At 35.4% G+C, this 56611-nt stretch overlaps 2 protein-coding genes across 4 annotated transcripts; one reads left to right on the plus strand and one right to left on the minus strand.

Moving 5' to 3' along the window:
• The first annotated feature begins 10285 nt into the window (after positions 1-10285).
• Positions 10286-14571, plus strand: LOC132308481 (chitin-inducible gibberellin-responsive protein 1-like). 2 transcript variants are annotated; one of them, XM_059806568.1, is made up of 2 exons: positions 10286-10510; positions 12302-14571. In XM_059806568.1, the coding sequence occupies exon 2, from the start codon at positions 12490-12492 to the stop codon at positions 14248-14250; it is 1761 nt and encodes a 586-aa protein (XP_059662551.1). In that variant the 5' UTR covers positions 10286-10510; positions 12302-12489; the 3' UTR covers positions 14251-14571. The 2 variants fall into 2 exon arrangements, with proteins under 2 accessions (XP_059662551.1, XP_059662552.1); XM_059806569.1 differs by lacking the exon at positions 10286-10510 and adding an exon at positions 10619-10842.
• A 5029-nt stretch (positions 14572-19600) lies between these two features.
• On the minus strand, positions 19601-47671 carry LOC132308482 (protein PHOTOPERIOD-INDEPENDENT EARLY FLOWERING 1). Of its 2 annotated transcripts, XM_059806570.1 has the most exons (21): positions 47509-47671; positions 43688-43782; positions 43019-43099; positions 42760-42867; positions 42520-42600; positions 42331-42419; positions 42094-42239; positions 41939-42000; positions 41084-41219; positions 40849-40923; positions 40702-40775; positions 40483-40617; positions 34931-34969; positions 32668-32736; positions 32463-32525; positions 29289-32379; positions 28626-28690; positions 28426-28496; positions 22929-23715; positions 20901-21430; positions 19601-20624 (listed from the first exon to the last, which is right to left on the minus strand). In XM_059806570.1, the coding sequence occupies exons 2-21, from the start codon at positions 43745-43747 to the stop codon at positions 20156-20158; spliced, it is 6231 nt and encodes a 2076-aa protein (XP_059662553.1). In that variant the 5' UTR covers positions 43748-43782; positions 47509-47671; the 3' UTR covers positions 19601-20155. The 2 variants fall into 2 exon arrangements, with proteins under 2 accessions (XP_059662553.1, XP_059662554.1); XM_059806571.1 differs by lacking the exons at positions 40483-40617; positions 40702-40775; positions 40849-40923; ... (7 more) ...; positions 43688-43782; positions 47509-47671 and adding an exon at positions 38461-38496.
• Between the last annotated feature and the right edge of the window lie 8940 nt (positions 47672-56611).

Genomic DNA, 56611 nt, shown 5'->3' on the forward strand with positions numbered 1-56611 from the left:
TAATTAATACAACATTTATATAAACCTAAGACATCTCACACCTCAATTTGAGAAGAAAATCTCAAAAGCCACCAAATGAAAACCGCTCCGAATCCAACGATATTTCAGGGTTTTGTCAGGGACAACAAGATGAACATTAAACCCCAAGGAAGTCACACCAAAATCCAAACTTGGCTTCAAACCCGAACTCAAAAAACGGCCAAAACTGAATTCTAATAAGGGGGAAAGGACCGCCTCGCCAAGGCCTACGATAAACACTTAGGCACCACAGCATTTATCAAGAGGAAAGAGGCCGAAAAGGAAGGAAGAAGGGTGGTAACCCCTTGGGCTGCCATGGCTACCAGCTAAAAGAGGGGGAAGAAATGAGGAAGTTTGACTTTTCATTTTAGTTACCCATATTTATAGAAAAATCCTAAAAGTGTCCCAAACGGGCCCACCTTGTCCGAAAAAGTGGAATTTGAGCAGTCGCGCTCAAACGGCAAAACTCCGTGAACGAAAAAGAACCGAAATGAGAAAAAATGAACAACGGAAGAAACGGCATCGAAAATTGAGTCCCGAACAGAGAGATATACCCCGAACAAGCCCGAAAACTGAAGAGATCGACTGCAAGGCAATTCTAAGAGTATACGACTCGACGAAATATGAAAATGAATCCCACATGAGGATCCAAGCCCCAAGGAGATACTTTGCTACTAACTTTTATTAATTGCACAAAGGCCCTTACACAGAAGGATAACTGCACAAGTGACCCAAATAAAAATATCTTCCAAAAGGATATTTTCTCAAAAATCCCCAAATCAAAATATCTTGAAAAGATATTTATGAAAAACACCACAAGAAATAAAAATGTTTCTGAAGAATTTTTCCATCCACGCCCCTGTGGAAAAAAGAAATAACCGGCGAGCTTTTCTCCAAAAGTAAAGCTACGCCTTTCGAGGAAACCATCAAGAATGAAAGTACGTGGAGTCAAAAATCAACTCCGACCACGAAGAGTGAGGTTACGCGAAAGGAAATTTCAACGAAAAAAATTAATCTATAAAAATGAAGAAAAATGAAAGGAAAAAAAATGACCGGGTCATTACAATATAAATCAATCCATGTGATTCATGCCACTTAACGTCTATATCCAAGATGAGACTAAGGGATCATCCTAGACTACATTAGAACATCCTCATCATAAATCACGATAAATAAGCAATTAAACAATATTGAAATATCAAATACCAAATAACAAAATATAATTTCACAAAGTAAACAACTTGAAATTTAAAATGCGAAATCAAAAATACGGATACTTAGACATCACACCGGAATAGATACGGACATACCAAACATCATTTGGGTTACTAGTCCGTAAGTGCTAACCCCTTAAGTTCGCACTATAAAATAGAGGGCTCTCATATCCCCCGTACTAGAGCCGAGCCCTAGCCATAATCATCCTTATGACATTCCAAGTTTCCAAAATCAACAAGTTATGCACAATAAGTATATACACATATACTAAGTGCACTTAATCAAATACCATACACAATCAAATTATGGAAAAACACAAGACATGCCCTAAGTCCTCAACTACCATGGCATGTAACATAATAAGCCTTGAACAATATCAAAAACATAATTAAACCATAAGATAATTAAATGGAAATTAATTAAATAAAAATTAATTAATTTCTCTAGATTGTAAAATATCACCAAATGACATGAAATTAATACATATTAAGCAACATACCATGATTAACACAAATATCAAATCAAAAATCTAATTAAGTCACTAAAATACTAAATTAATTTTTAATTATCTTAATTAATTTAAAATCTCTAGATTTCAAAAGTCATCCAAAAATTTCAAATTTAATATATGATGAACAACAAGTCGTGGGTTATTCAAATATCATATTTATAATCTAATCTAAGCATACTTTAACCATGAAATTAAATCATCATTTAATTAAAATAAAACCCATTTCTAGATCTAAACTATAAACATGTATACAAGTTATATAAACCTAAAAAATATGTAAAACACTAAGATTATAAACATGAAATACCTCTTACCTCACTTTGAGATGAAAATCTCAAATCACACCAAAATCAAACTTCACCAAATGCGATGAAACTTCAGGATTATGACGGGGACAACAAAGAGAGCAAGAAATCCTCTTGTGACAAAACCCAAATCCAAACTTGAACTCACACCTCAAAACTCAAAGTGCTGCAAATTAAAATCCGATCGGATATAAATCACAGCGTCGTCGAGGACATCAAAAAAGTCTTCATCGGGAATAAGTGAATCAAAAAGGAAGAAAATGAAAAGAGGCGAGAGAGAGAGAGAGGCAACCCAAGCTCCCTCTAATGACGGCTGCTACTGTTTTTGGAAAGTGAAAAAGTTGAAATGACTTTCTCTCTCATCCACCTACCCTAAATAGGTCAAAAAGGTGTCCCGAACACTCCGAACGGGCCCCGTCCGATTTCAAAAAGTGAAAACTATCAAGACGCGCTTAAATGAAGATGGTCCATGAACAAAAAAGTTTTGAAATGAAATGCTAAGATCAACGGAAGAAACGGGGTCAAAAAACAAGCCCCGAGTGAAAAGTTATGCCCCGGACAAATTTAACGACTAACGGAAAAAGAAAATTCAAAATAATTGAAATAAAAATCCAAAAAATATTCCAGAAGTGCCAAAGTTCATAAAAAGTGAAAATAAACCCATCATGAAGATTTGAACCCAAAATGAGAAACTTTTCTGAAAACTTTCCAAAATTAGACAAATGCACCTCCACTAGATAACTCAAAAAGTGAATTTCCCAAAAAGCCCAAAATGAAGAGTCATTCAAAAGATTCATTTAAAAGAACCTTAAATACAACATATTATTAAAAGATAATTACAAAAAATACCCCAAGTAAATAAAATAATTTTCAAGAATCTTTACATTTATACCTCTATGGGCAAAAGTAAACATCTAGCTTGCTTTTCTACAAAATTAAAAATGTGTATCACATGAAATTCAAGTAAAATGGATGCATGCAAAGCCAGGATCAAATCCGAGCATGACCCGATAGGTTACGCAAAAGAAAACGAAGCCGGGAAAAGACGAAAAAGAAAAATGTCAAAAAAATGAAAATGTGAAAATGACGCGGTTCTCTCAAGACGTTGTCAAACTAAAAGAAAGAGTCTCGGAAACTATTCCCGAGTACTCGAAACAATACAAAGTGACGAAAACCCAAATTCAGAAAGGAAAAATCAACGGAAAAAAAATATCCGTAAAATTTGAGAAAATGAAAAGGAAAGGAAAATGACCGAATCATTACATTGAATATATGGTAAATTGTACTCATACCCCCTGAGGTTTGGGTCATCGCCACTCAGTGGACGGTCAACACACTAGTTTATATTGATATCCCCCGAGATTTCAAATATAATACACACCTTATCTACCCAAAAAAGAATGACTATTTTAACTTTTGACTTAGTCAACAAATACAAAAAAAATTATAAATTACAAATATAACCCTGTAAACTAAATTTTGAAGGACCAAAATAACCTTCTTTCTAATCCAACATACTATCTCTCTCTCTAACCCACCATATCATACGCTCTCTATCTCTCTCCTCCTTAACACCACCCACCAACAAACCCTCTCTGTTTCTCTCATCAGAAGCACCACCACTACCACCGCTCGCCAATTAGAGGCAAAATCCCTCTGCAAAAACAACAAAACCATAAACAACAACCTACACACACACATACTCTTCGATGATGGTGGCAATCGAGACGTCCTCAATGCATTGAGGCTTCAGATAGGGGAACGAATCGGCGATTCTTTGAGACAGCTCGTCGTTGGTGACATCAGCTAGCGAATCACTCACTATCGCCGCCGCCGCCCAACCACCACTGCCCTTCACACGAGCTTTACGCGTTTAATTTGAGGTCGGATCGAAGAGCTTCCCGATCTGAAGTGTTGTGTGGTGGTGGCGGTATGCCATGGTTGTGGTGGTGGGTGTGCCGTTATAGATGTAAATTGTTTTGTTGTGGGTTTGTGGTTGCGACAGAGTATGTGTGTGGCGATGGGTCTATGGTTGCGGTGGTAGGTGTGCCGGTTTGTGGTTGCAACAGAGTATGACGGTGGTGGTTGTGGCATTGTGGTTGCGGGGGTGGTTGTGGCGGTAAGTCTATGGTTGTGGTGGTGGGTGTGGCGGTCTGTAGTTACGGCGGTGGGTGCGGCAGAGTGTGGTGGTTTGTGGTTGCGACAGAGTGTGGCGATGGTAGGTGTAAGGGTTTACAAGGTCTCAGGGTTAGGGATAGGGTTAGGGTTAGGGTTATTTTTGTTAATTAACAGGTTCAGGGTAAATATGACTTTTGAAACTTCAAAGGGTGTCATTATAAACTAGTGCAATGACCGTCCGTTAAGTGGCGTTAACTCAAACCTCAGGGGATATGAGTGCAATTTGCCCTTGAATATATAAAGCTCGTAATGAAACTCAAAGTGTTTTATTTCTATTGAATCTTTGTAAACATATATATTAGTATTCACAAATTAAATTATTCATCCAGAACATGTATGAATTGTGCCCTAAAAGGAGCCCTGATATTAATGCATACCGATGAGAATCTAATTAGTGAGTAGTTAGTTATTCAAGAGATAATATTACCCTCCTTTGATATAACTTTAAATCCTGAATATGCTCTTGGACATAAGTATCACCACAAACTAACTAAACTATCTTTTGAAAACTTAATCAAAATCTAAAATAAAAAGGATAATGTTTAGGTACTCACCGGTAAATAACTTCATCCTACTTACCCCTTATGTGTTACAATAACAAAATAACATATCAGTTTTAATAACAAAATTAGCAAAATAATAAAGTCGAATCGACTCGTTTTTATTGGGTAATCACCCATTCTCTTTTCTCTCTATCTCTTTCATCAATTCCTAAACCCACGCCCTCCTCTCTCCGCTCTTCTTCTTCTTCCTCTTCACCCTTTTTATTACTTAAAAAAGGACATAGTCCAAATCTTAATGGTGTTGTTACCAATATTAACTGCTAGCTCTGCATCAGATTGTTTAATACCATTGATTCCGCCATTAAAGGATCTGACACTGTATTAAAGAATAACATGGTAACTCTAATAGGAATTCTCCATTATCTTATTGGTTGTAAAAGTAATGATCCTATGCTTTGTGTGAGATTTAAATATTTGGTTCGATAAATTCTCATATGAAAACAGATCTATCTGGCAAAAAGATATAAATAAAATTAAAACTTCGTCTTTAATCATCATATATTTTCCATATCTCAAAAACGTATAAAAAAATTAAATTGATTTTGAAAATTTTCTTATTTTTTCGAATCACAGTTGTAAGCAAAACTTATATAGGAGAAAGAGAACTATAAAAGTTGGCTCTAGATGCAATTTTCAACTTGAAGAAGAATAAGAGTGGAGATAGGGGAGGGTGTGGGTTTGGGTTTGGGAATCGATGAAAGATATAGAAAGAACAGAGAAAGGGTGATTGCCCAATTAAAACGGGTCGATCCAACTTTCTTCTTCTTTTTTTATTATTTTGTTAATTTTGTTATTAAAACTGATGTGTTATTTTCTTATTGAAACACATAAGGGGTAAGTAGGGTAAAATTACTCACCGGTAAGTAGCTAAGCATTGTCCAAATAAAAATACACATTCCAACTTTTGTTACAAAATTTGCCAACACTAAATTCTAATTGTAACAGAATGCGCCCTAAATCCACTATATATCAAACTCTAACAAAATGCGTTATGGTTTTGCCTTGAAGATTTAAAAAATAGTGAATTTTTATTCTTTCCGATGGGCAAATGGATTTCTTAATTATCGAAACTCAATTTCCAATTACTGATACAATAATCACAACCTTCTAATACAATCTTATGTTACCTAAAAAGTACAGCTAATAAATATTATGGGGCAATATTTGGTCCTCGTGCAATTTCTTGACCACAACTGACATAAACTTGGTGCACAGCTGAAAAAAAAAAACACCTGATTATATGCTGATAAAGAGCACCAACGAGTGAACCACGTTGTTGATGGTGTCTTTTGAGCCAATGATGTTGCGAATGTGAACACGAAAATTTTAAAGAAGTGTTCAGATTATGCGATACAACTTTTTACTAAAGTGGTATGTGCACACCTTGAACACTGCTAAATCTATATGTAAAGTACCTGAGAGTTAGTGCTCTACCTGGACAATATATATATACATATACATAAAGCTAGTGATTACGGATTACATTGTGTCTTAAAGAAATAAAGAAAGATGTTCAAAGTTCCATCTTATCAAGTTAATGATTATATAAAGGAAACAGAAGTGTAAAGAGATTGATATTTTTATGCAAAAAGGAGAGAATATGTGACGGCCACCTGACCCACCTCCTGGCTCGTCGTCTATTAGTTCATGATTAAATAAAGAAAACCAAAGTGATATTTTGCTACCTAAAATATGGAAGCGTGGCAAATGCCTATCTAAATTATCTTTATTGCTCAACTGCATTCTAATTTCTCAAATTTATGGTTAATAAGTTGATACACATAACTTATTGGGACGATATACGACTGTTGGTCCAATTTTTTACCAAAAAGGAAAAAGAATTTGTTCTGATAAAAACCAATAACTCTGACTATAATGGGAGCACAATATCCACCATGCATCCGTTTTCAAATTTTTTATTTTGCTTGAAGAATGCTCCCTCGTCCCACAAAAAGTTTTTTTTTTTTTGGTTGAAATTTAACTTTTTAAAGATGTAAACTTTTATACATTTTTTTTTTTCTAGTTAAGACTAGGACACACTGTCTCCACTGAGGTTCGAACCCTGATCATTAGGCTACAGGTCTGTTGGTAAAACTTTTATACTTTATTTAGCGGTATTAAATCGGTGTATAAAATTTGAACTAAACTTTTTTGAATTTTAAATTCAATGCATCAATTCAATGTTTCCAAACATAATATTAGTATTTTTTTTTTTAATTGTATTGGTAGTAAATAAATTACCAAATTTACCCATAGTGTATCTAGAGTGATTTGACCGTTTACTTTTTATAAATTTAAGAAAAAAAAGATTAAATTAGTAATATTACAAAAATAATACATTAGTTTTTCAATTGAGATAACTTAAAATGAAAAAGTGGACACTTTAAAGGAGTAATATTTAGTGGAGTAAGTAGTAGTTTACAATGTTGTTTGGGAGTGTACCAAAACGGAGTTTTGAATTTTAAAACAAAAAAAAAAAAAAATTAGTTAAAACTATAAATTAAATTGTCACAAATTACAAATTTAATATACCGATTCGGTACTTTCAAACGTAACATAACTATTTTTACAATTTAATGACCTACTTTAATCTTTTTATACTACGTTTAGCGTGCAGGAATGGAATGAAATGATATGTCCATTCCAATCATTTGGTGTGCATGAATGAAATAGAATGGCTATTCCATTGGAATGAAAATTCATTCCATAACTAAACCTATGGAATGACCATTCCATTCCCAAGTAATTTTTTTTTAAAAAATCAACTTCCCAAAAAACCCTCATGTTTCAAGTTCAAAAACCACCGTTACCTTCCACCACAACCACCTCCGCCTTACTCACCACTACCACTACCACCGTCTTCCACCACCACCACCACTGTCCACCACTACCACCGCCACCGCCTTTCACCACCGCTACCGCCACCATTTGCCACAACCACCACCGTCGGCTTTCACCACCACTACTGCTACCACCTTCCACCACCACCACTGCTACTGCCTTTCACCACCTTCCACTACCACCGCCGCCACCACCTTTCACCACCGCCACCGCCTTCCACCACTACCATCGCCTTCCACCACCTTCCATCACCACCGTCGCCGCCACCACCATAGTCACCACCTTCCACCACCGCCACCTCCACTGCCTTCCACCACCATCATAGTCACACCACTATTTCCTTCCTTCACAACCACCACACTACTGCCACCGCTTTCTACCAACAGCACTACTGCCTTCCACCAACAGAACTGCCACCTTCCACCACCACCGCCACCTTCTAACACCACCACCTATACCACTATCGCTTTCCACCATTCACTACCGCCACCATTTATTTTTTAAAATTATTAGAAAATGTCATTTTGTTAATTTGATTTATTTGTTACTAAAAGGAATATTTTGGAGAATTCAATTAGAAATTTATTTGTTACTAAAAGCCCAACTAGAGTTCGAATTATTATATTATTCAAATATTTAATTGTGTTTTGATTAGTGAAATGTTTGTTATAGTTAATAGTTTTAATGTTGGAATGCTAGAAACATTCTTCTTGAAATTGTTTTAGTATTTCTTTTTTTCATTTATTTAGAATCTAGCTCAATTAAGATTCGAATTTGATAAAAGTTCATAAATATGAATTTAGAGTTTAGACTCAAATTAGGTTATTGCAAGTTATATGGTTGATTGTTCAGAAGGTCATTGTTCAGACGAAGATCATGTTTATTTCAATTGTGATCACCCTCTTCTATGCACTGTCTGTGTGTTTTGCTGATGGCTCATAATTTATGGTTTGTGATGTTACATACGTAACAAACTGTATCTGTTGTTCCCTCTTCTGGTGCTACCCACGTGAAACTATATGGGCTAAGAGATGGTCTTTAAGCTACCCACATGAGACCGGTATGTTATTTTGAGTCCAATGCTGATTTGCCATCCGGTTAGGTCAAATTGGTCGTAAAACTTCTTATAGACCTGTCGCAATCCGTTGTTTTAAATTTACACACGATGGGTGAGCATACTATCTGCAATAGGGATCACGTGATGTTGAGCGGATTAGTATATTATATCAGTGAGTTTATGAATAACACATATCTATCTTCAGCGCGTGAAGTTCAAAATATATCTATAGAATATTTACTAAAAAAATTAAGCACAATGTCGGCTAGGGTTCCTCTCTCGTAAAATGGTTGCACACAGAATTTACTCTGCGAATTTACCTTCCCAAAAAAAAAAAAAAAAACTCTGCGAAATTGATGAGAAATTATTAATTAATATTAGAGCCAAAATTACGTGGTTTAATAATATATTATAAAAAAATTGAATACTAGTTTTGATTTACTCTCTTATAACGTTTTAATCGTTACAAATGAAATTTCTATTTATAAGCATACAAGAAGATACTACATCACAATCAATGATTAAGACATCATGTCTAGAATTTTTCATCTAAATATCTATCTATTTGCAAACCATACAAAAATTTTTAGAATTGTCTTTAATCAACAAACATCTACAAACTCTCCGATATACTAAATCTTTCATTTATTTCTACAATACTACACCATCTCTATAAAGTCTCTAAAACTCAAATCATTCATGTTATGTCATGCTCGCATGTTGCCTCAAACAATGTCCTTGCAAATAAGTGTGACTTGACAACCAACGTATCGAGTCTCAATTTTTTTCCTTAAAAAATTACTGTATAATCAAATGTTTTGTACAAAATTTGTTTATATTATGGGTGGATCTGTTGGTTTACTTAGCCTAATAAGAATGAGATCTTTGCTTGTTTATGATTTTTTTTAGTAGTGATTTGGGTATAAAATCTTAAAATTCAAATTATATGAGAGATGATGAATCTCATCATATAATATGGCTTATTAACAGTCAAATAGATTGAATTCGACAAGTACATTATTATTTTTATTGTTTTTTTAATGATATCATTGGAACCTAGGTTGGTTTGAGGTGAATTATTTTCATTCAAAATCAACACATGAAAAAATAATAAATAAATAAATATCTGCATATAAGAATATCGGTTCTGTAAACTTTATATATTATATATATATATATATAGATATAATAATTTTTTAGAATATTTATCTTTTAATAAATCTGGTCTTCTCCAAAGGAGACGCGTTTTGACTCTTTTGTTTTGTTTTTTTTTTTTTTCAAATCTATCTACGACCCAGTATAACCCCAAGTGGTGCTCAATATTAATGTAACGATGGATGAGTCTGCTGACTCTGACTGGCTCACCGGACCAAGATGATGTCGGCACACTACAGCTTTCTCCGAGTTACCAATCGTGTTAAACACACAATACATACGGGCGTGTCTCTCTATTTTACTAAACCATAATAAATAAATAAATTTGTTGAAAGAGCCAAGAATGTTCCCATAGAAGAACGTGTGGTCGGCGTTAAACGTCGTCAGTGCTTCCGTCAAAGCCACACGCTCACACAATATAAAACGACCGTACTTCAACAAAGAATCATTGACCCCAGTTTCCACTCCGTTAATTTCCCTGTACCACACTTCGTCAACCATTCCCTGCCCTTCCACTAGTATAAATATCCCAACCTCTGCTTCGTGTTCTTTCCAGTCTCACTAACGCATATATACTCTCTTTCTCTAAATACACAATCACAGACACATACGTATATTGACGAAGAAGCCAACTACAACTCTCGATTTGGTCTTCATAGAATCTGAGGTACTGTTCCAATCTTTCTGTTAGTTCTGCTTTACTTTTCTCTTTCATTTGTAAGGAAATTTCTTTTCGTGGACTTTGTGTTGCTACCTAGTCAGTCTTCGTTTGGTTGCTGGGAAATTTAAACGAAAAGAAGGAAGAATTCAAACTTTTCTTTTTCTTTTGCTTTTGGAAAATGATATTTCACCTTATAAAAGTCGAAAGAGCCGAATTTGGAAATTATTGAATGGTTTCGATTTTCTCTGGGTTTCAAGCGATTAAGAATCTAAAAGTTTCTCCTATTTCTCTTACATTTTCCCACCGACCAAACAGAGCATCATGGTTTAATCAGATAGGTAATTATGTCAGGGTTGGTTGTTCTGAATTTCTTTTTTTTGTGTGTTTTAATTGAATAATTTGGCTTTGAAATTGTTTCGATTCCTATTGTTATCAAGCTTTAATTTTTTTATTTTTAAGCATAAATTGCTCTCTTTCATCTTTTTATTTATGTGTAGTTTTGTGCTACCATCTAATATTAGATTGTAGCTATTGTATAGTGCCATGATATAATCCTATTTAGTTGTTTGCTAATACTTGTGTTGTACTTGATTATCCATAATTGAAATTATGTCTCTTTTTTCAAACTTCTATTCTTCTTTTTTAATTTCTACTTATTCCTACTTTTCATGTGATTTTTTGGTCCGGCTTATACATCACTTGCTTGATGGAATTTAGATTCTCCGAATGGTGGTTTCAATTCTCAAATTAGTGACGATGATTATATGGAAAAAGATTCATGGCATGTAGTTTGTAATTTGTTTTGGAAAAAACAAAAGGGTTTTCTCACTTGGATGGTACTTAGGCAGGGATATAAGTTTTCTCAGGTCCCAAATGAGTATCAGTTCAATATCATTATTTCATATTCATAGCCCTAAAAGTTCAAAGCAGTGATAGATTTTCTGTATTTTATTTTTCCTGAATAAAACAATGGTAGAGTTATGGAGGATAAAATTATACCTAAATTTCTATTGCAGTTGTTTACACTTGGCTTGCACCGTTTAAGTCTGTACATGTTGCCTTTTCTTAAAATGAACTTTGAATTTTGTTGACTAGTAGTTTGTTCTGTCCCTGATAGATATTGAAAATCATCTGTTGGGTTCATAATAAGATTCTCACTTCAATTATGAAATAATCATCTGAAGACATCTAGTGTCATCCTTTAGAACCGGATATTAGATGAAAATAAGACGCAATAACAGAACAAACTTTATGTATTTATATGATTTTTAAGTTTGCAATGGCATGAATAGACTATTTCCTTGTGCATTGAACAGAAATAAACATAATTTGTAGAAAAATAGAGTTTAAAGAGGAGTAATAAGTAAACTAGATGGCAAAGAGGAAAACTAAAATTATTTATCTCTCAATATATTCCTACTTGATCTGCGTAACAATCTTGTACTTTTTGACAAACTAAATGTATTTGCTGAATTTCAACTTGCAGTTAGTCCATGGAAATTGAATGTTTTTTTTATTCAGCATTCCAACTAGAACAATCTAGAGATTTGTTGTCCATATTTTCAACTGCTTGACATGATATAATTTTGCTGATTGTCTACTTTGACACCTAACAACTTCTGTATGAAATCATATTGTGAATTTGTGATGTGTATATGTTTGCTTGCCCCTAAACCTTACCTTTGTTCATGATGGCAGCGTATTGATAAATTTTGAAATAAAACCATGTTTTCCATGTTCTCTCCTAAACAAGAGGATAACGGTAAACTTATCTCTTCATTTTTGTCATTGTTGCAGGTTTCCAATCCTTCACTATTATTGCTGTTTGATTCTATCGTTCTAAGACAGACTAGTGATTTCTAAACAGAAGTTTGCTGCCAGTAGTTGTTGTCCAATTAAGAGCTAGGGTCTGCTTTTTTCTGAACCACCAATAACACTATTGAGAATTAATATCGCATAGAACAAGCTGATGCTGACCATATAGCATGGACTCGCACCAGTTTTTTCGTTATGGTGTGACTGAATCAGACAGATCCTATTCATCTTCTTATCCCACTGTTCCATCAATACCTACTAGTCTTTTTGAGTCCTTGAGATTTGATTTGAGTAACTCACCTAGCTCCTCTTTCGCAACTCAGTTTGATTCTTGGACCCCTACTTCACTGAGTGACAGTCAGGAACAGCACAGCTCCACGGAGAATTTCTCAGGAGTCAGCCCTTCCTGTAACTCTTCACTTGAAACTACCAGTTATTTCCAACGGTTGGGCCCTTCTGTGGACTGCCACCGAGAAAGTCTTCTGCTTTCTTCTGGCGGGACTTCCTTTTCACATAATGCAGATTGTGGTGATCAGAACATAAAAAACGCTTTGCAGGAGTTAGAGACTGCTCTAATGGAGCCTGACGATGAAGAAGAAGTAACAGCGCCAACTCGTTCTTTTGGGGAAAACAACCCCCTACAAACATCAGGTCAAAGGTCTAGGGCCTGGAGCCAAGAACCACAGGGATCACATGTGATTCAACCTCAGCCAACCAATGTGGCGAGGTACGGTAAGTCTGTTGATGGATTTCATATCGAGAAGCGTCACAAAGCAATGGAAGATGCATATATTCTGGGATTCCCGCCGGGGAGTCTGAAGGAACTACTGGTTAAATGCGCAAGAGCTCTCTTTGAAAATCGACTTGATGATTTTGAGAAATTGATTGAAGTGGCTCGTGGTGAGGTGTCTATTAGTGGAGAACCAATTCAGCGCCTTGGTGCTTATATGGTAGAAGGGCTGGTAGCGAGGAAAGAGGAATCAGGCACTAACATTTACCGGACCCTGAGGTGTAGGGAGCCAGAAGGCAAGGACTTGCTTACATACATGCAAATCTTGTATGAAATATGCCCTTACTTGAAATTTGGATACATGGCAGCAAATGGGGCCATTGCTGAAGCATGCAAAAGTGAGGAGCGCATCCACATCATAGACTTCCAAATTGCTCAAGGGACCCAGTGGATGACTCTCTTACAAGCTCTTGCAGCGAGGCCTAGTGGGGCTCCTCACGTTCGGATCACAGGGATTGATGATCCAGTTAATCAATATGCCCGTGGAGACAGTTTGGATGCAGTTGGAAGGAGGTTGGCAGCGATTTCTGAGAGGTTCAATATCCCAGTTGAGTTTCATCCAGTGCCAGTTTTTGCTCCAGATGTCACAAAGGAAATGCTTGATGTAAGGCCTGGGGAGGCTCTGGCTCTGAATTTCCCTCTTCAGCTTCATCACACACCTGATGAGAGTGTTGACGTGAACAACCCGAGGGATGAACTATTGAGGATGGTGAAGTCACTTTCTCCCAAGGTTGTGACATTGGTGGAGCAAGAGTCAAACACGAACACAACCCCTTTCATCACTAGGTTCATAGAAACTCTACAATACTATTCGGCAATGTTCGAGTCAATTGATGTGACCATGGCAAGAGACCGAAAAGAGCGGATCAATGTGGAACAACACTGTTTGGCTAGAGATATTGTGAACATCATAGCTTGTGAGGGCAAGGAGAGGGTGGAACGCCATGAGCTCTTCGGCAAGTGGAAGTCCAGGTTTACGATGGCAGGGTTCAGGCAATGTCCTCTGAGCTCTTATGTCAACTCCGTGATAAGAAACTTGATGAGGTTATACTCGGAGCATTATACACTGGTGGAGAAGGATGGAGCTATGCTATTGGGATGGAAGGACAGAGACCTAATCTCAGCATCTGCTTGGAACTGAGCATAAGAAACAAGGGAAACACACCGATCCAGTTAGAAATAGAAATGACTATATTCTAGTTCATAGGTTGCAACTGTGGCATGGCCTGATGATACTGTATTATCAAGCGTTGGATTGCTCAATTGATATCTGCGTTTTTCGTGCCACCAAGGGCTTTCATTTCAGTTATGTTTGAGCTACCATTTTCTTTGTTGTTGGAGTTGCATTCATGTACAGTGCAGGATTAATTTCTCAGTATTAATTTTTTATCCCCCTTGATATGCATTCATTTGTATAATATTAAATTTAGTTTAGAGTGAAATCCTGCAATCATTTCTTGTATCTTGGTATTGTCCTATATATGTTTGTATACTTTTGGAGAAACGGTCGATACTTATTTTGGATCTTAGAAATCTACATGCAATAGCTTGCTTAAGCTCAGAATTTGCTACTCTATCCATATTTCGTTAAAGACAGATTGGGATGAATCAACAGCTCTGCCAGTCTCTTCACTTGTTGGCTGGGTGTGAAGCTAGTAAAGACTTCTTTTGGCCTATGCCCCTTTGCACTGCACAAGTGATGGATGCTGTAATTAAGAGAGGTTAGTGAAACAACTATACATAGGGTTCTTGGATCACTCTTTAATTCTAGAGACAAAATGTCCCTTCACTCGTTATGTAAGATCCCCATTATAGAAATACAACCTACTTTGTTATGGATTTGATCATTGAGAATCAATCGAAGTACCAATAATTACCCAATTTCTATTTTGTGAACACCTAAGATGATGTCCATTCATGACTATTGTTTGGTTAATTGCTTAATTATGTTTTGATTAGTGATTTTTTGTGATCTATTTCATAGTGGAGTTGGATTCGGATTAGGCTATTATGAGTTTGATGCTAAATTCAATATAAGGCTTAGTTTAGAAATAAGAGTCAAATTGAAGGAATTTTAATTTAAAAATATCCTAGTAAGAGAATCTAAGTTCGATTTTCTTTTTGGCTCTACAAAGTTCTCTGATGCAAAGTCCCGACACCTATCACGTAAGGTTAAACTTTGCTCGTGCAACTCCCGTGCACTATGTATGCCCTAATTGTTGTCTTTAACTACTTCAGTTGTATACAAAGGTTAAACTCTATTCGTGCGACCCATGTGAACCATACACGCCTTGATTGTTGTCTTTCGCTTATTCCAATGGTGACAACTCTCCATGTGACTCACCTGCACCGTGTATGCCTTAATTGTTGCCTTTGGCTTATTTGTTTGAAACCATGACATCTATTTAGTTTGTTTTTGTTGCTCCATTGGTGACGCCACTTTAACTTTTTTTTTCTAAGAGTAATGATAAACATTGTGACACTCTGACTAGTCGTGTGTCTAGAGGTGAGTCCCCCATCATAGGTAGGACCCTTCACTACCACTTTAAGACACCAGATAGATGGTCAGGTGTCCAATATTTTGAATTTTTCTTTTTAAGTAATGATAGGCATTACGACACCCAATTAGTTAGGTGTCTCACGTAGGGGTGAGTTTCTTATCATAGGTGGAGTCCTCCACTACCCCTGTAAGACATTGGACAGTATGGTGTGGTGAAGTTTTGAATTTTCCTTTCTTGTAAAGTCTCTTTAAGTTATTTCGAGTTTTCTTGGGCTTGATGATGCCAATGTACCACTTGTACTAGCTCAGGTCAAATTAATTATATATTGTAAAACAGGTGCCTATGCATTAAGGGCCAGTTTAGTAACAAGAATTATTTCTTGATTTCTGCTTTCAATTCTTAAAATAAGAATCAAAAGTAAAAAAATCATGTTTAATAAAATATTTTCACTTTTCAACTTTAAGGAAGCACTTTCTAATTTTGTGAACAAAAAGAAAATGAAAAACCCTTATTTTCTCTATTTTCTCTACCGTTGGAAGGAATTATTTCCCTTTGCTTCTCTTTACTGTAGCACTCAAATTTGTTCTCTCTCTACTGGTTTAACCTTCAACCAAACCAATTTGGCTGAAAGTATATGAGCGGGAGCGGCAAACAGTGACTCCAAGTGACGCCGGATTGAGCTTACCGGCAAACCGAACGGCGACGAGGCTGTGACAATGCGTGCAAGGAATCCGGCAATTGGGCATCGGGGAGAGGGAGACCCAAATTCGCATCCACAAGCAATTCATACTCCAAAGTTTTGTTCCTAGTCCGTTTGTCCGTGGATTCCGGCATCGGGGAGGGAGAGAGTTTGTGGTTTCCGTGGATTCCGGCATAGGCAAACAGTATATAGAGAGAGATTGATGAGACTGATGCACTTCATCATCTCTATTTCTATGGCAAATTGAGCAAGTTTCTGAGGTGGGTTTTCAGTTAGACTCAAGATTTTGGTATTTTTTGTGTCTGGAGATTGTTGAGGATGATGTCAATTACATGCCACAATCTTGAATTTGGTCGAACTGGATTTGATTGCTTGTGGGTGTTCTTCCAATGCTTCGTTTGGCCAATCTTCAGTAAGAAACTATGCAAAGGGGATGTTTAGGAGTGATGGTGGAGGCCATGGGGCTCAGAAATTGGTGAGTTGTCGGCGTGACACAAGTCGGTGCAGTGTGTCCGGAACGTGGCTTTACCCTAATCTTTATGCCCATTTCAGAAAAGAGTTTAGTTATGAGCACAAGTTGAGTATCACAATCCGAAAACCAACTACAGCTAACCGATTGAGCGGTGGAAATGACCACTTGTGCATCTGCTCCAGGATCCGGACACTGCAAGAAAAGAAAGGAATAAGAAGCTTTTTCTTCATTGATCGACTCAAGACAGCCCGTTTCAATTGTGACTGAGGTGTCAATCTTTGTTTTGTTATGACTGATGGTCTTCTCAAAAAGCAAAGGACCCATTTTGAGAGGATGTGGTCGCCGGCTTTGTTTTCACCTACAATTGCCTGCCGAGGAATTCGCTAAAGGTTTCCCGGACCTGTTCAAAACCTCAGAAGAAAGAGAAGGACAATGCTTAGCTACTCACCGGTGAATAGGGTGAAACTATTCACCCTTACGTGGTCCAATTATAAAATAACACATTACCTTTCATAATTAAATAATTCACACATTTCTCTACTTTCTCGGATCAATTATTCAATAAATGTATATAGTGTTTTTAGGTATGAATTATTTTATTATTAAATGTGATGTGTTATTTTATTATTGGACCAGGTAAGGGTGAGTAGTTTCACCCTACTCACCGATGAGTAGCTAAGTATTTTCCAAAGAAGAAAGAGGGCTTGTTCCCATATCGCTTGTCGGCGAAATCAAACCCGGATAAATATATATATATCTTAGAGAGAGAAAGATAAAATAAAATAAAAAATAAAAAAAATTAGAGAGAGAGATAAAGAGGAAAGCAAAATTAAAATTAAAATTATTAAACTTACTTTTTGTTTTTCACTTTCAAAATATTAAAAATAAAATCTTCTTATTAAACATCATTTTACTTTCTATTTCATCTCAACAAATTATGATTTTACTTTTAAAGAAAGTAAAAATAAGAAAGTAAAAGCATTAGTAAACAGGCCCTAGGTGCATTCCAAAATACACCATCACCACTTTGGCAAGTGGAAGTCTAGGTCTACCATGGCAGGGTTCGTCCTCTGAGTTGTTATGTTAACTTTGTGATAAGAGGCTTGACGAACGCTTACTCCTATGCAATTAGGGTGGAAGGATAGGGACCTAACTCAGCATTTGCCTCAAACTAAATATAAGAAATAAGAGAAACAAACCCATCCAGTTATAAATAAAAATGATTGTTTTAATTAATAAATTACAGTTATTGCATGACCTACATCATGTATATCTCACACATGTTTTGACTAAGGCCTTGAACGTGACCTTCTTTTGAAAAATAAGAGTCTGATACCACTAAGTCACTGACCCGTTGGTTATCTTGATTGTTATCTTTGACTTATTAGTTGTGTATAGAGGTTAAACTCCCCGTGTGTGACCCAGGTGTACAGAGTCTTAATTGTTGTTTTTAATTTATTTTAATTGTGACAACTCTCTGTCCGACCACGTTCATCGTGTACATCTCGATTGTTGTCTTCATGACATGTCTTTGGTTTATTTCAATCGTGACATTAGTGACTCCAAAGTTTGAAAGCCACATCCTTAATTGTCATCTTTAGTTTATTTCAGTTGTGACAACTCGTCCAAGCACGATCGTATTTGACAAGTATTTGCTCATTTCAAATGTGACATTAGTGACTCCACCGTATGAAAGCCACTTTAAGTGGCAACCCTAAGTTATTTCGAGTCCCAACTATGCTTTGGCTTATTTGAGTTGTGATGTCACATATTTCAAGGATTTTGAATGAGTAAAAAGGAAAAATATATATTGACTGTGTCTTAAACTCAACTCAACTGATCAAAGTTCTAGGATTCTAGTATGGTTTCATGTGCTTCCTCTGTCTCATTTTAGATATCTTCTTTGAAAATTCAAAATTCTTAAGAAATTGATTTTTAATACTATTTTATTGCATTGGCATGAATGAATTTCTAAAACTATCCTATTGTTTGAATTGATGGGATCCTTGCTTGAAATGGTAAATTATCAACGGATCAATAACCTACCGGTATCAAACTCTTACTTCCTAAAGGAAGCTAACGGTTCAAACCTCAAAGGAAACGTGTGTGTAAATACCAATTAAAAAATTTTGATAAATTAGGAAGGTTGATAAATACTGTATTGATATTTGAAACAGGACAACCGACAGCAAGAGTTTTAGAATACAAAAAAAAATTTGAATTGTCATTTTTTTACTTCTCCTTTGTTGTAAACCAAAGTTACAACTAAAACAAACACAAAGTGAGCAACATTTCTTTCACTTTCTATTAAAAATTTACTATATAAAAATTTACACTAGAAGTTGACTCTACTTCCTAAATAGTAATTGTAAAAATATAGTGAATTTGAATACAACCTGACACAATCAAAAGTAAAATAAAATAACAATATTGCATAAAGTTAAACAATCTTTTAAAATTTAGCTGGTGATTAAGATTTCGTTTTGAAGAAGCTTTAGACTCCATAAGCAGAAGACCAGCCCGTAGGCAAACTTCCAAAGTACCACGACCTATTAGTGTGTTGATGTTGTTCAATTGACCGTGCATGAGACGAGAGCACCAATTCTAAATACGTGAACCTCAGTTTGGTTTCACAAATTCAGATAGAAATAAAACTAAATTTGTTCCATGATTTCTCTGCAGAATGGAGACGAGAAATGATACAAACGGGTTAAATTCCATGATTTCTCGTACTTTCTTTGGCAATGAAAAGAGCCCTGGGCATTATCTGTTCTTTGTTCTCATTAAATCAGTAGGTCGGACATGACCTTAATGAATGTGTCAGAGTAAATCTTTAAACCTTCCAAAATGATTAAAAAAAAAAAAAAATCTAAAACCTTTTAATGGAGTTTGTTAGTTTAACAGTTTCCCAGCGCACACGCAGAGAGAGAGACTTTCTGCTAATCGATTTACTATTTTCCTTCTCTGCTTTCTATGAGGGAACTGTGCCTACATAAATACTGTTAACTGACGCCCCCAAAAAATTATAAGCACAAATTCCCTGCCCGTTAGTATCAATGCTAACGGGCCACTTGCATGCAACACTATATTACATTCTGTATCAATATTTTGTATCCTCCTCCCAACCTGAAAGGCCACTTCAATCCACCTTATGATATCATTATTGCCACGGTCCTGCTGGCCAGATCTAGTCCCTCAGATCGGCATTCGCAAAAGCAAGCACCCTTTCCTGATCGTCCATGCACCCGAGAACACGCTAATGATTCCCCAAGTCTTGAGTAATGGATACTTCGACGACAAGAGTATTCATGCTCTCCAAAATTTGACAGCTTGAAACCCAAAACGTAAAATGGATTCAGATCCCTGATCGATCCTAGCCGATATCTATGAATTCTGGCAACAAGCCGATATCTACGAATTCTGGTGACAATGAACATTCCTCAAGTCCAGAGATAAAGTCGGGAACATAATGATGGGGGACCAGAACAGAACAGTCCGTTTCTATTGTTAGCTCATCATTGTCAAAAAGAGAACTACTGTTCAAATCATATATTCCAACATCCGGATTGGTAGGCAATGTCTGATCAAACCTTAGATTAGATTCATTGGGTACTGTCATAGCAGGTTTCGCTGCCAGATCAGTGACTAGGCAGGGTGTATCACTAGACTCCAATGTAGTTTTTCTCATCTTTGATTTAGAAGGCTTGGTTGATTCAGACATGGAAAGCTTGTGTTTTCCCAAAGTTAAAGACTTTGATGTAGTTCGAGACTTGACATCACCCACTGAGAAAGCCGATGAGGCCCAACCTAAACAACCTTCAACGCAGGCTCTGGATGCAGCCCTGAGAACGACAATATATTCAGAATCATTCTTTGCAGGCATAAGAAGTACATAGCATTTAAAATGAATTGTTTAGCATATGTGACCAGTGTTTATTTGCCTGTATGGAAAAAATGATATTTCAACATTTTTGTAATTGTTCCAGTTTAAAAGTAATAACCCCACACAAAAATGAATTTGCGTAAGTGTAATTCCAAAAAAAAAGAATTTGAATAAATGTATACTACAGAAAATAATTAAATTCATTTGCAATGCCCGTCGGTGCATAAGGTTATACCTGAATCGGTTCTCAGCCATATTTTGGGAGGACATAAGATGATGACTTTCTCCCGTAGATGTGTTTGAAGACGGGGCCGAGTGTGGGCCACAAATTGAAAGATTTATGACAGATGGCAACGAAATCATAGAGTCCCCTCTCTCCCTATGAAGTTCAAGCATAATCTCCAACTGCTCTGCAACCACTGGAGTTTCTTCCCTTGGGTTGAAAATGGGAACTCTATCATCCTGTCGTGTACTGTTGGCATCATAGAGTGCAGCTGCAACTAGCTTGCTACTCTGACTAAGATTAGTCAAGTTCATCCTTTCAGAAGGTTGCCTTGTGGAATTCCTAGCAATCTGGTTTACCGTGGAGGTGAAAAACCTTCCACCAACATAAAGGCCATTCCGGGAAGAAGAGAGGGTGTGTCTGCGGTCAAGGCGAAATGTGGCCCTCCAGACAGAAGAAAGAAGGGCAGAGAAGTGCTTTTGAATGAGTGGTTCATTATCTGGCAATTCAGTAGCAACATCCAATAGCATCCGCATATTTTCCTACCACAAAAAAAGAGCACTAATTCTTACAAACACCAATACAACATTTCAAAATAAAATAATGTAGTGTAGGTCCAGTATTCAACATAGATTGTAATTAATATGTACATGTGTATGAAAGCTTGTGTTTGTGTTCAGAATAGAGCCAGAAGAAAAATAAATTTGGGGGGGGGGGGGGGGGGAGGGAACTAGTAATATAAAATTAAAAATAAATAATTTTAACCATTTTTTAAGAGCATGTTTATAAATGATATAATTAGAGTACTAATAAGTTTTAGCAATGGTTACAGTAGTAATTTCTCTTGCAAACTACCTTTTAATAACCATAAATAAGAATTTTTTAAAAAAATTTGGGGGGGCCAGCTTTAATTTCCCTATGCAAAATTACTATTAATAGCCATAAAAACATACCATAAATAGAGGTTTGAGAAAATTCTACTACTCCAGAGCTAACAATGTAAATCCAACACTATGTCATGGCTAACAATGTAAATCCCACACAATATGCATAGCTAGAGTCGAATTATTATATATTGATATTTTTTCTTTTTTTTTTTTGATAAGTGAATTATTATATATTGATATAACTGAAACAGCTAAGATAATAATAAGCAAGCAAAAAAAAACCGCTGAAGATGTTCATGGCATTGCTACTGAATCAAAAAATTGGCAAGCTGATGCTGAAATTTGAGTTCCTAGTCAAATAATAAATTAAATCCAGATCCATTTCCCATGGAATCAAAACAAACTAGACAACTGTAAGTCATCTGAAAAGTGGGTAATACTTGCTGAATATAAATAGTCATAGGCACATTTAATGATTTTGCAATTTTAAGAGCTACTCCTCAAAGACACCAAGGGTTGTGTAACCTAGTGGTACTTCCTCATCTTCCAAAGTAGAAGGTCTGAGGGTTCAGGTCCCCGTAGGAGCATAAAGTGGGTGTGTGAGTGTGTTTATTGCCAAGGTTAAAAAAAAAAAAAAATTTCTCTTCTACTTGATTTATCACATTGTGACATTTCATGTTGCTCAATGGACTAAGTCAACAATAATTGCATGGGACATGCATCTAATTATAATTAGAGTATTTCCTGAGATAGGTACGGGAATAGAATTTAGAGACAAGTAATATTCCTAACATAGCATAGTTTTAGCTCTGTGGTTTGTTAGTTGGTTTGAAAGCTGGTTCTGGGTGCAGTTTTTGTTTGGGGTCTGCTACTCTGCCAGATTTTGCACCCCTTAGAGTTGTATTGTTGTTTGTTTGTTTAATAAAGCTAACATACCCAAAAATAAAAACAATAACCTATATTTTCAAGAAACCAGGATCTGATGATTTCTAAATAGGCCTATGAAAAAGCTAGAATCAACCATCCACCAAGATAATAGGTTGAATCCAATAGTTTGATATCACCGGTGGACATCAACCAGGAACCAAATGAAGCCATACTTGTCAGTGCACGTTGGATTTAAATCATTTGAAGGGGGATAGATCTAGCTTACCTCGGTAACTCTGAGAAGAGCCTTTCCAGATCCAGTATTGCTGGCCTTCTCATTATTAAAATTGTCTGCTGAGGATAAAACATATCTTTGAATGAGTTCCCTAAATCTCTCACAGCAATGGACAGGATGGCGAACTCTTCCCCTAAAAAATCCACCAGCTGTCATCCCATACAATGTTTCACTCACCAAGCTCCAGTTCGGGCCATATTCATGCACAACAGCACACAATAGAGCATCCTCTTGCGGTGACCAAAAATCAGGTGATGGGAAACAATCTTTGGACCAAATGTTCCCCTTCTTTTTTAGCTTCTCTGGTTTAATTGTCAAAACTCGCTTTATTGGCATGGCAGTGATGGAGATTTTTCCCCCCGCCTTGCTCCTGCTTATTGACTTCTGCTCAAGATCAACATCAATGCTCTCACATAATTTCAGATATTTTGGCTCATTATGCTGCCTACCCCGCAAGTTGGAATCTAATAATGAAAGATTTGTCTCAGGACGAGCCTTCTTGACTTTCTTGGACTTTGTGATCTTAATGCCATCCCCATCTGGTGCTCTTTTACGTTTCTTCTCTACAGTTGAATGTGGTGATATCATATCCGGAGAGCTGATCACATCGTGATCAATCTCGTCATCTACTGACATAGGTTCTACTGAAGGTTCATCTTTTACAGATTTTGATACAGATTTTGACTCAGAAGCTAGAGCTCCTTTCTTCAGGGATTTGAACTTGGCTTTCTTAGGCTTCTTCTTTGACTTGGGTTTAGGAACAGTTGAAATATCATTCCTGCTCAGAGAGGAAAGAGTCAACATCTATCCAGAAACAAAAGAAATGGTACAGTTCATATCTACATAAAGAATTTCAATACTAAGACAAAGTTATATAACAGGAACAGTCTAATGTTTGCAACTTCATTTGTGCCCAACAACTAGAATCCATTTCAGACACAAGTTCACGCGCGTTACATCATAAAGGTCACCATTACCCATGCCGGCACACTTGCTAAACAGCTGGGTGAACAGAAAGTATTGCATATATTGAACGACAAATTGTACCGATAAAACTCTGATTAAAGCATTATTATTCTATCAAACACCACATTCTCACGAGGGCGGTGTTCTATTTTGTTTATGTTATTTATGGACCAAGTACCAGAAATATTCCAATGACCTCACAACTTTTAAAATCAATGATTGACATTTAACTACAGACAAATTGTCTCATTTCCAATCAACTCTTGGTATCATTTGCAACAGCAGATTAAACAATTTAATGTGTTATTAGCCCTGTCAATATTGGAAGTCGGGAAGGTTGGACTGGCTATAGACAAAATCCCCAGATGTGAGATCCCTTATTTTTGAAATATTAAAATTAAAAATATATAATTATTAATATAAATGTGTATTTAGATATATAAATAGATATGTGTGTGCGCGTGCTTCAATGCATGGTTTAATGGGTTATTATGGTGAGTTAAATGAAGTAATATGAAAAGTCGTGCAATCAGGGGCAGAGCCAGGAATTTTTATTTTTGGGGGGTTGGGGAGGGGCAAACTAAAATTATGTAATTAAAATTTTTAAAAAAATAGGAATCAACTGTAGCATAATTTTTATTTTATTTTTATAATATTTGTCTTGGTATCTATATTGAGAAAAATATAATCCAAAATATGTGAAAAATGAAACCTAAATAAATAGAGATGATTAATATGAGAAAGAAACAATAAGTTACATATAAAAAGAGAAGTGGTATAGAAACATAATTGTTAAAAAAATAATTTTCTTTCAACATTTTTAAAAAATTTTGGAAAGAAAAAAATTGAGTACTTTGATTCCACTTTGAGAAAGATATATAAATGTTAGATTAATAAATAATACAAAAAAATAGGGGGGCAAACCTTTAACTAAACAATATATCGCTAGCTTTAATAAAACATACTCCCTTCGTCCCATTTTAATTGCCCACTTTTGGTAATCTAACTTTTTAAGATGATGATTTTTAGTGTTTGTTTATTGTTTGGTAGTGAATAAATTACCAAATCTACCCATAGTAAGTCCACCATAATGTGAAGGTTTATATTTATAAGTTCATTGCAAGAAGGTTAAATTGGTAATATTACAAAAAAAAAAAAATATATATTACAAAAAAAAAAAGGTACATTGACTTTTCAATTGGAGCAATTATTTTGGGACAACTAAAAATGGAAAGGTGGACACTTATTGTGGAACAGAGGCTAATTATTAGGAACAAAGTAGAGAAGTACTTTAATAACTTATGCAACGAATAGCTATGGAATATTTTTTTCTCCCAGCAAGTAAGAATAGTTATAGAATTTGTCATAACAAGTGACAACAACTATTAGCATGTATGATATCATTGTTGTTATTGACATATCTACTATCTTGGTATTACAACACCTTAGTTTTTCTTGCTTCCTCGTTCTCCAAAGGCTCGTCGATGGAGATAAACATATAATTTTAAATATTCCCCTTGTTAACACAATCTAACAAAAATGTCTTATACAGAGGGTTCATGTATCTTTATTAAATATCATATAATCAAATATAATACATATATAATATGCACATGTAGTAATCATATGTTACAGTAACGACTACCAAAATAATGAACTTACATTTTTGTTTTAGGAGTAACGCTAAAAGGGTTTAATTAAAAAAATTATGAATTTCGAAAAAATATAGTTTTACTTATTTCAAAAATCACTATAATTGAGGCTAAATCTTTTAAAAAATAAAACTTTAAAAATTGGGGTGGGGAGTTGAAATTTTCTGTGAATTTTGGAACCAATTTTTAAGGGGTATAAACAATAATTTTGAAAAAAATTGGAATTTATTTATAAAATAATAATTTTTAAGGGGTATAAACAATAATTTTGAAAAAAATGGGGGGACCATGCCCCCATCTCCCTCCGCCCCTGCATGCAATTATTGCAAAACTCAACTCTTGAATTGCTTGTTACACGATGACCCAAACGTTACATGACTTTAGATATTCGGAATTCATTACACATTAATTACATGTATTTAGACATTCTGTATTCAAATATAAATTGGATTCCAGACGGATAGATTGCTAATAGCTTGAGAGAGTAAGAAAAAGAAAACTCACTTTCCAAACTGTGGAGAAGAGCTTGTAGAGGGGTTGGTCGGTGACGAGTAAAGTTTATAGAGCACATTCTTATCAACATAAGGTAAGGGGATCACTCTCGATTTATATATGCAAAATGATGGAACCAAATAAAGATTTTTACTTATTTGTCTTATTGTATTATCTGGATCATATGAATTGTATTGTATAGTATTGTCTAAAATATGTTTGTGTGCTAAATGTATGACCGGCTAGAATAGGAAAGAGTAAAAATCCTTCGGTTGAAAGAATTAATCCAAAATTTAGTTCGCGGACAACAGCCCATCGAAGAATGTCCGGGAATCCTCTGGTGTGTGCAATATACATGTCAGAAATTATTTTGATTAACTTCATGTGTTCGATTAGAGTTACTACTTGGGTTTGGATTATCTGCATTTTGGTTTCTTTTATATTTCAATTTTGCTTCTAATTATATTTGGTATTCTATCTTTACTTTTATATACTAATATAGAGTTCTTTTACTATTGGGTGGTTGTGTTCACCCCAAGCCAAAGTCCGAAGTAATGAAGAAGTTTCCGAACTCACTAGAAGATTCAGTTTTTGACATAATAAGTTGACAAGAATGTACTATGTTTTAATTATGTAGTTGAAGAAGAATTATACTTATAGAAGATAAGATTGTAATTTATTTAATACGTTTCTATTTTATTTTATTTTATTTTAATCATGTCCGAAAATCGGGTGTGACACCAGAGGACCCAAACAATGTTCCAACACCATTTGAATAAAGTTGCTACCTCTCCATAAAAACCAAAACGGGAAAAAATGAAAAGGAAAATATGATTTTTAAAAGATGGGTAAAATGCGAAAAAGAAATTGCAGAATGTACAAATACCCCATTGTTTTTATAAAAAAAAACCCTACGTTTTTCAAATTAAGCAAATAACGAAAAAAAAATTAATGACAACTGAAATACCTAAAAAAACCCTTAAGACTATAAAAACAAATTATTTCTCTCAATCCCTCCAATTTTTCTTCTCTCTTCCGTCTCCTCTCTCTCTCTCTCTCCCTCCCATCAGTTGCTTCTCTGTCACCAACGCCTTAAAAACCTTCTCTTCATCAGCTACAAACATTCCATAGTGATATTAACAACAAAATAATAATTAATATGCATAGCATGATATATTCCTTCTTTTTATTCTTGGGTATTATACTCTTTAATATAGAAAACACATGAAATGGGCAGCCACTTTCATCTCCGCAAAGATCAGCAACAATGGGCGACGGGAGACACTCTGCCTCATACTTAATTGGGATTCATCAGAAAGATGGAACCAAGCCTCCCTGAACGAAAATCACCTTTGTACTGGAATTATGCGCGTATATGTATATGTGTGTATATATATATATATTTATATATATAGACCCAATCAGTCCCGTGGAAAAGATGATTACAGCAAGAAAACTTCAATGCATTATACATGAATTGAAATTGATGGGCAAGATGGGTTAAACATGAAATGATGAGAAACAAAGGGTGGAAAATAGTCATCTGATTGATAGGATTGAGAGTCACAGTTGTCACCACCGTTTGGGTTTGGAGTGATCACACTGTTTGGGTTTATCAATTACCAATCCTTGCATTGGGAATCATGACCCCACCGTTTTGGTTTGCTCCCTTCCTCTTCCTCTTCGAGAACCGCCAAGACCTTGATCATGGAGTACCTCCTGGAGACCACTGCATCCGTCGAAATCATGCCCCCATGGCCAACACATGTTGCATACGCACTAGCTCATGTGGAATACCATTGGCCATAAATGGGTCCCATACCCGGCAGCAATGGCTCCAGACCATCATGGAGTTGGATGGCGTCGAAGAAGATGAGAGAGAAATATGAGAGGGAGGGAGGGAGGGAGGGAGGGAGGGAGGGTATTTTTTATTAAGGGTATTTCGGAGTTTTTATAAATAAATAAAAGTGGTCAAAATTGGTGATCAGGGGGCAAATTTACTACATATTTTCAAATTATAGGGATTTAAATGCACATACTAAATAGCAGAGGTGTTTCTTGCACATTTTTTATATAGCAAGGGTTTTTTTGCACTTTACACTTGAAAGATAAATATTCCCAGTCATTTTCTTTAATTTGTTTCCTGAGGTACAAATAAGAAGTAACTAAATTGGTCACACAATTGTCAGTTGCCCCAACTAAAATCAGGTGAACAGGTCAGAAGTTCAAGCCACTCAACGTTGAATAGCATTAGCTATCTTTCAACGCAGTACTCTTCTGAAATTATGACACACACCCCAAAATGGTATTAAGCAAGTGGAACCCCAAGATGATTTCAAAATAAAAACAGAAATAGTAAGTTCTCAGGGTTGTCTTACATCATGGAATCAGAATTTTCATAGTCCGCAAGTTCCTTTTCTTTAGCTTCGCACTCCAGTTCCTCCATCAGCTACAAAAAATTTAGCAAAATACAATCATCCGGTCAAATTCAAAAAAGCACACTCAGAGATAAATAACATAAATAAATAAAAATAAAATAAGAAAAGTATACAAACAACATAAAGGTGATCATGCTTACCTGATGTTGGGCCAAGGCCTCAACCTGTTGTCGGTACACCTCGGTTGCAAAATCAGCATCCCATCCTATATTAGCAAAAAAAAAATCAGTGTGTAAATAAAGTTTCAATGTAGACAGTGTGATAATTACATTTTGCTTATTTTACAAGCTGTAATATCTATTATGCATTGGATAAAGTTTAAACCATGTCCGACATGATTACCAAACAACATTGAACAATGTTCGGAAAGTGCAAGCAATAAAGGAACTACCTGAAGAGAAGGAGATCAAATAACGTTGGTTTTAATCTAAAAGGTCTAGCCCAATGCAAAAGGCTCCTGTCAGCGAGGGGTCTGGGGAGGGCATATGTACACAGCCTTACCTCTAACATGCAGAGAGGCACTTGTTTCCTGTTTTGAACCTTTGACCTCCAGGTCACAACAGAGCAACCTTACCATTGCACCAGGGCCCATGAGAATATAGATATATATAGGAGGAAATATGTCCTCCAATTATGTCTTAGATTCTACTGTTCAAGCCAATTACACTTATAAAATTGAAATTAAAACTGTTGACTGATTCATATCACGAGCTGAGATATCTAGAAATAAAATAAAAAAAAAAACAAGTTTGATGTTTGCAAGACTAAAATCCAAAACATATTGACATTGAACAGATACTTACTTTCATATACAAAAGGTTCTTCATCATCATCAATCTCAGCTTCCATATCCTCCTTAAACTTCTCCATACGATCAAGCTCCCACTCAGTTTCCTCGAACCTAACTTGGGATGCCATTGCTGTCTTGTCTATGATGGGGTCCCACAACTCCATAAAGCGTATTGCATATCGATCAATTGGACGTAGCTGATTCTCAAATGACAATATTGCTTGTCCGGCTGCTGCTGCTGCCGCTGCCATCTGTTTAACATCAGCCAGCATGTCAACATCATCTTCTTGACCGGCAAAACTGAGAGCTCTCTCTCCATTTGGATCACTCCTATTCAATATTGGCTCGTTGTCTGTATTTGAAGTTGTGATAAAGCCACTTGGATCAGCAGATTCATTGGCCTTCATGTCATCCTCATTTACAAACTCATCATCTTCCAACCTCCCAATGGCTTCTTCAGTAAACTCTTGATTGTCCACGGCCTCTTCCAGTTCAACTTTCTTTAATGCCATGTAGTCTGCTTCATCCTCAGCATACTTCAAAGCAGCCTCCACATCCGCAGTAGATACAGAAACCTCAGTTCCACTGTTGCAAATTTTCTCTTTCTGAACGTTTTTTATGGGAATTGTTCTATGACCTGAAAACAACTCCATAGGATCCAGTTTTTTGAAAAAATCAGTGTTGTATCCTCCACTCTGTATAACCAAATCATCAAGAGCACGCTTCTGATTGGCCTTTTTTAAGATGTTCTCTTCAATGGTGCTATCACTTATTAACCGATAGATATGTACTTCACGTGTCTGTCCTATTCGGTGGCAACGATCTTGAGCTTGTTGATCCATAGCAGGATTCCAGTCACTATCATAAAAGATAACCGTATCTGCCCCTACTAAATTGATACCAACACCTCCACTACGGGTTGACAAAATGAAAAGAAAATATTTTGGGTTTGTGTTAAACCTCTGCATTAGTGTTTGCCTCTCCTCTGGCTGAGTGGATCCATCCAAACGCATGTAAGTGTAACCATACAAATTTATGAAAGCCTCCAAGATATCAAGCATCTTTGTCATTTGGGTGAATATTAGTGCTCGGTGACCTTCTGATTTCAATCGCCTTAGTAAAACTGCAAGCTCCTGTAGCTTACCACAATCAAATTGTATGAGCCGCCTGTCGGGGAAGTAGACTTGCCTCCTAACTATTGCAGGGCGAAAAGGTGTTAGAAGAGGTGACAAAGTTTCAGAGCATCTCTCCTTGTAAGTTGGATGGATAAAGACAGATGTTCTAATTTTACTGCACCAGCAAACGGGTGGTGGAGCTCGTGCTGCCGGGATTGCAAACATAAAACTCTCAACCTGATCAATCATTTTCCGGAAGCGCTCAACTGGTGACAGTACGATGTTAGCAAGCTTAGAGGAATTCAAGCAGGACAAAGGGTTCCCCTTTGGACAATGAATATCATAAACAGGATGCTCCACAGTGACCAGATTTTGTAAGCTTGTTGAGTAAATGGGTCTTTTCCTGCATCTCAAGGAATTCCACCATGCAAGAGATGCTGCCCGTTCCTTCACCTCTCTAAGCCTCTCCTCCAAAATTTCCTTTTGGATCTCTTTAAAAATACTTGTTCCATGCAGCCTTTTCTGATACTTGAATCCAGGCCCAACTTCTTCTAGATTAACCAGATCAGCACCCCTCTCAATTAAGCTTGATGGGGTAGCAATAGCTTGAACTTCATCACTCTCCCAAGAAGTCATGCAAAAATCCAGATGAGTAAATAAAAATCCAAAACCGTTAAGGTCAACAGCAGAAAATGGGTCGGGTTCAAGCACTGAGCAAAGGGTGGAACTCAATTGGATGTCAATGCCGTTCATATCAAAGGAACTAACAATAGGACGACCTTCAAATAAATCAGGATGATTGCAAACTTTACGAAGTTGCATTATAACACTAATCATCCCAAAAAAATTGGCGCTCGCAAGCGTTGCTTGTGTCTCAGAGCTAGCAATAAACTCTTCGTACAAGTTACGCTGCCTCCTTGAGAGTCTACAGTAAATGACATGTTCAACTTTCATAGGGAGCTGCTTCTCCACATCTCTTTTCAATCGGCGAAGTATAAATGGACGAAGGACATTATGCAACCGATCAATGACTTCTTTGTTTACCTTTTCTTGTCCCTCTACCATTCCAGATATTGGATTACTAAACCAATCCTTAAATTCTTGATGGGACTGAAAAATGTGAGGCATCAAGAAATGCATTAGAGACCAGAGTTCCATGAGATCATTCTGCAATGGTGTACCAGTCAAAAGTATACGCCGTTTCGAGTTGAAATTTAGAAGAGTTTGCCATCTCTGGGACTTCCAGTTTTTTATCAGATGAGCTTCATCCAAAATTAAGTATTTCCATTTCTTCCGCTTGAAAACTTTTGAATCCTGTATTACAAGTCTATAAGTTGTTATGCAAACATGGAAAGAATTTGGCTTCAACCACCCTTGCCTCTTAATTTTGCGCTCTTTTGCACTTCCAAAATACGTTAATATTTTAAAAGCAGGACACCATTTCAGAAATTCAGTTTCCCAGTTGAGCATGACACTTGTAGGGACAACAATGAGATGGGGGCCCCAGATTCCTTTTTCACAGGCTAGGTGTGCAAGAAGAGCGATTGTCATAATTGTCTTCCCAAGCCCCATTTCATCAGCTAGAATCCCATTAAGCCTCTTCTCATACATTGTAACAAGCCAGTCCAAGCCAATATGTTGATACTCACGAAGAGGGTACTTGAGAAGAAAAGGGAACTTTGTGCGCACTTTGGTTGTTGAAAATGTGTTTCCGGTAGGCTGTGCTGATCTTGCAGCAGCAGCTGCATCAGCAATTATATTCTCACCCTCGCTTCCTTCTTCAGAATTTCTCTCCGGTTCTGCTTCCTGTTCTTCTGTAAGAGAACGCATAACAGGCTGTAGTTCACTAGTGCCGTCGTCTTCATCCACAGGAATGCCATCCTGCTTCTGTTCAATGTCTTGCTGTGCTGGAGAATCCAATAAATCCTCAGAAGCAGAAGAATATAAAGATTCAGAGTTATCATCCACATCTTCATCCGTGTCGTAGTCCTGATAAACAGACGTAGATGATAAAGGAATATTAAAATGAGATGTGAATAATCAAGCGACAAATGAAGCACTCCTCAACATACCTTCTTATACCTTGCAAGCAATTCTTCTACAGGAATTTCACTCTCCTGCTGCAATAATGCAATCTGCATAAGAGCAGTAATTTAGGAACTAAATTTGAAGTAAAATAAAAAAATAACAAGTAGGAGATGTAAAGAAGAACCCTAAAGTATCTTGCAGAATTCTTGAAGTTAGGATATAGAAAACTATAAGTCATGTGCTCTTCACCTCATCTATGGGATCATTTAAGTCAGCCTTGGCCACTTCTTCCTCCTCTGACAATGTTGTCTCGTCATCCTGAACATTGACATCAAATAATGTAGATGAAACACAAGTCATCATGTCTAGTTCCTCATCCTCTATAGAACCAGCTTTAGGTTAGAAGTTAGAAAAAAGCTAACAGAATGCACATTTCGTCACCCAAAACTTGAATTAAGAAAATATATATATATATTAGGGGCGACTATACGTATAGCAAAGGATACAACACAAAGGATTGTGGAGGGGATACTGAAAACATTGAAATTTTTATGCTCCGTTTGGTTGGAGGGATGGAAAAAATGGATGGAAGGAAGATTGGGATGGATAGATGAGACATCCCTAGGGGAAGGAAAAGTGTCTCCCTCGCTTTTTGTTTGGTTGAATGGAAGAGATAGTAGAAAGGATTGATGGAGCCACAACCTTTTTTTGTTTGGTTAGGAAATGGGAGTTTTTATATACTATTACCGATATACCTGATTAATTAAGTTGATCAGTCATGCATTGTCCACATATTTCTGAGTAGGTAACAAGCAAAGGAATTTATTTCCCTCCTTGAACAAAATGTGTTCAAAATATCTAGGATCCAGAACATAATAAACAATTGCAGATTTTAAGAATTGAAAAATACGTGTTCAAAATATCTAGGATCTGGAACATAACAAACAAAATTAGATTTCAAGAATGAAAAAATCTACATAAAGGGATGAAATTTGGCCATAAATACTCCAATGGGTCACACAAGGAAACCAAGCTACAAGTTAGAACATCAAATCCTCTTATACTTGGGAGTCTTCACAGTGTTTTTTATTTTTTCCGGAAAAGTGGAGTCTTAACAGCATCCGATTACATCATAAAATTAAGGAAATTACTACTGTAATTCCATCCACCAACACAAAATTTTCCAACAGTCATCCTTGGCATATCAACATATAACTTGTAATGATAGGAGTTCAATACACTTTGAGAGTCTTTCAGACTCAAATCACATTGACTAATCACTGGTCATACTTAACCATGAGTCCATGACTCCTAGCCAAAGTGCGTATACTAACGAACAAATGGGCCGAGTATAAATTGACCATTTACTTTATAAGGGTTTACTATCACTGCAGTTAGAATTAGGGTGAACACAGTTCTTGGATTTGCTTCAGTGGCTTAGAAAAAACTCACGAGGTAGGGTTCAAATAGATGAAGGTTAAAATAAGTCATTTAGTAAATAGATGAAGTTTAAATTGGTATTACATAATTGCAGGTTAATCTTTCATTCTTTCCCTCCTCTCTTCTGCCCAATTTTGGGCAGATAAAAAATCAGTGGTTCAGAGGGATGCTTCAACCCTCCTTGCTTCCTCTCTCGCTTCCCATCCATTCCAATCAAACGGCTCATAAAGGAGGAGGGGCAGGGAGGGGATTGTGTGTGTGATTGGGTGGCAGGGAGGAGGTTGTCAGCTTAATGATTTCCTAACTAAAAGACCAAAAGGTAATTAAAAATCTTAGGGGTAACCATGGCATCCATTGGCTCCGCCACTGTTTACCAATATCACCAATTAAAAGATAATACGGAATTATGCAATATATGCCTAAAATAAATCATCAGCCTAGAAACTATACATAATTGCAAGTGTCTACATCTCTTATACCAACAATGCTACTAAAAGTCACATGATTACATCACCAGCAATTGAATCATTTAGGACATAATTGCAATATAGGGACAAAGAAATGGATTCCCCCATATCCTAGTGGCAGAATGTGAACGCTAAGATAGATGTGTGAGAAGACAAGAAATGATGGAATTAGAGATGAACAAATTTGTATAAGGTTGGAGTAGCACCAATTAGAAATAAAATGAGAAAACACTTGATTAAGATGGTTGGTCATGTGCAAAGAAGACCAACGAATATGCCATTCAGGAAATGTGACATGGTCGACATTGAAGATAATGCTAGGGAAAGAGGAAGACCAGAGTTAATGTGGGTAAAGTTAGGAAGGAAGGATATGATAAAATGTGGTTTAGATGAGGCTATGGCCTTTAATACAGTGGAATGGAAAAATAAAATTCATGTAGCCAACCCCAAGTAGTTGGGAAAAAAGCTTAAAGGCTTTGTTAAGTTGAGTTCAGTCAAGTTGAGTCATATCCTAGTGATCAAAAGAGCTGCCTAATATGAAGACACCAAAACACATAATACATAATTGGGCAATGTTGCAATAACATGCTTAGAATGTAACATACCTTTTCTTCTCCAATACCAAGTACGAAATCACAATCTCCCTGCATAAATGAAGATATAAGACAGTTGGGTAACTAATTATTAAAAAAATAATAATAATAAAAAATAAAATAAAAATTTGATGAAAAATATAAAGAAAGGGAAAAAAAAACTGATGCAATTAAATTAGACAATAACTAAATAACAATGACCAAAGCTGTAGAACTGTAACAGGCCGAACGTTTGCCATCTAACCCAAAACCTTAAGCTATTAGGTGGAGCTACCTATCCGCCCTTATAAGTCTAAGACCCTCCCCATCCGGATCTGAGGTGGGACAAGAATCTCTAACATCTCCCCTACCCAAGCTCGCAACGCCCTCGTTGCTGTCAGACACCTTGCCTACCCATCCACCCTAACGGCGGGCGGACCCACAAACCCGCTCGTGTGAGCACTTAGCATGACACCGGATCAAGGACTAGGTCTCCTCCAATACCACTTGTAACAGACCGATTGCTTGCCATCCAACCCAAAAGCTTAAGTTGTTAGCTGGAGCTGCCTACTGTTGTCATCTAAACCAAAAACTTAAGTTGTTATGAGATGCGGCCTACCCGCCCTTATAAGCCCAAGACCCTCTCCATCCGAAACCGATGTGCAACAAGAATCGCTAACATTATGGTATACATATACAAAGAAAACGTAATACAGATAGTTATAAATTGTGTTTGAGCATTGAAGTACTAAAGGAAATCCTGAACTATGCCCATTGGCTACAAACACCTAAGAATTCAGACCGTGTGTCCATTTGACTACAACAAAAATTAGGAGTCATTCACGCTATAATCTATCCACATATTTCCATGTTAGCTGGTGCACGGAACTTCACCGAACAAAATTATAAACCCCACATTGAAGGTGGCCATTGATCCTCTCCACGCTGGATACATTTATTACATAGATAGTCAACAAAAGGCTTTGTAAAAATTTTAGTAAGAGTATCAGGTGGTGGGTCCTGTTTCTGTTTTACCCAACATGGTTTAATTTTACCTGTTACTGTGCCATTTTTTATCAGAATGACCAGATTTATTTGATTACTTAACATTTTCTATATAGGACATTCTTCACTAGACCGTCACCAACATAGAACTCACCCAATCAAACTAGTTTTTTCCATTCATTTGATATGTTGAATGAACCAAGGAAATTATGTGCCTAACCTAATAATTGTGCGGTCAGATTCTTCTCTTTTTTTAACTTAATATAAATAATGATGATGAGCAAACGGGGGAGCATCCTAAGCTGTGTATAATATAAAAATCTGTATATTCCTATACAAAGTCAGAAATCAAATACATTGTAAACATATATATATATATCCACAAAGGGATTAACCCTTCCAATCACCCAGCGAAATAGAATCCAAAAAAAATGCTCTTTTAACACCATACATGACTCTACGGTCTCTACCTACCCTCAAAAGACTTGCAATTCCTCTCCCCAAAGACACCAAATTAAGCACAAAATAATGGTATTTCGTGTTCCACGACTCTTCCTCTTATATACTTAACACATCTCCAATTGCATAATATATCAAACAAAAGCCTAACAGTAGGAGGTAAAACCCAGGAAACCCCAAATAGAGCCAACAAGAAGTACCAAAGCTCGTTAGCAATTCAATAATGAATAAGCAATCAATTGAATTCCAAACCTCCTTGCACACAACATATAGAATACCAATCAGGATGGTTTCCCTTATCTTTCTAAGAGTGGAAGTCTGGAGGGGACCCCGAGACTCAAAAGTCATACTTACGCCAGAAAACTTACTCTTTGGCTCTTCTAGGCGGGCAGCTGTGTGACAACACTCCAGAGAAAGCGTCACGTTCCCGATCTGTCCTGAAGTGGTCGAGGAAGTATATATTATAGCAATCACATTTTTTCATGCAAATAGGTGGCAAGAAAACCCATTATAAACTGCCAAAAACCTTACCATGCCCAGCTGCCCACACAAAACCACCATCTTAATGGGAGTTTTCAATTTGTATTAGCTTTCCATGGACAACTTGGATCCCATGACTCAGTAAAAGACATGAAATAATATTACCTCAGATCTCATAAAAATCCGTTCCCCCATCTTAGCAAATCATCCCCTTCATGAAAATGTCCAACCAGTACAAAGATACCAAAAATTCAACGCCTCCTCAACCTCCCGACCATGAATCTTTCTCCAAAAAGCAACATCTCCAACCACACCATCACTAAAAGCCACGTGATAATCCATAACCAGAACATCCTTATCCACTAACAATGCATACATGTTGAGAATTTTTCAGGAGCAAATCATTTTCATATCCTCTATCGCACCAAAATCTCACACCATGACCAAATCTCTTCCAAAAGCTGCTAAGAAATAATTTGAGTGGGACTCATCAAATAGCAAAACTGCAAACCTAATTACTTTCTTGATAGTGGGTGGTGCAAGTATATTGCTCATTAGATGGCACAAAATTATTGGTTCTAAGCATATTTCAGTTTTCGCTGGGTACGATAGATGAGCAAAATCAAAGGGAAATAAATGCATGCAGTTGGTTTAAACAAAACCCAACCATAGAGAAAATTCAAAGTCAACATTTTCAACTACAGCCCCCTCCCACTGCATGCACACAAGCCCCCTTACATAAGGGACTAAAAATTAGATAGTGCAAACTACATCAAGTATCTTGTAAGCAAAATCATATACACATCGTCATTCAGAAAAGCCTTTCTGAAGTACTTGAGGTTAGCAACATTAGTCTTTCATCATTGGCCATCAAGCACAATTCAGATCATCACAACACACTTAATCCAACCGACTTAGTGATGGGCTGCACAAAACTATATTACCAGATAAAGCTATCTAGAGTTATATCCACCGCCAAGTTACAAGCTGCTAAGTCTTTCTCCTCCCACAGTTCTTTTTTTTTTTTTTCCTTATGGCAACCTGGTAGAGAAGTCGACAAGTGCAGTAGAAAGCTGATCCTGTAACACTTAGATTCAGACATATATATACATATATATACTCCCTCCGTCCCAAAAATTCTTGGACCTCTTAGGAACTCTTAACTTTTAAGGGGACAAGCATTTAATGCTTTGTCCCCTTTTAAAATTACAAAATTACCCATTTAAAGTAGTATTAGTTCGAGGTAAGTTTCAAAAAGTTGAGGATATTTTGGGAAGTATATTACTCTATTACATTGAGGGACAAGAATTTTGGGACATCCATCAATGGAAGGATGGCCAGGAATTTTGTGACAGAGGGAGTATTTCTCAAACGTGTCTATTTTTCAGTATTGTACAGCCAAATTCCATGAGCTATGGGGCTTTGAGACACACACTAAGAAAGAAGAAATAAGGGAATTTAAGGAAATATAATGTTTGAATTCTATTCTTCAAAAACTTTGAAATGAGGAATTAAAGGAGATATAATATATGAAGTTAAGTTTTCAAAAACAGTCTTTATTTGAAGTCTCTATTAGAGCCTACACACACGCATATAGAGAGAGAGAGTGAGAGACAGACCAATATGGTAAACTGCATCTCAAAGCAAATGACTTTGGCCACACATTACTTCACACCTGAAAATTTCCAAATTGATAGTTACTTTAATCCTTACATCAAACTATGCCCACTAGAAATATAACCCAAAAAACTGGAACAGTGCTATATTTGATAGAACTCCTTAAATACCTCTAATAATAAAAAAGATAAATTAAATTAAATCAGCCCCCATTTGTCAAGCCCAATTGATCCTCCTTTACGCCCAAAATAGGACCTTAATCACGTCACTTTTTGGTTTATATTTTCCTTGTAGAAACTTCAACTAGAGTCAAATCAATTCAAATGATGCATTTAAAAGGTAAATTTGATATTTACCTACCCCGAGTCCCCAACTCATCAAAACCTTAAGGATGATAACATAAATGATCACTTCTAAAAGATCATCTACCGCTGATGTTCTCTTCTTGGGACACCTAGTTCCATGAAAAGACATTTTAAATAGTACTTCTGGATATAATAATTTCAAAACCTTCTCCTTAGCAATATCGGCAATCTAATAGTGCTGTATTTTCAACAAATCAACTAAACTTTGATTCAATAGTTACTAAGAGAATTCTTGAAACCATACTGGGCAGCCTGCAGTAAGGGCAGAGGGTTTAAGGGAAATCAGATAGATTATACAATTGGATGTGGAAGAAGTAAAGATAAGAAATTAAATGGAATAAAACAATATTGTCCTCAGATCCCACGACCCATGGGACCTTTTACAAAACACACCAGTTAATTAACGCATGCCAACTTGATAATATGAACAGCACATATCTCAGATAGCATCAACCCTATGTCATCAACCCCTTCCCTTTCGAAACAACTACATAAACTAAGCATAAACAAAACCTTCCTTAACAGCTTATTTAATTTGACAAGCAAAACCTGATATCAATAGCCATCCACCAACACATTCTTATTGCCCGGCACCATTCCTGCATTTCCGCAACCGATAAACCACAAAATCACACCCCACTCTTGTGTGTACACAAGTTTGGAGTTGAGCATCAAATATCTAAAAGAGAAAAGCCTTTCCAGTGACTCTTGAAACTCTACCTATAAAATGTCAGAGGCCTACGTCTTACAGATTGCAATACCAAAATACCAGCAGTGTGTGCACATATAATGCTTCTCAGCATATTCCTCAGTTCTTGCTCGTTTCTCTGATTTGATTGGAGTGAGATAGTTGCATCGAGACCTAAGGTGCTTGAAGAGAATTTTGACAGGATTTCAAAAGTTGGGTAATAAGAATGAGTGAACTTGCGAGTCTTTATAGATGCATCCTCAAATGAATGAGGACATATGAAGATATTTCAATAAACTACCAGACAGTAAATTTGATTTGAAATTCAGACCTGAGCAAGGTCAAAAAAACAACATCTTCAATTCCACCACAGGATTCGCACTAGTCCTTTATCACTTTAAGCATAGAACCTTGCTCAACCTTGAACACCAAACCACTAAAGATTGCACGATTGAATGTTCCTTCAAAAGCCAACCTTGTAAACAAATCATATTGAAGCAGCCAAAGATAGCTAGCACATTGGGCTCACTAACATTCTTGCCAATCGCTCTATAATACTACATAATAGTCTAACTTATCAAAAAAAAATACTACATAATAGTCTAAATTCATGTAAAAAAGATGTCAACTGACGTTCCACAATCCAATCCCCTTCACACAAAAACTTACAGTTGTATATTAAAGAAAAGTAAAATGACTGACTTCAGACTATATTTGTCTTTCATTTGGCGAAAATATCAAATTTAGAGAAAATAGCAATTAGATGTTGTAACAATTTAGACTATGTTTTGCTTTAACAGTCTTAAAATAGGAAAACTGAAATAAAACCAAATGGAAAAATTGGCAGATTTCTTTATCAAGAACCAACAAAATCGAACAATATATTTTTGAAAAATTCATTCTCGATAATCCGAAATCAAAGAAAAAGTTCCAAGAAAGATGAAATTTCATGATATGGCGTGCATTCTTACCTGTTCATCATTAAAGTCGTATAGCATTTGCTGCTTGTCTGACTCTTGAAATTTTTGTGACAGAATTGTGATTTGGCCAGTCTCAACTTCTGAAACATGGTTTTCTAAAATCGAGAAGCCACCGTTACTTTCACCCTGTGATGAGGAGAGAACATATTATGTCAAGCAGTGAATTTTTCCCACAATTCAAGACAGTAAACATAAACACATACAACTTACACAACGACGATCAAGGACTGCAGGTGGGCTGCAGGTGCCAATCTTAGGGACAGCAGAGATATTATTTATTTTGCCTGCAGAAAAATACCCCCAATATTATGGACAACCACATGGTTAGTAAAAAAATGATGCGCAACTGATACTTACTCTCGCTGTCGTCATCCCCCACAGGAGTTGTAGCAGCTAAACACTCATCCTTTTCTGGACTACTTTCTTGGTTAACTGAAAATATTTTAATTGATCACAATTAATTGCATGATAAACTAATCACCTTTTACTGTGCAATTTCCATAAATTGAAGCATATAAAATATATTGGAGAAGCAAAGAGTTAAACGGAAATGAAATTTCTCCAGAAGAAACCGAACATGAAATTAATCTACCTTTCTCCACTTCATAATGTTTAAGTAGCTCCTCTAGAGGCAGATCTACTTCATTCTGCAAAGCTGCCAGTTCTTCTCGTGTTTCCTCTTCAGTTGTGAGAGCCTCATCTACCTCAATAGTATGCTCGTCATCTTCCTAAAGCAGCATCACAATAGAAGTGAACATTTTTAAGTACATGCCCAACGAAGATGCAACAGCACATATGAGATCAACACACACTTTAGCAGAAGAGTTTCAGGTCTCAGAAGGCAACTATAATCTCTCTCTATGAAAATCTTCATCCATAAGAAAAAGAAGAATAAGAGCGCAAGTGAAAAACCTTCTATTATGTGTACACAGAATCATATGGTTGGGCCAAAGCACAAAGGTATATAGAAGGACACCTTTACAGAACACAAGTGATGTAGAGCCGAGAGAGAGAAGTAGAGAGACATTAGAATTGGGGGAGAAGAAGTCTGTATTTCATGTCCTCAATATTCAATAAATTTTAGTGGTTGTGGCCAGATTCGTATTATGTTATTTGACAACAACCTGTTACTTTCCCTGAAAAATAGATAAGACAATGTATGACACAACTTTAGTGGGTTTCTTATTGAAAAGTGCAGTCTGATAGAGCCTCAGTATTCCACTTGTCAACATTAATTACTATATAATACAAAGCACCTCAACAGTCCGGCCTAAAACCCTTATTGATTTTCCAGAACATATCTAGCAGAAACAATGGTGGTGAATGCTTAGTTCCACTTTACAACATAGATTTGCATGTCGAGTACCGTGATACCCATGTAAGATCAATTGAAATCAGAGGAAGATTTCCAACTGAAAGCAAAGTGAGAAACAAAACAAAGACTAACCGATTCATCATCTGACGGTAAAGCATAGTCTTCATCAATGTCTGCAGTATCTGACTGAGATTCTGTGATAAAATATTGGTTTTAAATTAGAAAACATAAAATATTATGAGGTAATCTGATAAACTGAAGGACAAGTAACTAGAGTTACTTCTTACCAACATTTAATTCGGCCAATTTCTTGATATCATTTTCATCTCTTTCTTTATATTGAATACTCAGTTGTTCTTTAGCAGGGTGTAAATCCAACGGTTTGGGAGGAATTGGTGAATTCACAAGGTTTTCTGCTAGCATTGTAGAGTACCTAGAATAAATTCAAAAGGAAGACATTTTACAGTTCCAGAATATACATGACCACAGGTACGCAGAACAACTTTATTAAAGCAGCATTATACCTTTCAGTTTGCCCTAAAAGAAACTCGAGCTGTTTATCAAGCGCCTTCTTCTTTTTCTCATCAAGCTCTAGCTGATGCTTATATAGAACCTGAAATTACAGTATTGTGAAGGAGTTCATTCAGAAGCATGAAACTAAAAATATGATTCTAAGCTTGACCAAAATATCAAAATTTCCAAAATAGACTTGCCAGCTTCTCTATTTTCATCCAGAATTTTTTCACATCCTTGGAAATACTGATAGCAACTTTTCTCAACCGCTGCTCCTCTTCCTGCTCATAATTTCAATGGTAACATAAATTATAATCAAACAGAAGAAAACATGAGCACATATGATGGTACTGTCACTACATCATGTCAAATAATCCCAAAATTTCTCTTGTTAAAATATGTCATGAAATAATTTCATTTATTGTAAGGAAAAACTGAACCTTCATTCTCTTCTCTCCCCTTGTGGCCTGATCCAACATGCCCTTGCTGGCTCTTATAGCAACCTTCTTTGCCTGAGCCAGTTTCCATTTTCTCTCTGACTCAAAGTCCTGATAATAAATACTTCAATGAGCATAGCAAAAACGGAGAATCTGAATCGTAGTGATTTTATTGACCAAAAATGATTTGGAAATATATATAGTGTGATAACATATTTCAACAAAAAGCATCATATCATTACAATGTAAACTAGTCCACTACCTTTGACAACCAAACCATCTCTTCCAGAACATGATCCCAATGAGCTTTAGGGCGCCGAGGTTCTTTGGGAGCTTCAAGTGCCTACAACAGCCAAGTTTTCATCAAAGAGACGGGAAAAAAAATAAGCACAAAGACTCAAAATATATTGGTCCAATAGAACTCGGCATCCAGAATTTATTATTTCAAAGAACATGAATGATGAAACCAATAGGTTCATTCACCGTTAAGCAAACTGCTCAAAACAGCACAAGCATTTATGCCTACCATGCTTATTACCCTCATAAATCACATTTCCATTTTGTACAGATGCAGGTCACAGCATAGCACTTTAAGTGCAAGCTGACCAGTACAAGTACAGAAGTACATGCTAAAGTCTTAATAATACCATGTGCCAGAACGAAAAAGGTAAATCAGGTGTCTGAGCAGATATGGAAGACAAATACAAATCATGAACAGCCACGAACTTTAGATTCAATTCACTTCATATACCAAAGAGGTGACAAATCATAATGATGACTTGCAAATGTAAAACCAGGTGCAGAAGAAAGATCAAGGAAACATTGCCTATTCAAAGTTTAGAACTCAAAAAAGTTCAATGGATGACAAATAAATCCATCAATTCTCTCGCAAGCACAACTTTGCACGAAAAATAAAATTCCATAAACCAACCTTTTGCCGCCTAGCCCTTGTGTCATGGTCAAGCTTACACCTTGGACCTTTGGAGGCCATGGTTATCAAGTAATACTTATAGCATAACGTAAGTCCTGTGCATAACCACCAGCTCACCCAAAAAAAAAAAAAAAATGCAAATATTAGTTTTGAGCACTCATATACAACCACAGAAGAAAGAAAAGCATCAAGATAAATTAAAAAGAAAAATCAAGCACAATGAATATGATTCTCAACAATGCAACATCTCCTTCAACAAACTTTAAGTCATTGACAATCAAAAAATAGAGAGAGGTGTGGCAGATAAGAGGAACGGCTAAATTTCACGAACTCGCCACGCGGCCACAAACTCAGGTGTCGCATGCATATGACTTAAAGCAAACTAGAAACATGGCTTATGTCAGTTAAGATGAACTCCCTAAAGAAGCTCGTATCAGCAATTTCTTTCAAAAAAATTAAACAAAAACAAGTCGTGTTTTAAGTAAATGTAACGTAGCATTTGCCACAAGCTATTAGTTATGAAGGAAAAGATACACATTCCCTCAGTAACAAATTCTTTTGCTGACAAAAACCAACTTCAAACGCTCTAAATCATGCATTTTATTCATCATATTCACAAAAATTGCACTGTTTGGTTACAAGATATAAAATAGGAAATTAGTTGCGAATTCGTAACACTTCCTCCACAGACAAGGGCATTAGAAACTAAAGCACAAACTTTCAACTTCACCAAAAACATTTAATATTGTAATTCTGTCAATTGACTTTATCTTAGTATAATAATGGATTAGGTCTAGCCCTTTGACAAATCAATTCCAATTTAAATATTATCCAAGTATAATCCCAAGTCAGAGCTCTCAGTTAATCACTGAATAGTCATTTTAGGATTCTTTTTTTCTGACAAGTGAATAGTCATGTGGATTTTTTATAGTTCAATTATCACGCCACATGTACAAATTTCAGAGAAGAGAGGTTTTCTCCTCCTAAAATGGGATTTGACCTGAAGTGCAAAAATACAAGCAAATATAACAGATACGAGGATGAAGTTGATAGAATAAGTTGATAGAATAATGAAAACAATATATTCGTCTTCAAATAATAATATATGTCTTCAAACTCTGCCGAATCATTCCGCTCTTGTTATGCAGCAATGCATTAGCAGCATCACTACTATTAAAGTTCAGAGATGAAAAAAAAAATGTGTAAATATATATAACTTATGTCGCTGCTCTCGTGGTAGCCAACTGTGTCACACAAGTCCAAGCATTAGCAGGTTGATTTATCCAACATTATCGTCAATATCACATTTTAAGACTATCACATTCAACCTGACATTAGAGAACCAAAATTTCAAGAGAGAGAGAGAATCTATAACTCAATATAACTTCAATACAACTAAAACTCAACTGAGTCTTAAGAGCCAACAAATTGAAGTTGGCATCATATATCAAATCCATCAAAAATTATATCCCATGTTGATCATTAAAATATCGTTTATTAAAATGCTGAATTAATTAACCCATGTTTGTCACTTTGTCTTACATTCCACTTACTCCTGCTGCAATCCATTTATAGACTCTCCTTGGGAGGTATTGGAAGGATTAAAAATGAGTACCGTACCAAAGAAAATGCATTGAGAAAAGAATATTCTAACACCATAACTATGGCACGAGGACAGACTAAGAGTAGTAGATGAAATTTTCACATAGTCCTTTGATAAAACAAATCAATGTAGCATTTTACCTTTAGCTAAACCTGTACAACTTTAAGGTTGGTGAAGGAAATTTATAGGGGGCAAAAGAGAAGGGAATGATAATATCTAAAAATAATTAATAAATGAATTAAGAATTAAGTAGAACCCAAATTCCAAATAGCGGGATCAAGTATCAAGACTGAGAATCTACTTTCTAGTGTAGATTCTGTATAAATGGACTACACCTTTTAAAACAAACATCTAAACCGCTAATTCATGTATTTTCCGGTTAGAAATAATCTTTTACAATTTTTTTGACATGTTATTAGTAAATGGATTCTTCTGATGTTTCAATTTGATGATCTTTATCTGACTTTTAGTTTTTTGCGGGCACTTTAAGTCTTTAGCTATTTATTCTTTTAAGCTATGAGCATTTTTTAAAATTATGATAAGTATAAATTGGGTGGATTCAATAAGGTTCAATCGTAAAAAAATAAAAACTTTGGCTATCTTTTAGGGGAGTGGTTAATGAACCGGTAAAGTTTTGCCAACAGTAAAAAAAATTATAGTAGTGAGAATGTTAAGTTACTAATAACTAAAGTAATTCCGATCAGCACTTGATTTAGAACAAAGTCAACCAAGAAACCTACAAATACACCCTATCCCATTTCGAGAGCCTAAATCAGGCACCTTAAACCTTTTGTTAGAAATTACAAGATTGTAATTTAGAACCAAATTTTGTAAAATTCAACCAAAGGTTTTTGAACCAGAGTCCTTCTATAAAGCAATTGGACAACTCAACATGCGGAAAGTTTGTTTCCTGTTTTGAACATGTGACCTAAAATTTGTGTATCTTGAAAACCTAAAAAGACAACATCAACAGGCCAATAAGTCATGAAAAATATCAAAAAACTAAGACTGACATTAGAGCAAATAAACTTTCAAAAGCTGTCCTAATCATTTTGGAACACATTATATACTTATGCCTAAATCTGTATGTTTGTGTTGTTTAGTTTACCTTGAGGGACTAAATTACATGTGTCACTTAGTGCCACAGATTCAGGGGAAAAGAAAGTGAAATGGGTTTCATGGTCAAGTAAGACAAATGGTTGTGTTCAACTTAGTTAAGTCATCTTGTTCTCAGACATTTTTCAAAGATTTGTGTTACTCACATTTCCTACAATTTCTTATCAATCAACCATATTTGTGTATATTTTTTCCTTGATCCATAGTGGTCTATAAAAATTCTTTAAACATCACTATAATCTTACAATGCCGAGCTTTTACTAAAATTTCAACAAATAAAAGGGGACATATCAAAATTTGTTCTTATTTGTGCTTGTGCTAAAATCTTTTCGTTCTACCCCGTCCCAATTGTAAAATCTTAGTCCCATCCCCATCACAAACCCAGGATGGGTTCTCACTCTCAAACCCATCCTCACTTCAAGCAAAACAGTCACAGTCCATCCCCACCTGTTCCATTACCACCTATGAAACACCACAAGGACACCGGTCACATGGCTACACAAAAATATAGCAAAATGTATTACTACTCTATATAAGTAATTCAATTCATCGCTTAAGCAATTAAGCACCAAATCAGCTTATAAATAAAATAGACAAATGTGTTAAAAGAAAACCTCTATCATGTTCATCATTCGTTATTTATAACACAGGAGTCATAATTTCAATAACAAAAAAGAAAAAGAGGAAGCCACAATATACATAGGTAATAAAGGAATCAGGATCATATAGACAGTAACCACCACCAATGCACCAACTTTCAAATTTTTTTACGTGTACACCGTGTATATATAAACATTAAACAGACAGGTGTATACTTTCTATACATAAATAGTGGTACTGATGAGGTGTTTGTTCGTGAGGGCCGTGACTCGTTAGTAAGGTGCGCCGTGGTGGTGTTGGCGGCGGCTCTGACAAGTGGTGTTGTGTGCGGGCTGTGAACAATGATGACTTAAAGGGAGTTTGGTGTCGTGGTTGTGATGAGAGTGTAGTGTTAGCGGTTGGTGGTGGATGGTGGTTGTGAACTGTGAAGTCAGTGGGAAAAGTGAGAGAACGGACCAGATGGTTGAGGGAGAAGAGAGAGAACGAGAAAAATGGAAAAAACCTGGAGAGTCGCCCACAAATGCTATAGACGCCGCCGGTGGAGAGTAATCGCCGGTGGCGGTGGACGACTTGCGGGCGGTACGATTTGGGGCAGCGACGAAGCGGGACGATTTAGGGCTAGCGCTATTCTGCTGCTGATTCCAGATTGAGAACTTGGATCGCGATTTTGGCCCTCTTGAGTCTTTAATATTTATGATTCTTTTTATTTATTAACCATAATAAATTTTCTAAACTAATTATCAAGAAAATATATAATAATTAGAAACCCCGTTTATTAAAATTAAAATTAGGGTTAATTGTAGATAAACATCCATTTATTCATTTAAAATAATAATTTTGTAAAGAAATTTTTTTGTTTCTTTTTTGAAAAGGGAAGGTGCTAGTAGGGCCGGCAACAGGTGCGAGTGTACCCGCCCCCATTAAAATTGCAAAAATAAGGGGATTTTTACTTCATTCCCGCAACCGTTTAACATTTTTACTCGGTATAAGCCCCGCCCCGTTAAAGATCATAATTTATTTATTATTGAAATATAGTTGCTCTATTTTTTTTTCCTCATCTTCAGTTCTTCACCATTATAACTTTTCGGTCTAATCAAATTCATTTGTTACATTAATATTATTATATATGACACTTAATATATATACTAGGAAATATATATACTAATGAAATAAAGGTATTAAGTAATTTACCAATCTAAATGGGCCGGGCGATGCGGGGCGACCTCCCCGCCTCGCACCAAACCCGAGCGAATTTTTATTAGATCAAACTATTCCTGCCCAAATAAACTAAACGGTCCCCGAAAATAGCCAAAAATAGGGTGGGGCAGGGTAGGTCAAATTGTCATCCCTAAGTGCAAGGCTCCAACACGAAGAGGCACCCAACCACTCAGGCAACATGTCACTTGATAAATACAAATGCACTCCGCTTGCCTTTTGACAAAATAGTCTCTATACACATTAATGCGTCATCTTTTATTTAATAATATCATAACTATTTTTTTTTTGACCTTTTTTTTTTTTGTCAAAAGAGATAATTTATGATAACTTATTTTTTTGGATCTTGTTAGAAAATATAATTTATTTGTGTCACTCTTTTTTCTTGCCACGTCAAGAAAGATTATTTATTCAACAAAGATAACTTGTGTTTGGGCCTTTTTTTCTTTTTTCTTTTTTTCTTTTTTGTCTTGTCAAAAGATATAATTTGCTCAACAAATAGAGTTTGTTTTTTTTTCCCAGTAAGGAGATCATTTATTCAACATATATCTTCTGTTTTTTTTGGTTCCTTTTTTTTATGTTGTGTACTATATATTTTTTTGGATCATATCAAAAGAGGTAATTTATTCAAAAGAAACAACTTTTATATTTTTATCTTTTTCTTTCTTTTCTTATTTTCATTTTAGTTTTTAGTTTGGCTTTTTTTATTTATTGGTCCTCTCAAAATAGACTGAAACATTAAAGATTGGAACGGAGACGCTGAGATGAAAATGATGTTTCTTATCTGGAAAAGGTAGTTGTGTATTTTGAATAAAATAATAATAATAATTTACTTGTGACAAGTTTGAGGTTTTATATATTACATAGTGTAGATCTCTCATTTGTTGGTTTGAAATTAAAATAAGGGTTGTATAATCAAACCTTGACTTCATTTAAAGATACGTCGGAGAGATACTCTCTTTTGTAATGGTTTGCGCACGATTTGGAGGCGGCAACATATTTTTGTAAATAATCGAACTCGTATACTAGAGTTCCTGTCAATAAATAGTTTGCTCACTATGTGTTCCATATAGGAAGCAAGGCAATTTTTTGAGGAAGGTCGGTTTTACTTATTAAATTGACTTTTCGCGGATTGTGTTTATCAATTAAAATAGTAGCCTATAGATTTACATTACCAAATTGTTAGCACTGGGTGCATAGGAGTTTTGTGCATATATGCTATGGAACTTGGAGGAATATAGATCGTTACCCTTGACTAAAATATTAGGTAAGATTGAGTTGTTATTAGATACAACTTATGTGTAGTACGGTTATTGTATTTCTTAAATATAGGAACTATGTATACTATTTGATATATTGGAGTTTAGTGGAGCCCATATACAGAGGCTGAGACCACAACAGAACGAAAATGAATTAAAAATAAAATAATTCTGAGTTTTATGTATTCCGATGATATAATTCCTTTTATTAGGGGGAAAGAATGTAATACCCTTAATTTTAAAATGATAGTCTCATAATTTATTTAATTGTTTTAATTGCATTTTTAGTTGATTATTTAATTATTTATCTAATTGTTTATTTGTTTAATTGAATTAATTATTTAATTTAAATTGTGTGCTTAAATGGTGTATTTCAACTAATTGTTGTATGAATATTGTTTGACTAAATGTTATGTGATGATGTAATCATCTGTTAGATTAAATGATTTAAATGTTTAATTTTATTTTTATTTTTATGGATTTGGATAGTAGTAATGAACCAACCATTTGGGTCTCATGGACTACTTGGATTGTCAGTTTATATATATATATATATATATATATTTATATATATGTATATCATGTACAGGCTTAGCATTATATAGATATTTTATATTTTTCTTTTATTTTCCTTTATTATCAGACTTGTATATAATAGGGTATTATTTTATAAGCCTGTATATATATAAGTATTGTCTTCCAAAGGGTTAAAAAACCATATTCATGTATTGTGGAGGCAGAGAGTTTAGAGATGAGAAGCTGAGAGAGAAAGAAGGAGTGTTTGGCCAAGAATTAAGGCTGAACCAAGGAAGGTGAATGAAGGGGCTTGCTCGTGGGTTGAATGTAATACCCCTATATTTTAAAGGTATTATTTATTAGGATTAATGATTTTTATTTTTTATTTAAAATGATTTATTTGATTTATTTGGGATTACTTGCTTTTATTTTTTATTTTTAAATGATTTATTTTAGTTAATTGAGTGTTATGATTTAATTGTCTTATTTTTATTAATTTATATTTCGTGATTATATATGATAATTGTTTGTTTGTGTGCTTAATTATTGATTGAATTGTTGGCGCGTTGATTGTATTAGTATGGTGTAACTTGGTTGTAATTTCTTATTTGTTTATGTACTTCATGTAATTAGTTATTTTAATTTAAGTGTCTATTTAATTACTGTATTTATTTAAATTAATTGGATTTGGGCTTAAGGGAAGTTGGACCAAATGATGTGGTCTTGGACTTAAATGGAACCTTATTAGGTTAACTAATAAAGGCCCGTGGTTATTTAATTATTTAAATGACCATTTTTGTATAACTATAAATATATATGTTTAATTATAAATAAATATAATTAATTAATAAGTGTTATGGAAGGATATATATATATATAGATATATATTTATGGATATATATAAGATATATGATTTAATTAACTAATGATTAATTATGAAATATATATATATTTATATATATATATATATTTAAAGATTATTATTTTATTATTTTATTTGGTAGTCCTAGTAAGAATAGGATTTGGATTCTAATGTATATAAATATATACATAAAGCTTTAGGGTTAAAGGTTTTAAAAATAAGAGAGGCAAAGAAAGAGGAAGAAGAATGGATAATAAGGAGGAGGCCGGATCTGAGAAGGAGAACATTGGGAATGGAAGAGACAATCAAAGCTTGAAGCGTCGGTTTCGTTTTGAAACCTTCAGGCGAGTTATTCTCTGTCTTTCCTCTTAGAACTCATAAGGACTTCACCTTGAGTATCAATGTTTAGATTAATTTTATTTGTTTAAAATCATGGTTAGATCGGAATAATTAAAAACATAAATTATTATTTTTGATTTTTGAATTATCGAATTTTAATTGTATGTATATGTGCTGTATATGGATTAAAAATCAATTTTATAGGTTGATCTTTGACCCAATAGGGTTAATTAGGGTTCCTAAAGCTTTTGGAATTTTCTGAGAATTTTCTTTAATTTTCTGGTATTTTTTTATATATTTTTAGGAATTTATTATATTTATTTGGAAAATTATATATAAATAAATATATATACTGTTTATATCATCTGTATTACGACGTGTAATACCCCTAATTTTAAAAGGATAGTCCTGGTATTTAATTTATTGTTTAGTTTGCATTTTTTATTATTGTCATGCATATGTGTAATTTTGTTTTTTAATTATGGTTAATTATTTAATGGTTTTCATTGTTGTGATTTAATTGAATTTAGTTATCTATTTGTTCTAATTTAATTGTTTTAATTGAATTAATTTACTTAAAGTTAACGGTTTAACTGTTTAATTTAATTGTTTAAATGGACTTGATTTAGTTTAGGTTAATTCGTTAATTATTTTTCAACGTGACTGTGTATAGCTTTTCATTGGGTTTACAATTTACATAGGCAGTCAACATTGAATATAACCTAGTTTTCTCTATGGGCCGAGTAAATCAAATTAGGGTTTAAGAGAGCCTAAGATTAGGGTGGCCTATAAATACACACCTAAGGTGTCTGCCTAGGGTTTTAGCATAATACTACGACATAGCAAGGCTGAGAGAAGTTTTGGAGACGGCTGGGAAGAAAACAGAGAGCAAACAAAGGATTCGCCGGCGAATTGAGACGAACTTCGGTGTAAGGCAAGTTATATCCTTACTATCTCCCTTAGGCTTCTTATTCTTTGCATTCCTAAATAATTATAGGATTGATTTAATCAATAAAAACGTTATCTGTTTATGCTAAAACTTGGATTATCACAGTATGTTTGCTTGCTTGCAAAACTTGTTAAAACGTGCTATTTGCTTGCTTAATTCTCTATTTAAACCTATGCATGGAATGTATTAAAGACTTAAACATGGACTAGGAACCTACTGGGATTGAGTTACAACTTTTAGGAACCATAGCATAGGGCAAAGAAGTTGCAGAAGGCGTCTGAAGAAGAGGGAAGACGAAAAGACGAGGCAGAGAGGGAGAGAGCCGGCTCCCTTGGAGCTGGAGGCTACTCCCAAGTGTGGGAGTCAGCTCCAAGGCCTAAAGGAGGCAGCTTCACATTTTGGGAGACGTCTCCTTGGTGAATTTTGGTTTTTTCTTCGTTTTCAGTCAGTTTTTGCATGCAGTGGTTAATTCTGGAGTTTTCAGTTGAGTTCATGATTGAATATGGAATGTCTAATTGATGTATATGGTTATATTAAGGCTCCAGATGTGGTGTTAATTAAGTCTACGTGCTTAGAATAATTTGGATAGTAAGGACTTAATCAGACAATTACATTATGTTTAAATTTGGAAAACTAGTAATGTTTAACTCTCTCTGAAATAGTAATCTTCTGAGACGGATAATATAATTGTAGCATGTTTAACCATATATCATGATCATGTATCTGAATTATATTTGTTTTGAATGAATTGGTGTTGAGTGGCTTTAAAATGTAAACAAACTTAGCACTATACTGGATTTTGTGAAACACTACAGGTTAAGCATGTCTATGTATATACTGTAATGCTATTTTGATGCTTTCATTATCATTGTTAGTGTCAATTGTTGGAGGCATGGACTTTGTTGATATTTACCTTAATTGCCTGTAATATCAACTGCTGGATGTTGAATGTTATTAAGATTTAAACTTAGCACTATACCGGATTTTATGAAACACTATAAGTTGAGTAAGTTTATGAATATACTGTAATTCTGTTTTGATGCTTTCATTATCACTGTTAGTATCAATTGTTGGAAGGATCGATTTAGTTGATATTTACCTTAAGTGTCTGATTTATCAACTGCTGGATGGTTAGATAGTATACACTGGTATGGGACGGTTTGGTTTCAAAATACCAAAACCTACCTACTCTGGATTAAGAATTGGATTAACTAAAAGTTAAGTCCTATTGTTATGATACCTCGATATGAGCTTGAGTCTCGGGATCAACGGTTAGGGAGCGTATATGCATTGGGATGCATAACTGGATACGATGGTTGGAGGTGTACCCTGTTTAGGCATAGGTACATATGCCCACTTCGTGTGCGTTTTAGCATGTTACCTCTATTCAGGTTGAGACCGGCTTGTAGTCCAGTGAGAGTACTTTAGTGTGACTATATATATATTTACGGATTATTAGCTATTGTTGAATTGTTTAGGATGTACATGCGTATCGGGCCTCTGTTTGGATTGTAGTAGTACAGAACTTGCGCGTGGGCCCGACCCACTTCTATTTTTCAGGCACACGACAGTTCTAGACTTAGAAGTATTCATGCTGAGCAGAGGTTTCTACTCACTCTACCGACGATGTAGGACTTCTCTCCATAGCTTATATTAGGATGTTCTTTCAGTTATTCTTTTTCAGTTTTGATTTTTATTAAGGGTCAACTAGAGATAGATTCCCGAGTTGTTTAATCTATTGGAGGTTTTGGATTATTGGAATTTAAGTTTTTACTTTAAAGGATTTCATTTTAGCTTCTTCCAGCTTTTATTATTTATTCTTATTTTATTTTATCATCTGTGTTCGTTTTTAAAATATTAATTGTTTGATATTCCTTCGGGTTTGGGCCTGGGCCTGATCAACCTGTGTCTCGGATCCGAGGGATATCACACGACGCATCAAAGAGAGTACTGTATTCCAGTGCGGTGTGGCTTATGGTATAAGGGTGAGTGCGCTGCTCTAGGCCATAGGATTAGTTTAAATATATATGGATTGATTTGGTGTGGAGCAGGTGCATTATGGTTCAGTGTGCCACAGATTTCAGCCTTAGATGTGGCTGGATCAAAAAAGAGATTGATATGGTGCGACACAGATGCATGGAGGTGTGGTGAAGTGATCTGGTGAGACGCGCGTGCAGGGACAAGTTACATCCAGTAAATAATAGAGCGACACGTCAGCCAGAAGCGAATCAGGCGCATAGGCAGCGCGTGAGAGCGCGTGTGAAGTCCGCTGCCAGTGCTAGGTGGCGCGTAGAGACACATTCAGAGGCTTTAGGCGCATGTGGTGGCGCGTAGGGGAGCGTGAGGCACTGTTTAGGGTCCCGTTAAGGTCCTGTGAGGTCCAGTGAATTTTCAGAATTGATTTTAAGCCTGTTAGGGTTGAAAACAACCACTAGAGGAGTGTTCTTATTGTCTTGAGAGCTATAGAATGTTACTAAGAGGATTAGTAGCATTTATTTTCGTAAATATAATAAATTAATGATTTATTACGGAATGAAGTGTGTATATATATATATATATATATATATATATTATGGAAGGTATTATACACATATATATGTATATATTATTTAAGATAATTAATATTAGTTATTCTTATTTAATCGGTATATCTAGATAGGTTGTTTTTTTTAAAATTAATGTTATATGTATGATATGCATGAGATGTCTATGTGTGATTTAATTCATCTTTAAGTTTAAAATTGGTACATGGTTGAATTTTAGGCATGGTTGATTTGCAGGCATGGTTGATTTGCCAATGTATAAATAAATATACTTAAAGAGGCATGGTTGAGTTGCCAATATATAAATAAATATATTTTTAATGACATTGTTTATTTGCCAATGTATAAATAAATATACTTAAGGATGCATGGTTGAGTTGCCAATATATAAATAAATATATTCATAATGGCATGGTTGAATTGCTAAAGTATAATTAAATTGTTGCGTGTATTAGATAATTAAAATTCATCTATGAATACTGTATGTATAAGTTGGATTAGGATTAGATATTCTTAAATTAGAATAATCTAGTAGTTACATGTTTGTGTATTATTTTATATATATTAATAAAATAATATTGGTAGAGATATGGATGATTTGTCAAAACTTAGGTATTGGCTGTATGATTTAAATAATTAAATTCATTATTGGCTTTTAGATTAAATATAATTTTTATTGAATTATATTTTATTATTTAAATGATTAAATAATTATTTAAAATGGAGTTAAGGTTGAAAGGGTTTCTCTTTAAAAGAGAAGGAGTTTTGAATTGGTTTAGGTATGATTATGTTTAATCATGGTTTAATGGTTTGAAAAAATTAATGAAAATATTAATAGATGTGAAGGTTACTATATATAATTATTTATACATATGCGTATCATTGTTTATTAAATTTAAAACTTTATTAGGTTTGATTTTGATCAGAAATGATCTACTTATTGGTTTTCAGAAGTCTGGTAGAGAGAACTTGCTCGCAGGGTTTAACCCACGATTTATTTTTTCAGGTTATTAGAAGTTTCAGTCTCGAGGTTGAGGATCCGCAGCTGGGAGACTGTCATTCATCTATTCAGCTTGTGTACTTTTAAGTAATATTGGATTATTGGATAATGTTTTAAGGGGTTCTTGAGTTGCGGAACTCCTTAATTATTAATTAAGGAAATATTTATTTATTAGTTTTCTTCAGCGGTTTATTTATTCTTTATTATTTATCTTTGTATTATGTGCTTGTTTAAATACTTTAATTGTTTTGATATTTTTCTGATTTTGTGCGCGGACTTGATCAACCCGTGTTCCGAAATTAAAAGGTATCATCTTGAACCAGGAGCAACTGAGGGCTGAAAAAGCTAGCTAGAATAAGAGAAGGTTTCGTTCGAAACCTTAAGGCAAGTTCTTCTTCTATTTATTTCCCTTAAATCATGCATTCTATACATGCTTAGAACAACTTTATGACATTTAATTGGAATTAATAAACCTGTTTACATACTTAGGAGATTAAACGCAGTGTATGATTTATTTGTTATGGGTTTTCATGTAACTTGTTTGATTTGATAAATTAATGCATGATATGTGTTGTAAATTTATGTAATCGCGTTTAAAGACTTTAAATTAATTATTGGAACACTTTGGAACCTAAAATCGAAGGTTAGAACCCTTAGCAATAGAGGTTGGACGAAAAAACAGAGGAGTCACAAGGAAGAAAACGCACCTAGGAAGAAGTAGTTGAATAGGTTGAGAACCTAGTAGACTACTAGTTACTAGTTGGCTATGTTGAGAGCCTAGCACACTACTACTTACTGGTTGACTATGTTGAAAGCCTAGTAGACTATTAATTACTAGTTGACTATGTTAGGAATCCAGCAGACTACTACTAATTGCTAGTTCACTAGGTTGGGAACCAGTAGACTAATACGCTAGTATTAG

This window comes from Cornus florida, unplaced genomic scaffold, assembly GCF_030987335.1.
Source record: "Cornus florida cultivar Cherokee Brave unplaced genomic scaffold, ASM3098733v1 CherokeeBrave_3.0.0_Hap2_Chr05, whole genome shotgun sequence".
In the NCBI taxonomy this organism is placed as follows: Eukaryota; Viridiplantae; Streptophyta; class Magnoliopsida; order Cornales; family Cornaceae; genus Cornus; species Cornus florida.

Bases quoted from the DNA above. Each gene is read 5' to 3' on its own strand.
- LOC132308481 (XM_059806568.1), top strand. From the start codon at position 12,490: ATGGACTCGCACCAGTTTTTTCGTTATGGTGTGACTGAATCAGACAGA.
- LOC132308482 (XM_059806570.1), bottom strand. From the start codon at position 43,747: ATGGCCTCCAAAGGTCCAAGGTGTAAGCTTGACCATGACACAAGGGCT. The intron at 40,924-41,083 runs GTAGATTAATTT...AAATATTTTCAG, and splicing joins ACATTATGAAGTGGAGAAAG to TTAACCAAGAAAGTAGTCCA. The intron at 28,691-29,288 runs GTAAGTATCTGT...TTGCTAATATAG, and splicing joins AGAACCTTTTGTATATGAAA to GATGGGATGCTGATTTTGCA.